At 42.0% G+C, this 70,640-nt stretch overlaps 3 protein-coding genes across 13 annotated transcripts in view; 1 reads left to right on the forward strand and 2 right to left on the reverse strand.

Annotated features, from left to right (window-relative positions):
- Positions 1-11,305: 11,305 nt before the first annotated feature.
- Positions 11,306-15,530, reverse strand: Itgb1bp2 (integrin subunit beta 1 binding protein 2). Its single transcript, XM_046467078.2, has 11 exons — positions 14,953-15,530; positions 14,665-14,714; positions 14,519-14,575; positions 14,215-14,357; positions 13,462-13,556; positions 13,300-13,358; positions 13,090-13,160; positions 12,885-12,984; positions 12,319-12,432; positions 12,029-12,091; positions 11,306-11,704 (listed from the first exon to the last, which is right to left on the reverse strand). Exons 1-11 carry the CDS (start codon positions 15,014-15,016, stop codon positions 11,480-11,482), a joined length of 1,041 nt encoding a protein of 346 aa, XP_046323034.1. The 5' UTR covers positions 15,017-15,530; the 3' UTR covers positions 11,306-11,479.
- Positions 15,531-15,647: 117 nt separating this feature from the next.
- On the reverse strand, positions 15,648-44,544 carry Nono (non-POU domain containing octamer binding). Of its 2 annotated transcripts, XM_046467077.2 has the most exons (12): positions 44,398-44,499; positions 43,690-43,740; positions 34,649-34,808; positions 33,171-33,364; positions 30,533-30,834; positions 29,421-29,516; positions 28,027-28,223; positions 19,535-19,619; positions 18,922-19,024; positions 18,240-18,279; positions 17,905-18,014; positions 15,648-16,674 (listed from the first exon to the last, which is right to left on the reverse strand). In XM_046467077.2, the coding sequence occupies exons 3-12, from the start codon at positions 34,797-34,799 to the stop codon at positions 16,540-16,542; spliced, it is 1,413 nt and encodes a 470-aa protein (XP_046323033.1). In that variant the 5' UTR covers positions 34,800-34,808; positions 43,690-43,740; positions 44,398-44,499; the 3' UTR covers positions 15,648-16,539. The 2 variants fall into 2 exon arrangements, with proteins under 2 accessions (XP_046323033.1, XP_046323032.1); XM_046467076.2 differs by lacking the exon at positions 43,690-43,740 and having other exon boundaries at positions 44,398-44,544.
- Positions 44,545-58,435: 13,891 nt separating this feature from the next.
- Zmym3 (zinc finger MYM-type containing 3) overlaps positions 58,436-70,640 on the forward strand; it is a 16,595-nt gene continuing 4,390 nt past the window's right edge. The window contains exons 1-22 of one of the 10 annotated variants that reach the window (XM_046467065.2): positions 58,436-58,487; positions 60,440-61,128; positions 62,075-62,118; positions 62,428-62,500; positions 62,961-63,255; positions 63,475-63,652; positions 63,810-63,875; positions 64,006-64,224; positions 64,513-64,663; positions 64,889-65,004; positions 65,165-65,251; positions 65,372-65,522; positions 65,763-65,935; positions 66,148-66,313; positions 67,217-67,314; positions 67,396-67,558; positions 67,831-67,946; positions 68,239-68,413; positions 68,596-68,742; positions 69,246-69,349; positions 69,665-69,833; positions 70,144-70,295. In XM_046467065.2, coding sequence (XP_046323021.1) covers positions 60,459-61,128; positions 62,075-62,118; positions 62,428-62,500; positions 62,961-63,255; positions 63,475-63,652; positions 63,810-63,875; positions 64,006-64,224; positions 64,513-64,663; positions 64,889-65,004; positions 65,165-65,251; positions 65,372-65,522; positions 65,763-65,935; positions 66,148-66,313; positions 67,217-67,314; positions 67,396-67,558; positions 67,831-67,946; positions 68,239-68,413; positions 68,596-68,742; positions 69,246-69,349; positions 69,665-69,833; positions 70,144-70,295 — 3,513 coding nt within the window. In that variant the 5' untranslated portion in view covers positions 58,436-58,487; positions 60,440-60,458. Of the gene's footprint in view, positions 58,488-58,995; positions 59,064-59,181; positions 59,249-59,546; positions 59,701-60,439; positions 61,129-62,074; positions 62,119-62,427; positions 62,501-62,960; positions 63,256-63,474; positions 63,653-63,809; positions 63,876-64,005; positions 64,225-64,512; positions 64,664-64,888; positions 65,005-65,164; positions 65,252-65,371; positions 65,523-65,762; positions 65,936-66,147; positions 66,314-67,216; positions 67,315-67,395; positions 67,559-67,830; positions 67,947-68,238; positions 68,414-68,595; positions 68,743-69,245; positions 69,350-69,664; positions 69,834-70,143; positions 70,296-70,640 lie in introns of those variants that run through there. The other 9 variants (XM_046467063.1, XM_046467064.2, XM_046467062.2 and 6 more) reach the window with 9 other exon arrangements.

The raw sequence follows: 70,640 nt of genomic DNA on the forward strand, positions 1-70,640 counted from the left end.
TATCAAGAGAGTACAAAAGCACTGAGAAAGGAGTGAGCTGCCTATGTTCAAGATACAGAAAAGCAACATGTCCACATTACTGACTCCCACTTATGGAACTCTCTTAAATTCATTACCCTCCTTTTCTTGCTTATGATCATACCCACTTAGTGTGGGGTGTCATCTTTTTTCCTTGAACCATTGCAATTACCTTCAACTGGTTTCACGGCCTCCTTTTTCTACCCTACTTAATTAATCCCTTAAGCAGGGCACATTTGTTTTGTCTGTAATTCCTGCTATTATGGAGGCTGAAGCAGGCAAATAACTTAAAGCACAGGAGTTCAATTCTGGAAAATGTAGTGAGAATATCTCCTTAAAAAAAAAAAATCAATTAACTCCAAGCTGGGCATGGTGATGCATGCCTGTAATCCCAGCAGCTAGGAGGCTGAAACAGGAGGATCATGAGTTCAAAGCTAGCCCCAGAAACTTACCAAGGCCCTAAGCGACTTAGTGAGACCCTATCTCAAAATAAAAAGTAAAATGGGCTGGGGATGTGACTTAGTAGTTAAGCGCCCCTGGGTTTAATCCCTGGTACCACACCCAAAAAAGAAATCAGTTAACCCCTTTCAACCCTACAATTTTTTTTTGAGAATGCATTGATAATTTTATGACAGATGTCACTGGAAAAATAAGATTCATTTAATGGAGGGGAGTGTTTAGTGAAAAAGTATTACTGAACACCAAGAATAGAGGATTCATAGTCAAACCTGGATTTGAGCTAGGCATAGTAGTGCATACCTGTAATCCCATTGACTCAGGAGGCTAAGGCAAGAGGATCACAAGTTTGAAGCAAGCCTCATCAACTTAGTGAGGCCTTAAACAACTTAGCAAAACCCTGCTTCAAATAAATATATAGATAAGGCTGGGGATGTAGCTCAGTAGGAAAGCACTCCAGGGTTAAAACCCCAGTACCAAAACCAAACACACAAAAAGCAATTTTAAGTTTCAACTCTTGACACGTTTCCTCAGGGAAATTATATAACCTCCCCAAACTTCAGTTTCCTCATCTTTTAAAAAATTATAGTGATAATGGTTTTGGTTTTGTCTTTTTTTCAGGGCTCAGAATCAAACTTAGAGTACTGTCCTATCACTGTGTTATACCCATCCCTCGTAATAATTCTTTTGAAATAGATTTTTGTAAAAATTAAATGAGAAATAAACATATGCACATATACATACACAGCATATACAGAATGTATTGTGCATATGTTTTTATTATAGTGCCTGGATCATAGTAAAGTCTCAATAAATAGTAGTTTCTTTAATTTTTTTAAACTACTTCCACTATGGCTCTTTAAAAAGACTCTCAGTTTCAGTACAAACTCCATCTCCCTAAAACCTCTGTCATTCCTAAGAGCTCTCCTAGAATCATTTCAGAACATCCAAAACATAAGGCTCAACAGGGATATTAGCAGAGTAGTTGACATCACACTCCTCTAGCCTAGCAGGGTTCCTCTGACAAGCTTAATTGGGGAACAGGGAAGGCCATGGCTGATCATTGATATATTAATGTAAGGCTTTTCCAAACCACATTTACATCTCTGATCACTTGATCTCTAGCCCCAGAGTGGGAACCCTAGCCACTCTATCTCATTTCTTTCAGATCAAGACATTGTTTCCCAGTTGTCCTAGATTTGTGTCCCCACCTCACACTCCTGGTAGCTACTTCAGTGATACTATCCCCGAGAGTCTTGCCCACATTCTCCTCTTTCTCTCTTTCTCCCTATCTGCTCCCAAAGGCCCAGAACACTGCTATGGGGAGAAACATACAGATAAATATAAATTCATGCTGTCCAGTTTCAACTTGGCCCTTGCAGCTACTCAGCAATCCTTTTATTTATCTCATACATTCCCTGGCACTCTCCCACAGAGGCTGTTCCAGACCTTGCTCCTTCTCCTCAAACTACAAATTCCAGTCTCCCTCCTACTTCAAAAACTTTATGTGATACTTTAATCAGATTAACTGTGCCTCCTGCAATAAATAAAAACATCTTTGTCCTTTCTAGCCTTGTATTTCAGCCATACACTTTCCTTCCTGGGAAAGCCATCAATGTTGTTTGTCCTTCCAGAGATACTTTCACTAAGCAAAATATGGAAATGAGGGAACTTGCATTAGGTATTAAAGATAAGTAGGATCTGGATAGGTAGATTGAAAGGAGATATTCCAACCAGAGAAAACATCCTAGGCAAAGGAACAGAGGAATGAAGAAGATATATTTAGAAAACAGGGTATAGTGAGTAGAGTAATCCCCTGAGAAATCATCCCAGCTGCTGCTCCCTCAACTGCTACTTCTCCCTTTCCAGTTCTGACTTCAGCCCTCATTGCTTCTGTCCTGCCTAATACCAGCTGAGTGGAAATCTGATACTACATGGCCCCTCACCCATCCTACCTTGCCTGGACCTTCGTTACTATTTATTGAGCTTTGACCCCAACCATCTGTTTCAGTCCTACTAAAGAGTCTCTGCTCCTTCCTGAGTCACTCTCCAAACTGGACATCTTCCATTTCCTTGGCCACACGAGCCATTTCTCCACATCACTTAAAACAGAATAATTAATACAAAAGATGCATTGTAAAGATGTATTTTTATCAACATAAAACATATAGAGCCCAAAGTAACATGTTAATCTATTCAACAGATGCAATTAGCAAAACCCAGACTATGAAACTACTGAAAAACAATCCAATCTCTTCAACAACAATAAAAAAGTCACAAGGGAAAACAAAGATGAACAGAATCCTTTAATTTAAAAATGCCATAACTGGGAATGGTGGCACGTTCCTATAACCCCAGCACTTGGGAGGCTGAGGTAGGAGGATTACAAGTTCAAGGGCAGCCTGAGTAATTTAACAAAACCTATCTTAAAATAAAGAAAGGACTGGGTGTATAGCTCAGTGGTATTACTGCTTGCCCAGCACATGCAAGACCCTGGGTTCAATCCTTAGTACCACAAAAAAAAAAAAAAAAAAACATATCCACCAATCACAAGGTGTGGACTTTATTTGGATACTGATACATACAAAAAAAAAGCTATTAAACTTTTTGACTACTGTCTGCTTTTGTCCATGTTATGAATTCTCTATTTAAAAGTTTTTAAAACAATGTTGCTGAATTCTCAAGCATCTGATCAAAGTGTACATATTAGTCTGAAGAAGTAAAACACCAGAAGCTGGAATTTAAGATGAGGAAGGTCTGGAACAGTCTCTGTGGGAGAGTGCCAGGGAATGTATGAGACAAATAAAAGGGTTGCTGAGCAGCTGCAAGGGCCAAGTTGAAACTGGACAGCATGAATTTATATTTATCTGTGTGATTCTCCCTATAGCAGTGTTCTGGGCCTTTGGGAGCAGATAGGGAGAAAGAGAGAAAGAGGAGAGTATGGGCAAGACTCTTAGGAACAGTATCACTGAAGTAACTGCCAGGAGTATGAGGTGGGGGCAGAAATCTAGAACAACTGGGAGACAATGTCTTAAGATGAAAGAAGTGAAATAGAGTGGCTAAGGTTTCCACTAAGGCTAGAGATCAAGTGATCAGAGATGTAAATGTGGTTTGGAAAAGACTTACATTAATATAAGATATCAATGATCAGCCATGGGCTTCCCTGTCCCCCAATTAAGCTTGTCAGAGGAACCATGCTAGGCTAGAGGAGTGTGATTTCAAGTACTCTCCTAATATCCCTGTTGAATCTGTTTTGGATGGTCTTTGGAGATCTTTGGAGATGTGTCCCCAACCTCTCAGAGGAAAAAAAAAAATTCAATTTTCTTAACAGGCTCAAATAAAAGCTTTTTTTTTTTTTTTTTTTGGGGGGGGGGATACTGGGGATTGACCACTGAGCTACATCCCTAGCCCTGTTTTGTATTTTATTTAGAGACAGGGTCTCATTGAGTTGCTTAGCAGTCTTGCTAAGTTGCTGAGGCTGGCTCTGAACTTGTGATCCTCCTGTCTCTGCCTCCCCAGCAGCTGGGATTACAGGTGTGTGCCACCTCCCCACTTCTAGTAAAAGCTTTTGATAAAAAGGAGTTAAGTATAACAGAGCAAGCCTAGGACTGTCTTAAAGAACTTCACCATTGATTGGCCAGAAAGAAAAATAGCAGCTTGCAAAGGAGACTAAAGGAAATGACCAGAGAAGTTATGACAATAAAGAGGAATGATGGAACACAGAAATCAATGTATGAAAGTATTTCAAGGAGAAAATAATCATGTGTATCAATATTTTGCTAACAGGCTACTAAAAGTAGCCATTAGTGACTTTGGTCGTAAATGGTAATCTTACCATCACAGATTGAAGTGGTTGGATATGACATAAGAGTAATTTGTAAAAGAAGTAGGAAGTGGGGAATGGAGGGCTAAAGGCATTGCTCAGTAGTGAGCAAGCTTATTGGCATGAGTGAGGAGGTCCTGGGTTCAATCCCCAACACTGGGGGAAAATGAAAATGGAAAAAAGTTATTTAAAGAAATCTGGCTATAAAGGAGAAAAAAAAGTTAAGTGGGATCTAGAAAGGGATATTAACTCTAGAGAGGATTTTTGGTAATACTGAAGAGATCATGAATGTGTAAATGTCAAAATACTCAGTGAAAGGGAAATGTTAAACAGAAGGGAAAACATGTTAGGTATGCAGAAATGCGTGAAGGGATCAGATACAAAGTACAATGAGAAGTGTAAAAGGAGGTGGGGAGAGGATTGGCATTAAGGTGAGCAAATGTGTAGATTTGCTGGGTGTATGGGCACACACCTATAATCCAAGTGATTCAGGAAGTTGAGGCATGATAATCCCGAAGTTCAAAGCCAGCCTCAGCAATTTAGCAAGGATACCTAAGCAACTTAGCAAAACACTGTCTCAAAATAAAAAACAAAAGGGCTGGGAATGTAGGTCAGGGTTTAAGTACCTCTGGGTTCAATTCCCAGCACCCCCCCCCCCCCAAAAAAAAAAAGGAAAGAAAAATGAAAAAGACGCAAATTTTATGTTCGGAAGTGGACAGACATAACACCTGCAAGGCACTTAGCATATTGCCTGGAATGTTAGTTTGTATCAGAAATGGTTACTCTAACCTGGCACAGTGGCACATGCCTATAATCCTAGTGACTCAGGAGGCTGAGGCAGGAGGATCCAAAATTCAAAGCCAGCCTCAGCAAATCAATGGAGCCTTAAGCAACTTAGCAAGTCCCTGTCTCTAAATAAAACACACAAAGAGCTGTGATGTGGCTTAGTGGTTAAGCACCCCTGGTTTTCAATCCCTGGTACCAAGAAAGAAAAGAAAAGAAGTGGTAACTGTGAGTCAAGTACAATGGCACACACTAATCCCAGCTACCTGGGAAACTGAGGCAGGAGGCTCATAAGTTAAGAGGCCAAAGTGGGCAATTTAGCAAGTTCAGTGATTAGAGTGCACCTGGGATCAATCCCCAGTATGGAAGGAAGGGTAGATAACTATAGCTATTGGTTACAATTCATGTTGTACACCTCCTTGATAATTTCTTACAATTTAGGCTTTTTAAAAATACCTTTATTTTATTTTTATGGGGAGCTGAGAATTGAACCCAGTGCCTCAAGCATGCTAGGCAAGCACTTGTGGGTGAGCCACAACCCCAGCCCCACATTTTAGGCTTTGGCTATATAAAATGAACTAGTACACTACTTATTAAAGCTGTACATTTTAAAGTTTATAAAGAGGGCTGGGGATGTGGCTCAAGCGGTAGCGCGCTCGCCTGGTATGCATGCGGCCCGGGTTCGATCCTCAGCACCACATACCAACAAAGATGTTGTGTCCGCCGAGAACTAAAAAATAAATATTAAAAAAAAATAAAGTTTATAAAGAGTTACTTGAACTTTTTGATTCTGCACCTCTGTTCACTTCAAGATTTCTGTATACTTGCTAGTCCCCTTATTTCAATAATAAGATAAAAACTATATATTATGTACAGGTACTGCACATTATGTACCTTTTTATAATCATTTGACTTCTGATTTCTAAAAATAATCCACCAAATCCAACAAAATCAGAAAAAATTTTTTGCCAATTCCAATATGTCAACTCACCCTCAGAAAAATGACACTAAGAATAAACTGGGCTGGGGGGGGGCTGGGGATGTGGCTCAAGCGGTAGCGCGCTCACCTGGCATGCGTGCGGCCCGGGTTCGATCCTCAGCACCACATACAAACAAAGATGCTGTATCTGCCAAAAACTAAAATAAATATTAAAAATTCTCTCTCTCTCTCTTAAAAAAAAAAAGAATAAACTGGGCTGGGGCTGTGGCTCAGTGGTAGTACACTTGCCTGGCATGTGAGAGGCACTGGGTTCAATTCTCAGCACCACATATAAATCAATAATAAATAAAGGTCTATCAACAAATTTAAAAAAATATTTAAAAAAAAAAAAGAAACTGCTGCTGGGGTTAGAAAGGACTTTGTAGGGTTCGGTTCAAAAGGAAAACCATATTTGTACTTCAAATGTATAGAAGAGATCCAAGAAGCCTCTTTACCTCTGATCAAAATTCTCTGTAATGTCATATCCATGCCCTTATATTCCTTAATCTTGCCTCAGCCTCCAAATTTTCATCCATGCTATGCTGTAGTTCCTCACTTTTGTTGCACATATCCATTCTCATCTGCTCCTACCCTTATCCCAATGAGACCCTTGTTCCTTGAATTTGAACAGACAGAAAAAGATGCTATGAAAAGAACTTGAGATCATCTAAGATTTGGTGAGCTTTCCTGTTCAATATTTCTTGGAGTCTGAATGTCCCAAATTCTTGACCACTCTATTAAGGAAATAAATCTGACTCAAGGGAGACTCAGAACACAGTTTGCGTCTCTAAATCTATATGTTTATATGTAAATCTCTATATGTGTTTTGTGGTATGGGGGATTGAACCCAGGGACACTCTATAACTGAGCTGTAGCCCCAGACTACCTCCTTTTTTTTAAAGATAATCTTGTTAAACTGCCAATGGCCTTGAACTTGCAAAACTCCTGCACTGGCCTCCTAGGCTCAGAGTCACATGCTATAATTCTAGTGACTCAGGAGGACAAGGCAGAAGGATTGCAAGTTTAGGAGCAACTTGAGCAACTTAACAAGATTCTCTCAATTTTTTTTTTTTTAAAAATTGTAGCTTACTGGTAAAGCATTTGTCTAGCACGCACAAGGCCCCTAGTTTCAATGTCTAGTATAGGAAAAAGAAAAGAAAGGAAGAAAAACCCTACATTTAAAAAGAAAAGGCTAGCTAGAGTTGTGGCTCAGCGGTAGAGCGCTCACCTAGTGATGTGAGGCCCTGGGTTCGATCCTCAGCACCACATAAAAATAAAAAATAAAGGTATTGTGTTCAACTACAACTAAATAAACAAAATTAAAAAAAAAAAAGAAAAAGAAAAGGCCAACTTCTGTGTGTGCTTATTTGAATTCTTCTTTGAAAAGGTTTTAACATCGTACTGGTTCCCTCCTTAACAAATGGGTTAAATAAAATAATAAAATCTTTGACATGTTAAAAAAAAAAAAAGACATACACAGTCCCCTCTCTTGATATCGGCAGGGGATTAGGGGGATCCAGTTTAGTATACCTGCCCTTGTGTCCTTACATATATTAAAATCAGTATATGCTCAAATACCTCATATAAAATATTCCTTTATCTTATATGGCATGGTATTTACATATAATAATTTTACATGGCATAGTATTTACATATAATCTATGCACGTCCTCCTATATACTTTCATTGATCAGAGGTTGGTTGACTCCATGGGTGTAGAACCTGCAGATACAGATGGTTGACCATAATGCTTTTTCTTTCCCCTTCTTGGTACTAGGGATTTGACCCAGGGGTCCTTAACCACTGAGCTACATCCCCAGCCATTTTTATTGAGACAGGGTCTCAGTAAATTGCTTATGGTCTCACTAAATTACTGAGGCTGGCCTTGAACTTGTAATCCTCCTGCCTCCAATTCCCGAGTAATGGGGTTACCGGCCATTATGCCCCCTCCTTTTATTGGTACCAGGGATTGAACCCAGGGGCACACAATCATTTGAGGTACATCCCCAGTCCTTTTTTTATTTTTAGGCAGGTTCTTACTAAGTTGCTTAGAACCTCACATTGAACTTGAGATTCTTTGGCCTCAGCCTCCAGAGTCATTGGGATTTCAGGTGTGCTCCACTATCTTAGCATCATAATGCCTTTTTTTTTTGGGGGGGGGGGTACTGGGTATTGAACTCAGGGACGCTCAACCACTGACCCACATCCCAGCCCTATTTTGTATTTTATTTAGAGACAGGGTCTCACTGAGTTGCTTAGTGCCTTGCTTTTGCTGAGGCTGGCTTTGAACTTGTGATCCTCCTGTTTCAGCCTCCCGAGCCTCTGGGATTACAGGCATGCGCCCAGCCCCTTTCTTTTAAATCATGTTAAATAAAACTTTGACCTGGGGGCTGGGGTTGTTGCTCAGTGGTAGAGTGTTTGCCTAGCATGTGTGAGGCACTGGGTTCGATTTTCAGCACTGCATATAAGTAAATTAAATAAAGGTCCATCAACAACTAAAAAACAAAACAAAACAAAAAAAGAAACTTTGACCTAGCTGCATGTGGTGGCACAAGCCTATAATTCCAGCAGCTTGGGAGGCTGAGGCAGGAGGATTGCAAGTTTAAGGCCTACCTTAACAACTAAGGAAGGCTCTATGCAATTTTTATTTTGAGACCCGTCTCAAAATAAAAATTGATGTGGCTCAGTGGTTAAGCTCTCTGGGTTCAATCCTTAGTACCAAGGGGGGTGGGGAACTTGATCTATAATTTTAGTATCTTCTCAATCTAGCCACATTGCACTTTTTCTTCCTCTCCCTCAAATATATCTTTCTAATATATATTTGTAGGGCAAAAAACAGCCAAAGAACTATATTTGGTAAAAATCTTAAGGGAAATATTTACTTTTTACCCTACACATTTCTAGATTGAGGGTTTTTTTTCTGTTTTAAGTAACAATGTATTATTTTTGGAAATTACAATAAAACACATAAACACTTGTCCCAGTCTGCCTTTCCCTACTCTCACATACCCTTACCAATTTCTCATTCTCCAAATATCCATTCAAAATATATCTCTGAAACCTCACATTTATGGTCAATGAATTCTGAAGTAGGGTGCCAAGATAATTAAATGAGGAAATAACTATAGTCTTCCTAATCGTTAACGGTGCTAGAACAACTGGACATCCAATACAAAAGGTTAATGTTGAATCCTTACCTCACACCAAATAAAATAGATCAAACAATTAAATGTGAAAATTAAAACTATAAAATTCTTAGAAGGAAATATGGGGGCAAATCTTCATGATCTTGTATTGGGTAATTGTTTCTTCGATATGACATCAAAAGCAAAAGCAATCTAAGAAAAATATGTAACTTTGGATTTCAAAAAACTGAACTTACATGTATCAATGGATAGCATAAATAAAGTAGAAAGATAACCCACAAAATGGGAGAGGATATTTATGAATCATTCCAGACAAGGGACTTGTCTCTAGAATAAAGAACACTTGCAACTCACAATAAAGACAATCCAATTAACAAATTGGTAAAGGATTTGAACAGTTATTTCTCCAAATAAGATATACAAATGGCCAATAAACACATGTAAAGCTACTCAACATCATCATTAAGGTAATGTGAACCAAAATCATAGATACCACTTCAGACCCACTAATGTTTATAGTAAAAAAGATAATAAAAAGTGTTGGTGAGCATGTGGAACCCTCTTATGCTGCTGGTAGAAATGTGAAATGGTACAACCTATTTAGAAACAGTATGGCTGTTCCTCAAAATTTTAACTCTTTTTGTGGTGCTGGGGCAGGGTCTAACACACGCTACTATCACTGAGCTACATCCATAGCACTACGGATTGAACCCAAAGTTGCTTAAGCACTTAGCCACGTCCCCAGTCCTTTTTATTTTTCAGGGTCTTGCTAAATTCCTGAGGCTGGCCTCAAAATTGCAATTCTCCTTCCTCAGCCTCCATCATCACTGGGATTAGAGGTGTGAGCCACTGAGCCTGGTTTCAATTTTATTTTTGAGACTGAAAAGTTGCCTGGGCTGGCCTCAAATTTGTGGTCCTCTAAGCCTCCCAGTAACTGGGAATGCAGGCATGCACTGAGATGCCTGGCTCTCGTGTTAAAGTTTGGCTCAGATATACTCCAAGAGAAATGAAAACATGTTTACAGAATAACTTGTACACCAACGTTTACAGTAGCATTACTTATAATATTCTAAAAGTGGGAACTACCTAAACATCCTTCAGCTGATGAACAGATAAATAAAATGTGATAAATCCACACAATGGAATACTTTTTGGACATAAAAAGGAATGAAATGCTGATATATGCCAATACATGGACAAACTTCAAAAGCATCTTGCTAAGTTAAAGAACCAGCCACAAAAGACCAAATACTGTATGATTACATTTATGTGACATGTCCAGAATAAGTAAATCACACTAGAAAGTAAATTATTTGTTGCCTACTATTCTGCATTTGGGGAGAAACTGAGAATTACTATTTCTTTGAGGAGTAATACTAATGTCCTAAAATTGTGGTTGTACATCTCTGTGAGTATACTAAAACTAACACTAAAATTTAGATTTTATACACATTTATTGTGTCGTCTATGAACTGTATCTCAATAAAACTGTAAGGATGGGGATGTAGCTCAGTGGTAGTACCTTTGCCTAGCATGTCTTGATCCCCAGCACTACAAAACTGTACAAAATGTACTTCTGCCATGCAACCTACCCATTTTATTACAATCCACATTAACAACTCCATTCTTTCAATTCCTGTAAGCTCTTGAAAACAACTACAAAAAAATTGGAAAAAAAAGAAAAATGCAAACTACATTACACAATTTAGCACTGTTACACTATCTGATAATGTTTATTATTATTTCCTATAGATCAGCCTTAATTTGTCAGCCAGATTGTAAATTTTCTTTGCTTATTTTGATGAGTACTAGCAACTGAAACCAGGGCCTTGCACATGCTAGGCAAGCACTTTTAACCCTGAGCTATAGTTCCAGCACCAAACTATAATTTTCTGAATGTGTAAGTCTTCTGTTTCTCAGATATCTCTGAACTACCCAATACATAACTGAGCATACAGGAAGTACTGAGTAAATATCTGATGGTTGTGAAAAATAGAATGAATGTGCACGTGCTTGTTTTTACACACATGTATCGAACGCACAGAGAAGCTGTGGGAATGAATACGATCTTACATAGTGAGGTGAGAGAATGACACTATGTGAAACTGCAGAATACAAGATTTATTTAAGGGAAAAACAGCATGTTTTGGACAGTTTTGTTCTCCCCATCTTCAGCCTCCTGCTGCTCAATGACACCAAATGTCAACCATATTCTGGTCTCAGATTCTAAGGGAGTCACTGAGGTCCTAACTAGATACTCAACTTCTTGTGTCACTATTCCCCCATCGCTTCCTCTTCCTCCTCCTCTGTCCAGCTCAGATCATCATCTGAATCCTCAGATTCTTCCTCATCCATCTCTAATACAACCCCTGCCCTAGCCTTCTCAGCTAGTGCATCAGGGTGCTCCAGCTGGGCCCAGGATCCTGGGTCAGCCTTGACCAGGGAGATTTCAACCCGAGATGGCATCAAGGAGACAGAGCTCTGCTCCACGTTTATGACCTAAGAAGGAGGGAAAGATACAGAGGAACATAGAAAAAAGAGAGAATGAAGAAACCAAAAGGATTGGGGTAGAGTGGTGATTAATGAAGAAAGAAAAATGAAAAAGGGTGAGAGAGAGGAGAGAAACAGAAGAAGGGAAAAGGAAGGAGGGGGCAAGGGAAAAGGAAATGGAGGGAAAAGAAAAGGAATGTGAAAGCAAATGAAGAGAAAAATCTCCACTTTCCCACTACAACTCCTTCCCTCAGGATACCCTTTTTTCATTCCATCTGGTCCTTCTTTTACCCCATCTGTTTCCCCAACCTTTGTCCCCTTCTCTTCACTTACCCCCCAGAGCTTCATCTGTGCTTGGAACACGCGGTTACCGTCAAAGACAATGTGGATATGAAGCTGAGAAAAAAGAATTACAAGGGTAGTAACAATCAAAGAAGGGCAGAATAAGTCATTATCACAGAGAATCAGGCCAGAGGTATGTATGATATGACTCTGACCTAAAAGTTCTCTCTTCCTCTCAGGGAACTATGGAGCCTGTAAGTTAACTGCATACAGAATCTCTGCCTATAATAGTATATCACCCAATTCACCATCCTCCCATCCTCCACCAGACCATTCCTCACCTCAGTTTGGCTGGCCTTCACCCAGTTGAATGCAGGAAGTGGAATCTGGCCATACACAGTCACCACTACTAAAGAATCTGTCTGGTGCCAATCATGACGGCAAGATGCTGGCAGCTAAAGAGAAGATGTGAATAGTAGATGGTAAAAATAAACTCTTAACCCAAAGGCCCAAGTGACGTTCTCATGGGGTATGTGCAGCAGAGTCTCAGAAAGACTAACAACAATGCTTAATGAAGCAATGCATCTGAGTTATAGAGGGATAAGGATGTTTTTTCAATACTGGGGATCGAACCCAGGGCCTCTTACATTCTAGACAAGCACTCTACCATGGAGTCACATCCTCAGCCCAGGAGCAGCATCTTATTTGGTCTGAATTAAAGGAAGAGAGTTTGGCCCTGAGGTACAAAAAGAGAGCTTATCTCTGGTATTGGGTTTTATCTTTTTTAGTGTGTATGTGGTGCTGGGGGTTGAACCCAGGGCCTTATGCATGCAAGACAAGCACTCTACCAACTGCACTATATCCCCAGCCCTGGCATTGGGCTTTAAGAAATCTGGGACTTGCTTACCTGCTTCCCCCAGTCATGTCTACCAACTCTGCATCCTGGCTGTGCCAAGAATGCCCCAAAATCCAGAGTCTGGATGCCACAACAGCTCCAAGACTTCATCCTGAGATAGAAAGATAATTCAACCAAATTTCCACACCAAGCTCCCAAAGTTACCATCAATATTGGGAGAAACCTGTCTTAAAGACCACCCAGGACCCTCCCTCACCCCTCATGGAATCGAGGTGCTCCTGGGTGGTAGGTACATGGAGTAGCATCACTCTCAGGGCCTTGGTAAACCTAACAAAGATAAAGGAGTCAGGAACAGAATCAGGTCATTTTAAGGTTTACCCCACTCTGTCTCATGTTTATTCCCATCTATGCCTCTGGTATAGCATCTCTCATCCACATGCTTGAGCCCCCCAAAACTCTCACTCACAGCATCACATCCTGGGTTCTGGCAGCTGGAACCAGTCCGGATCAGACTACTATCAAGTCCTGGGCAAGAGAAACAGTCAGGAACCCATTAATTTCCCCAACCTTTGTGCTATTTCTGATAAATTCTACTTGGTGAAGTTTGACCTACTAAGATTCTACCTACCTGCCCCAGGTTCTTGGTCTAGTTCCTTTTGTTCCAATGCCATTTCCAAGGCTTGAGATACATTTAGTGGCAGTAACTTTGGAGGCAACTCTGACCTAGTGGTTATAGGCAGGTTATTTAGTTCTGAGCCATGAATCATGACTGCCAGCTCCAATACTCCCACACATGGAAATAGTCAAATACTACTGAAAAGCAGGCTTGGAGAAGTTGGGTAGCACCTCATTTCCAATGTGCACCTCTGTGTGGACACCCAAATCCCCAAACCCAGAGAAATCCTTAGGGCTGCTCTCATCCATCTACTTAGTTGCTCTAATTACATTTCTCTACAGAACTACACCAGTTCATCTTCCTCTTTATCTAATTCAGAACCTGATGACTTTCTTCTGTTGCTCATATTAGTCTTACAAATTATTCTCTGCAGCCTCCTGGCTACCAATACTACTTCATTTTCTTGATGGTTTATCTTATAGCTATTTTCTAAAAAGAAAAAAGAAATCAAGCCATTCTTAACAGTCTTCCTTGTGTTAAACTAAGTATATATTTGTGTGTAAGAGGAAGATATCTATCCCTCATCCTTAGAGCAAAAGGACAACACAACAGAAATTTCCTCCAAGGCACAGAATATATACCATCCAACCCCGACACCTGACCCTTCTTATCTCTTTGATCCTTAGTTACCAAACCCAAATGACCCAGTAATTACTCCTAGAAAGCTACATGAATATAGGAAAAACCCAGGAGCCTTCTCTTTACTTGGGCCTCTCTCTGAGCAAGGTCTCTTCTGACTTTGGAATTGTATTCAGAGGTCTTTGTTCCTGAAGTGAACTTGTAGCAGGGCCCTCAGGCTGAGGGGCCTCAGGAAGCTTCTCAGCACAATGCGGTCCCATAGTACAGCCCTAGTATAGATAAAGAGATAAAGATTAGAAATAGAGGGCTGGGGTTTTAGCTTAGTGGTACAGTGCTTGACTTGCACACATGAGGCACTGGGTTCAATCCTTAGCACCACATAAAAATAAATAAAGATATTGTGTCTGTCTATAGGAAATAAAGGATTTACCTTGATGTTTAAAAACTCTGAGAAATCTACAGTTCGCTTTCGGCAACAGGACCATCCCTGGTAACGAGAGACCCAGATCAGCTTTGATTCCTGGGTATACTTCCTTTGGGAAATGTTCTTGTTATCCCACCTCACCTACTGCTCACCTTTAGTGCATCATGGAAGATTGGGACCCCAGGGTGATAGCGACAGGAATCTATGGATACCAGTAGAAAGATCAAGATAGGAAAGATAACTATACCAAATATCACTTCTCCCTTTCCTCTGGGTTTTCTTTTCTTGTAAAAGAATAAATCAGCAAAGGTTTAAGATCACTCAGCCCAATTAAATAGCCAGAAGTACATGAAGTTTATCCCACCGTGCTCCCAACAGTCTTACAGTAAACCATTCCCCTAATACCCAGAGAGCCCACAGCCAGGTCAGGATTTACTCACCAGAGAGATTGGTACTGGGGTCAAACTGTTGCCCACAGCCTTTGTTATGGCAGAGCAGAGACATGGAGGCGTTGGCAGAATAACTGAAAGGGTATTTCAAGGAGTCTGGCTGTCGTGTGGGGAACACCTCTTAGTCCGGAGGCTTTTAGCTGCCTGAAAGGGCCAGCTGTTTCTATCTTTAGTTCAGGAGGCGGACACCTCCTAACATGGGCAAGGGAACTTCAATTGGTCTCCCTAGCCAATAGGAAAGAGCACAGGAGCATTTTAACTCTGAGGCTCAGGAAAAAAGGATCAGGCAAAGTAGTACTTGGAACTTGGGTGAGGTCAGCTAAGCACTGCTAAGACAGTTTTAGATGTTGCCAATTCCAAGCCTCTTACATACTACCAGCTGCTCAGAAATATATACCAACTGAGACCCCACCCCAACTCAATGAAGGTTTCTTCCAGCCCATTTTCTTCCTCTTTTAAAGCAGCTACCCTGGCAACCACATTACTTATGTGTAGTGTTAATAGCACTGATCATTTCTAACCACAATAGTATGCTTCTCACCCCATCTCCTCCCCATGTTTGTCTAGAATGATGATTATTAGTTCAATCAAAAGGGCCATAAAGGATTATCCTTACAGTCTACTGCTGAACTCCTGAGGGGAAATTCCCACCCCCCATCCCTCCCCTTCAAAAATAGCACAGAAAATTAAAAGGCTTAAAATGTATTTTAATAAGTTGATGCTGCATTACTGCTCCATTTCTCAGAAAACTCCAAATTTAAGGTATCAGGAACAAATCAAACATGGTACACCAATAAAAAATGCACAGCATAACTACCTAAGATAGGCAAGGCTAAGAGCTACTGTCAGACCATCAGCATACAGCAACCCTGTTCCCAAGACTGTACTAGGCCTATCAAGAAAACCTGTGAATAGCAACATCATAGACACAGAAGGGTCAATTCTTGGGTTGTCTTTACCCATGAAAAAGATGGAGGCAAGTTAACACAAGAATTTTTTTTAAAGATATACTAAAATGAAAAGTTCTAAGAGAAAATGTCTTCCTTAGGACATGAAAGGGTAATATATGGGATATAACAGAACTGTTATGTATGTTGTCTGTGACCTCTGTGGACATTTGCCTGAATTCTCACCTGGGAGTGAATGGAGCAATGGGGCTAAGGTCATTGGGGGATGTTTTGTTTTTGTGGTATATGTGGCAGTGTCTCTGGGATTGAGGGGTATAAGGACAAGTAAGCAAATAAAACATGATGAAAAAAAAATAGAACGGAATGATCAAGATTAATAGGGCTCTAACTGGATCCATTTTGCTATGGTTCACCAGCCCTCAACAATCACATTTGAGATTTCAGGAATGCACCACACAGAATCAATTAAACAATATTCCACACAGAACTGATTTGTTAAATACCACCCCTCCCTTGCCCTCTGCCTCCAGCATACTCCCTAGAGTAGTACAGGCAGGGAAGACCTAACTATTGGGAAGAATCCCTAACACTTTTCCAGGGTAGAATTCTGGCTAGTCCAAAAAGGGTCCCTTCTTTTAAGGGTTTTGGGAAACTAGACAATGCAACTTTATTAGTATCGGCGACGTTTGTTTGGAGCAAATTCAGCTCCAGGAGCGGCACGGTTGAATGCAGGAGGGGTTCCACCAATTGCCCCAATTCCTTCCATTGTGGCAGCTTGGCCAAAGCGTTCAGTTGTTGGTGGGGTCTTCAAAGAGAAAAAGAAAGCACATTACAATATAACCATTGTCCTGGGGTTCCCACCCATCTATAACCTTTGTACTGTAGGCCATTTCCGCTCAATTATTCAAGGCTCCTAATGCTGGTTATGGGTGACCAAGGATATCTAGAACTACAGTGGACAACCCTGAGAAGATGTCTGAATTAGAGATCCACCCTAAAATGATACCTTTATAATTTATCCATATTCCTCATTACTGAACAAGCAATAGCACATACTAACTTCCTAAGCTAGGTAAGTTCTAGCCAAGTCCTTTTTCCTGAGGTAGGTATGTAGATAAGGGCCATCTCCAGCAACCTTGAGGCTATCCAGTTTTGGCACTATTATGGCAACAGAACCAAAACAAGCTCTGAACTCTATAAGCCATGAAACCTTTAGATTCATTTTTTAAATTTTTGTGGTACAGGGGATTAAACCCAGGATTTACCACTGATCTACATCCCCAGCCCTTTTCATTTTTTGAGATAGGTTCCTGTCACTAAGTTGCCCAGATTGGTCTGGAACTTCCAATCCTCTTGTCTCAGTATGAGTAGCTGGGAAGATTCACATCTATTTCATATTATAATGTATACCCTTTATTTGACTTGCTCCCAAAATCTACCTGTTCACCCAAGACAGCAACTAAACATCCTGACCAATCAGACAGAGGTCAGCTGTCTTAACTCTGACATAAAAATAAAGTTTGATAACTGAGTTTTTTCAAGATTAAAAAATAAAGACATTAGGGCTGGCAATGTAGCTCAGTGATAGAGTGCTTGCCTAGCATGCAAGACACTGGGTTCCACCCCCAGCATCACAAAAAAGAAAAAGAAAACCTTTAAAATGGGGGCTGGGGTTGTAGCTCAGTGGTAGAGCATTTGCCTACCACATGTGAGGCACTGGGTTTGATCCTCAGCACCACATATAAATGAATGAATGAATGAATAAATAAATAAATAAATAGTATTGTGTCCATCTATAACTAAAAAAATATTCTCATTTGACAGAGTGTCTGCCTTGCATGCACAAGGACCTGGGTTCAATCCCCAGCACTACAAAAAAAAATTTAAAGTTACATTTCAAGTTTATCAGTAGTCTTAAACACTGATGGATACCTATAACAAAACTGAGATAGGTCCCGAGGCAATGAAGGTAAAGCCCTTTTTCCTCTTCCTCCTACCATTTGGAAATTACTACTAAAACCCTATAGTTTATTACCAGGCCCAAAGTTCCATCCGGCATCATAGTGGCAGGTCCTGGAGGAGCTGGGGTACCAGCTGGCACAGGAGCAGGGGGCATGGCGCCTCTGTTATTTATGCCCATAGCACCTAAAGCAGAGTTGTGTGATCAGTACAGGGAATAGAGATTGACAGTTTCTTTCTATACCAAAGGAAATAATTTAACAAGACCTCTCAACCCCCAAGAACATGTTGTTCCTATAAATGTCAGACTTTTAAATCTGCAGTAGGTAGTAAAAGCTACATACTTCATCAGATACCAAACAAAAATGGAAAAGGAAATCAGATCCATTGATTAACCCCTTAATTCCTTACCTCCCATAGCCATCTGGCCCATCCTTATCTCTTGCTCTCTCTGAAAAAAAAAAAAAAATTCTTAAGAGTTCAAGACAGCAGTGCATTTTACCACCATCCACTGATGATCACTCACTAAGGGATGTGATAACACATCCCTAGAACAATGAGACCAAGACGAGGAACAGAAAGAGGGGTGAAAAGAAGGGGGAGGGTGCTGGGGATATAGCTCAGTTGGTTGAGTGCTTGCCTTGCATGCACAAGGCCCTGGGTTCAATCTCAGCACCACAAAAAAAGGGGGGGGAAGGGTTAGGGTTGAGGCTCAGCAGTAGAGCACTCGCCTAGCACTTACGAGGCCCTGGATTCGATCCTCAGCACCACATAAAAAATAAACAAAGATATTTAAAAAAATTTAAAAAGGGGGGATATTTAATTTCTTCTGGGACACCAACTTGTACAACTATAAGGATAGCAATGTCTCATCTTACAGTCACTAAGCCTAAACAGCTTTCCATCCCAAATTGCCCATGAGAAAAAGATAAGCTCCACTTCAAACCTTACCTCTTTCCTATAAATTCTTTTTCTAGAATAAGTTTCATAGCATAGAAAAACTGGTCATAACTTGGAGTCATAATGAACAGTTCATGGTGGATTTATGATATCACAACTGGCCTGGTGTATCAAGGGTACATGGGACATATACCGCATCAGGGAAGGTCCCCTTGAATCCTTCCTGCTGTCGCCGCATCATCTCTTCTTGTTGCCGCCGCATTTCTTCCTCACGGCGCCTACGCTCCTCCTCCTGCCTATAGAGTCACCAAAGTTTTTAAGATACAAGCATTCCAGGACTTGAGCAAATTATTTTAATAGGAGACTGAGCCAAGCAGATCAGTCTGCTGAAACTATCATAGCCCATCAGGAACTAAGGCAACATCCACAGAATTATCTAGAGAACAGCACTTAGCTGCTCTCTCTTTATCACGGCCCCAGGAAATTCCTAGAACCACAGACAGCTAAACATCTCCCATTTCTGGAGAACCAGAGAAGCACCCAGGAGATATTTGCTAATACATTTACAAAGGTATGATATAGCACACTGGTAAGGAAGTAATGAGTTAACTCATTTTAAAAAAGGAGGTCTGGGGTTTTGGCTAAGTGGTAGAGCATTTGCCTAGCTTGTGTGAGGCACTGCATTAGATTCTCAGCATCACATATAAATAAATAAAATAAAGTCCATTGACAACTAAGAAACTATTTACCAAAAAAAAGTGTGTGGGGGTGGTAGGGTGGTAGGGATGTTTGAGAAAAGCAGTTACCTGAGCTCCAGTTGCTTTCTTTTTTGCACCTCTTGGTTGTGCAGCTCTTCCATTCTTCGAAGTTCTTCTTGGCGCCTCATCAAATCTAGAAACAAATTGATAGTATTGGTCATTCTCTTCATATATGCCCAATAATTTTCCATAAATAATGATCCAGAAAGCACAGGGCATGTGTACACTGGTAATCCCAGCTATATAAAAGGTTGAGGCAAGAGGATCAAAAATTTTGAAGCTGGCTTGGGAAACTCGGCAAGACCCCATCTCAAAATAAAACAAAAAGGGCTGGAGATGCAGCTTAGTAGTATGTTGAGAGCCACAGCCAAAGGGGCCCCAGCAAACTTCCAGCTGCCAGCTCATGATTGGCTCACAACGGCCCCAGCAACATCTAGCTGATTGGCTCCTCGGCCCCAGCAACATCTAGCTGATTGGCTCCTCTGCGGTGATGCTCATTGGGCTGTTTCCCTGCCCTTTCAGACCACGGAGCTGCTCATTGGGGGACTTTTTTGGCTCCGCCCACGTGACCCAGCCAATTGGCCTCAAGAGCAGGAGGATTGTGGGAGAGGGAGAGAAGCTTGTGGGGGAGAGAGAGGCTTGGGGAAAGCCGGTGGTGGCAGTTGAGGCTCTGAGGGTTTTTCCTGAGAGACTATTTTGTTTGTCGTGTGTGGTTCTAAAAATAAAGTTAGTTTCTTTTGACAAGTGGCTCCTGATTGTGCCCAGCCAGACTGCGGCATTTGGTGGCTCGCACGGGGAGCGACTGAGGGTAAGTGAAACTGCTCGCCCCTGAGGGCAGGGCGAGAGGATGGGTAGCCATTTTAAGATTCCTCTTTTATTTTGCTTCACTTTTGTTTTAAGTTGCCTGTCCCTGGAGATGAGTGAGACGGAAGAAAAACCGCTCACATCTGAGGAAAAACTATTTACGTCTGAGGAACAGATAGGGAGAAAGGACGGATGCCCATGTCAGGAGGATAGAAAGGCTATAATGACTTTTTGTTGTTCCCTTTTTATTTCATTCTGTCTCGGTTTTGTTTGGCGTCATCTTGTTGGGTTGTATTATAGTAGAAATATGGGATCAGAAATTAGTAAAAAACAAACTGAAAGAGTGTTAAGTAAATTGTTAGAGGAAGGAGGCATCCCAGTAAAATCAAGAGCAGTCAGGGCATACGTTGATACAATACAAAAATGTAGCCCATGGCTTTTTAAGGAGGAGTTGTTAAATATATCACAATGGAACCATCATGGTGAAGATTTAAAAAGAATAGAAAAGAAAAGCCCAGGGACTCTGCCAGTTGGCACATTGCCATTGTGGACGTTCATATCTTGTTTGCTTAGTCCAAAGCCTTCAGTTCAGACAATGGTAGAGGAAGGAGAAGACATAATGATTCAAGTAAAAGAGAAGGCCTCTCAAGTTAGTCAGACAGAGGAAAAGATTCAAGTAAAAGAGAAGGCCTCTCAAGCTAGTCAGACAGAGAAAGAAAGTGTAAAACAGAAAAAGCCATCAGGGGGAAAGTTACAACAGGAGACTGCTACTAACACCTTTCTATCACCAGAGGGTGTAAGTGTCCAACCAACAGCACCACCTCTACAGGAGACTGCTACTAACACCTTTCTATCACCAGAGGGCGTAAGTGTCCAACCAACAGCGCCACCTCCATATGCTGGGAGGCCCCCAACCCCCGCAGTTGATAGTTGGGATCCTGAGACAAGGTCTCAAATATTAACATGCCCTGTATTTGAGGCAGGAGGGCAGCGATTTTACCAAGTTTTAAATTTCAAAACAGTGAAGCAGCTAAAAGAGGCTGTAACAACCTATGGTCCTCAAGCACCCTTCACTGTAAGCATGGTCGAATCCATTAACAACTTGAACATGACGCCAGCAGATTGGGCTAATATGTGTAAAGCTGTGCTAAATGGAGGACAATACCTGTTATGGAAGGTTGCCAATGAGGAATTTTGCAAGGAGACGGCTAGGCGAAATGCAGCAGCTGGTTATCCTCAGAGAAATCTAGATATGTTGTTAGGAAAGGGACCTTATGAGGATCAGCAGCAACAAATTGCATATGATCCTGGCGTATACGCACAAATTGCTGCAGATGCAATTAAGGCATGGAAGACTTTACAAGGACATGGAGGTTTACAAGGTCAATTATCTAAGGTAATACAAGGAGCTAATGAACCTTATGCTGAATTTGTAGATAGGCTTATTCAAACAGCTACCAGAGTTTTTGGGAATACAGAACAAGCAATGCCATTACTAAAACACCTGGCTTATGAGCAAGCGAATCGTTGGTGCAGAGATATCATTAGACCATGGAAACATGAAGATTTAAACACATATATTAAATTATGTAGAGACATTAATGAACAAGAGCAAGTCGTGGCAGCTGCAGTAAAACAGGCTTTAGATGCCAGAGACATTAATGAACAAGGGCAAATTGTGGCAGCTGCAGTAAAACAGGCTTTAGATGCCAGGCCAAGAACATGCTACAATTGTGAACAAACAGGACATTTTAAAAGGAATTGCCCCATTGGAGGAGGGTTTAACAAAACTAGGTATCAAAGGAGTAGAATACCAGGTATTTGCCCACGATGCCGTAGAGGGAGACATTGGGCTAATGAATGCCGTTCTCAAACCACCATAGAGGGTACTCCATTATCAAAAAACGAACAAGGACCAGGTGTTTATCCACGATATCGTGGAGAAAGGCATCGGGCTCCATTGCCAAAAAATGGACAGGGGGGCCCAATGCTCCGGGGCCCAAAACCACAAATATACGGAGCACTGGAGGAACCCAGCAACCCCATCAGGGTAGTGCCCAGGACACATTGTCCATCAGATCCCTCATCAGACAAACCAGAGGGAGCGCAGGGTTGGACATCTGCGCCTCCGCCAGAGCAGTACTAACTCCAGAGATGGGAGTTCAAATCATTCCCACAGGGGTGAAAGGACCTCTTCCCAAAGGAACAGTAGGCTTATTATTGGGACGCAGCTCTTCTACTCTAAAAGGACTTATGATAAGTCCTGGGGTAATTGATCCCGATTATGAAGGTGAAAAAAAAATTATAGCCAGTTCTCCAAAGGGTATATCAGTAATTTCACCAGGAGATAGAATAGCACAGTTACTAATAATACCCAGCCTACATGATAAATTTTCCAGTCGTACAGTAGAAAGAGGTTCCAAGGGATTAGGCTCCACAGGTGTAGATTGGGCTATGCTTTCTTTAAATTTAGATTCTCGCCCCATGCTAAAACTAAATATTCAAGGACATGAATTTAATGGGATACTGGATACAGGTGCAGACCTTAGCATCATCTCTCGTCAAGAATGGCCAAAACATTGGCCATTACAACAAGCCACTCAAACGCTTCGAGGCCTAGGAGTGGCGACTAATCCCCATAGAAGTGCAATGGTATTAGATTGGAAGGATCCTGAAGGATGTGAAGGAACTATACAGCCATATGTATTGGATCATCTTCCCGTAAATTTATGGGGACGAGATGTCCTAGATCAATTAGGTTTGACATTAACAAATAACATCAACCAAAATGCACCCACTATTATGACTAGACAAGGTTTTAGGAAAGGAAAAAGATTAGAAAAACAAGAACAAGGTATAGCAGCACCAATACAAATAGATCAAGGAACAGACAGACATGGGTTGGATTTTCAGAAAGGGCCACTGAGACAATAAAAATTACTTGGAAATCAGAAAGACCAGTATGGGTTCCTCAGTGGCCCCTGACTAAAGAAAAGATACAAGCAGCCCATGACCTGGTCAAACAACAATTAGCGGAAGGACATATACAACCTTCTGTATCTCCCCATAATACTCCCATTTTTGTCATCAAAAAGAAATCTGGTAAATGGAGATTATTGCAAGATTTAAGAGCCATTAATAATGAGATGGTTATTATGGGACCTGCTCAATCAGGGATTCCTCAGTTGTCTGCTTTGCCAAAAACCTGGTATGTTTTAGTTATAGATATTAAAGATTGTTTTTTTTCAATTCCAATTCATCCTGAGGATAGTCCACGTTTTGCATTTACTATCCCTGCACTGAATCATGAAGGTCCTGATCAGAGATATGAATGGAAAGTACTCCCTCAAGGGATGGCTAACAGCCCAACTATGTGTCAAATTTATGTTAACAAAGTAATCCAGCCACTTAGAAATCAAAATCCTGAACTACAAATATTTCACTATATGGATGATGTATTATTAGCACACAAAGATAAAAACACATTGCTAGAATGTTATGCCACACTTACAAACTTATTAAAAAATTATAATCTAGAGATAGCAATAGATAAAGTACAATTAAATTTTCCAATTAATTATTTAGGAGTTCTATTATCCTCAACCATGGTCCGTCCACCAAATATTCAAATACGAGTAGATCAACTCAAATCACTTAATGACTTTCAAAAGTTATTAGGAGACATAAATTGGATAAGGCCTTATTTAGGTATACCAACAGGAGAGTTGGGACCTTTATTTGATATCCTAAAAGGTCCATCAGATCCAAATTCACCCCGAATGTTAACGCCTGAAGCAAGAAAGGCATTAAAAATCATTGAAACATATATGGAAAATATGCATTTGGATAGAATTGATATAAGTTTGCCTTTATTATTTATTGTACTACCAACAAAAAATATTCCTACAGGAGTATTTTGGCAAGAAGGTCCATTATTATGGATACATTTATCTTATTCTCCTAACACTATTCTTACTAGGTATCCTGAGGCTGTAGGACAATTAATACTCAAAGGAATAAAAGCAGCAAAGGGAGTGTTTGGAATTTCTCCCAATAAAATTATTACTCCATATACTATGAATCAAATTGATGAGTTAGCTAATGAGTTAAATACTTGGGCAATAATCATGTGTAAATCTAATGTTTCATTTGATAACCACTTACCATCTAATCCTTTATTGTCTTTTTGGTCATTGCATCCTGTAATTTTTCCAAAAATGACAAGAAAAACACCTATCATGAATGCTCCAAATATATTCACTGATGGGTCAAATAATGGTACAGCAGCAGTAGTTACCCCTGATCAAACTTTTACATTTTTAGTACCCAAACAATCAGCTCAAAAGGTAGAGCTTAATGCAGTTTTACAAGCTTTTGTGATGTTTAAAGATTCTGTATTTAATTGATTTTCTGATAGTCAGTATGTAGTTAATGCTATAGTATCTCTTGAAGATGCTGGTAGGATTTCCCCTTCTTCTACTGTTTTCTCTTTGCTTTCCACTATACAAAGTCTAATCTGGGACAGAAAAGATCCATTCTTTATAGGACATATCAGGGCACATACAGGATTGCCTGGAGCCCTTAGTTTGGGCAATCATTTAGCAGATAAAACTACACATGACATACATATTTTCTCTACACTAGAAGAAGCTATAAATTTTCATAAAAAGTTCCATGTCAATGCTAATACTTTACAAAAGCGTTTTAAAATAACTAAGGAACAAGCTAGACAAATAATAAAACAATGTCAAAATTGTGTGACCTTTTTACCACAAGTTAATCTTGGAGTCAATCCTAGAGGATTGATACCTAACCATATTTGGCAGATGGACGTCACACACTTGCCAGAATTTGGAAAATTAAAATATTTGCATGTTACAGTTGATACTTCTTCTGGATTTTTGATGGGCTCCCTTCATGCCGGAGAAAAAACTAAAGATGTTATAGCTCATTGCTTACAAAATTTTGCCACTGTGGGTGTTCCAAAACAGTTAAAAACAGATAATGCCCCTGGTTATACTTCTACCTCTTTTAAACAATTTTGCTCAACATTTGGCATTACTCATATAACAGGAATCCCATACAATCCACAGGGACAAGGCATAGTTGAAAGAGCTCATCAAACTATTAAAATGTACTTATTAAAGCAAAAAGAAGGAATTGGGAAGGGGTATATATTCCCCAAAGATAAACTTAAAATAACCCTTTTTACTCTAAACTTTTTAAATTTGGATTCATCAGGACTTAGTGCTGCGGAAAGGCATATGTGTCCAAAAAATGTACATAAGCCCAAGGTACTTTGGAAGGATATTCTAACAGGACAATGGAAAGGTCCTGACCCAGTAATTGTCTGGAGTCGAGGGTCTGTTTGTGTGTTTCCACAGGGAGAACAGCAGCCGATTTGGATTCCAGAGAGATTAACCAAGGTCCTGACCCAGTGATTGTCTGGAGTCGGGGGTCTGTTTATGTGTTTCCACAGGGAGAACAGCAGCCGATTTGGATTCCAGAAAGATTAACTAAAGCGATTTCTACAGACCAAAAAGAAGATGATTTGGCTCAAATCCATAACAACTGATATCCAAAACTCCAGTTTGGCTATTCTTACATCTGCAACAGAACCAGGATGCTTTTTTCAATATCTATTTTATTATTGCCCTTTGCCATATCATGAAGTTCTATTTTGTTTTTTGAGCTCATACAGACCTAGGTTAATGTTTTGCTGATCAGTTCTATTTTTTGACTATAGAGTTTTTAAACATTGCAATGGAGATTTCACCTGTAAAAAGTTATAAGGCCTTTACTATAATGTTATGTGTTGTATGTATTATATTATGTGTGCACACTTGTGTTTTGTGTTATATGTTTGAATGTACGTATGTCCATATATCATATATGATGAGCGCTCATGATAAAATGGATCCAAATATTTTTTTTCACGTGATTTATATGGTTTAATTTAAATTGGGTAAACAACTGTTGAGGATTGTTTTAATATGTAAACAAAAAAGAAGGTTAACAGATCTGTTTGTTTACTTTTACCTTTCCTTTTCATTATATTTAATAATTCTCTTAAAGATAATGTAAATTGTTAAGAAAATTGTTTTCTTTTAGTGCCTTCTGTAGTGTTACATAATTTTTTCTTTAGCCATTATTGCCAGAATTCCTATCTTCATCCCAGTGCTGGTGAAGTGAAAGATAAAACCAATCTACAGCTTCTACAATAGCCATCACTGAACTGCTTGCAGAACTTGCCTGGACACATTGTGAGCTCACCTGTATGCATTGTGAACTATCTGTTGGTACAGCGAATTGTGGTAGTGCTGGAGTATTTTTGCTGATGATGTCACCGGTGGTACAATTTTTCAAAGGAGCCCTCAATTGGCTTAATGTCATGGCATTTTGCATCCTCCTCTACTAGTGATGGTCTAAAATTTGGGGGCCAACAGAGGTGAGGTAAAGAACCTCACCCCCCCACAGGTGCAAAGGCCTATCCACAAGTATGGCTGTATGCTGGACCGGTAGTCAGTGACGGGTATGATCCAATTGCAGTGGTACCAACCTAAGACAGGAGGCTGACGCCTAGAGGTCAGTTCATCCAATGACGGGTAAGGACCATATGTTGAATTGGACTGCCTAACAGGCACGGTCCCTAAGCCACATGCTTGTTGTTTAAACAGAGAGGGGGAGATGTTGAGAGCCACAGCCAAAGGGGCCCCAGCAAACTTCCAGCTGCCAGCAAACTTCCAGCTGCTGGCTGATGATTGGCTCACAGCGGCCCCAGCAACATCTAGCTGATTGGCTCCTCTGCGGTGATGCTCATTGGGCTGTTTCCCTGCCCTTTCAGACCACGGAGCTGCTCATTGGGGGACTTTTTTGGCTCCGCCCACGTGACCCAGCCAATCGGCCTCAAGAGCAGGAGGATTGTGGGAGAGGGAGAGAAGCTTGTGGGGGAGAGAGAGGCTTGGGGAAAGCCGGTGGTGGCAGTTGAGGCTCTGAGGGTTTTTCCTGAGAGACTATTTTGTTTGTCGTGTGTGGTTCTAAAAATAAAGTTAGTTTCTTTTGACAAGTGGCTCCTGATTGTGCCCAGCCAGACTGCGGCAGTAGTAGAGAACTTTCTTGACCCATGAAAAGCCCTAAGTTCAATCTCCAGTACTAGAAAAAAAAAGATGTAGAAATTAAAGAGGAACTTAATCTGAGCTGTCACTTGACGTATCCAGATTCCAAAATGAAGTCAAACCTAGCATTTCCTTGCCCACAGAATCTATAATCCTGTCACATCTCCAAGAGCATTTGCCTACCAAGATCAACATGTTTCAGGGAATAAAAGTGAAGATTTAGCATACTGGTGGCACATGTCTATAATCCCAGCTACTGAGGAGGCCAAGGCAGGAATACAAGTTTGAGGCCAGCCTGGGAAACATAGATCTATCTCAAAAAATAAACAGGGATGGAGATGTAGCTCAGTGGTAGAGTGACCCTAAGTTCAACACCCCCCCCAAACACAAAAAGTCAGACATTTTGGTCTTTCTCAACTGAATGACACAAAGAAACTCCTGGAAAAAAAGCATTTTGTTGTTTTTAAGTTTTAAGAATTACAGACTTCGGCTGGGATTGTGGCTCAGTGATAGAGCACTTGCTTGCCTAGCATGTGAGGCACTGGGTTTAATCCTCAGCACCACATAAAAATAAATAAGTAAAAAGAAAGAAAGAAAGAAAAAAGAAAGACTTATACTCACCCTGCCTCATTAGCATGACCTGGTGCTCATGACGAGCAGCCTCCATCTCCATTTCCAGCTTCTCACGAGCCTCCTTGATGTTGCGATCCACCTGGTCCTGCTGCTGTTTCTCCATCTCAATGAGTGCCTTCCAACGCATGGCATACTCATACTCAAAGGAACCGGGCTGTGCAAATCTGGGTGGCTGCTCTCGCTCCCTGAAGACAAGCTTCCAAGATTACTAACTTTGTTCAAGATTCCACCATCTAAAGCATCACATTCCTATTGAGTGCCAGTGAAACCATAGAACAAAGACCTGACTCTTTTAAGCATCCTTTTAAAAGCTTCCTCAAGGGGCCTGGGGTTGTGGCTCAGCGGTAAAATGCTTGCCTAGCATGTACAAGGCCCTGGGTTCGATCCTCAGCACCACATAAAAATAAATAAATAGAATAAAGGTATTTGTGTCCAACTACAACTAAAAAATAAATATTAAAAAAAAAAGCTTCCTCAAGAGTCAGGAGTGGGCTGGGGTTGTGGCTCATTGGTAGAGCGCTTACCTAGCATGTGTGAGGCACTGGGTTCGATTTTCAGCACCACATGGAAATAAATATTTATAAAGGTCCACTAACAACTAATAAAAAAATTTTTTTTAAAAAGTGAGGAGTGGCGGCAAAAACCTATCATCCCAGTGAATTAGTAGGCTGAGGCAAGAGGATAACAAGACCAGCATAAGCAACTTACTGAGGCCTGTCTCAAAATTAAAAAAAAAAAAAAAAAAAAAAAAAAGGAAAGGGTGTGGGGGCTGGGGATGTGGCTCAGTGGTTATGTGCTACTTGGTTCAATCCCCAGTACAAATAAATAAATAAAAATAAAAGCTTCCTTAAGAATTGGCAAATACCAGGCTGGTGTTATAGCTCAGTAGCAGAGCACTTGTCTAGCACTTGTGAGGGATTGGGTTCACACTTCAGCACCACATAAATAAATAAAATAAAGGTATTGTGTCCATCTACAAGTAAAAATATTTTTAAAAAAAGTCAGGGCTAGGATTATGGCTCAATGATAGAGAACTTGCCTAGCACGTGTGAGGGTTTGATTCTCAGCTCAGCATATAAATAAAATAAAGTACCACTGATAACTAAAAAAACAAAGAGTAGTCAAATATAGCTGAGCACAGTGGCACACACCTGTAAGTAATCCCAGTGACTTCAGAGACTGAGTCAGGAGGGTGGCACATTTAAAGACAGCCTCAGCAACTTAGCGAGACCCTGTCTCTAAATAAAAAAGGGCTGGGGATGTAGCCCAGTGGTTATGCAGTCCTGGGTTCAATCCCTAATATCAAAATGAAAAACAAACAAACAAACAAGCAAAAACAGCATGGACAAATACCTAATAGGTAATCTATTAGGGTCACGTACTTGTGAAATTGCTGGTTCTTTATAACCAGCTTCTCTGGAAGCCCTTCTTCATCATCTAACTGGTCCATTGGCTCCACAGTCACAGGGCGAGGAAATCTGGGTAAAAGGAAGGTCAGTGTTAATAAAACTATAATACACAAGGCATCTGCCCAGCCTCTCCACTGGCACAATGAATTAGGAGTTCTGAAGGAGTTTTTACATATAATCCAGGTAATTAAGTTCTTTTATTGGCATTATGGAAAACTTGGGACTAATAGGATGGAGTTTGGTGTCAGACTTATGAACATACCCACAAAATATATTGCAAGTACATCAAGATGCAGGACTTACCTACAACCTGAATACCCAATATCTACAAAACCCAAGAAAGTTAACTGGGGTAAATTCTAAGAAATACTGCATGTACAAAACAACTTTTCAGAGTTCTAAAACTTCGCAGTAGAAGACAACTTAATAAGGATTAAATGGCAACCTAACTAAAAGACTAGAAACTCTACTAGAAAGCTGAAATAATTAGTCTTTAAATGGGGCCTGGAATTTTAGCTCGGTGGCAGAGCGCTTGCCTCACACATGCTAGGCAAGTGCTCTGAGGCGTTGGGTTCAATCCTCAGCACCACATAAACACAAATAAAAGCATTCTGTCCATCTACAACTACCAAAAAAAAAAAAAGTTTTAAACATGCCTATAATCCCAACTAATCAGGAGGCTGAGGAAGGAGGATCAAAACTTTCAGGACTGTCTGGGCAACTTAGCCAAAACCTGTCTCAAAATAAATTTTCTTAAAAAAATGGGGGGGGATGGGGTTATGGCTCAGTGGTAGAAGCAGCACTGGGTTTGATCCTCAGCATCACATAAACACAAACAAAATAAAGGTACTCTGTCCATCCACAACTAAACCAAATTTTAAAAAGTGGGGAATGGGGACTGGGGCACTTAGTTCAGCACTGAAGCACCTGTCTATTACATGCAGGGCCCTGGGTTTGATTCCCCAGTGTTACCAAAAAAAAAAAAAGTCTTTAAATGAACATAGGGACATGGTTACTAGAGGTTAATTCCGTAGTCCAGAAACAATTAGGAACCCAAGGTCTAGTTCTGAAAACCCTATACTTACGTGGTTAGCAGGAAAGACCCTTCACTGCATCTGTCCAGAGCTTTCCGAGCAGCTGGCTTCCCTGAGAACTCAACAATGCCTTTTCCTGAGGGTCTTCCTCGATCATCCACAATGACTACAGCCCTCTCCACCTGGCCAAACACAGAAAAAGCTTCTTCCAGCAGTTCGTTAGACACGTACTGAGGAAGGTTTCGAACAGTAAGGGATGCACTATGGCAAGCAAAGCGCACACGCAGCTGTTTTCCACGGAGTGGCATATTGTCCAGCTCTACTTTGGCAATTTCCGCCAGAGTTCGTGTTTCCTAAAAAGAAAAGAATTAGAGTAACTCAGTTTAACAAAGACTGAGCAGCTACTGATAAGCTAATGAAAATCTCAGTAACAAAATTATTAGCCCAAAACCTTGGCAGTAAGCACATAAATAAACATAGGTATACTGGATGTTATGGCACACACCAGTAATCCCAGTGACACAGGAACCTGAGGCAGGAGAACCTCAAGTTTGAGGCCAACCTCAGCAACTTTGTGAGACCCTATCTCAGAACAAAGGGCTAGTGATGAAGTTCAGTGCTAGAGCTTGTCTGTGGATTCAATCCCTACTACTTGGGGAAAAAAAAAAAAAAACATGGAGAGGACTAGAATTATACTGTCTTTCAGGTTAACTCCTTAGTTACCCTAATTGATTGGAATTGGAAATTCTACAAGTTCATACAAGTAGAAACAGGTCCGATCATTGATAACCAAAGACCATCCTAAAATCTAAGCTATTTATAAATATTTTAATTTTCTGTAGCAACATAAATAATTATGTCCTCCAACAGGCATCTTTTAGAACCACAGACGTTGAATGAGACACCCACATCTCCTTGCATCACTAAAGAGTGATTTTGATACTCAGAGAAAATGACTTGCCTGTACAGTCTTTAGTGGCAGATAGGAATGAAAACTAGTTCTGACCACCCTATCTGGTGATCTTGATGTTATATTATTTTCCTAACTTATAAAGGTGGATATCTTGAAATATTTTTTCCTGCATACAATTTTCTCAAATCAAAAAGAATTTTAAAAATAGGTATACATCTAAAAATGGGTGGCATTAGCCAGACATGGTGCTGCATGCCTGTAATCCCAGCAACTTGGGAGGCTGAGGCAGGAGGATCCCAAGTTCAAAACCAGCCTTAGCCATTTAGTGAGGTTCTAAACTCAGCGAGACCCAATCTCAAAATTAAAAATAAAAGGGTAGAGTACCCCTGGATTCAATTCCCACTATCAACAACAAAAATGTAGAATTGGCCAGGCATGATGACAAACAAGAGTAATCCCAGCTATTCGGGATGGCTGATGCAGAAGGAATTGAAGTTTGAAGCCAGCTATGCAATTTAGGGAGAAGTTGCCTCAAAATAAAAAAATAAAAAGTACTGAATATGAAGCTCAGTGTAGAGCACCCCAGGTTCAATCCCCAGGACCAAGGGGAGAAAAAACACCCCACAGAATGTCTAGTTGAACACAAATCTTTTTTTTTTTTAATATTTATTTATTTATTTTTCGGTGGACACAACATCTTTGTTTGTATGTGGTGCTGAGGATCGAACCCGGGCCGCACGCATGCCAGGCGAGCGCGCTACCACTTGAGCCACATCCCCAGCCCCGAACACAAATCTTATATTAAAAAATATAGCTCGGTGGTAGAGCACTTGCCTAGCATGTGTGAGGCACTGGGTTTGGTTCTCAGCACCACATATATATAAATAAAGGTGCATTAACAAGTAAAAAATATTTTTTAAAAAATCAACATACTAAACTATACTCACTGGACAGCAAATGGGGGAAGGCATAGATAAAAATAAAATTAACATGAGGTGATAATTACTGAAGTTCAGCAGTGCATGTTCATTATACTATTCTGTTTACTAGGTTTTTTTTTTTGGGAGGGGGGAGGGATGAGGTACCAGGGCTTGAATTTAGGGACACCAAGTCACATCCCCAGCCCTTTTTTGTATTTTATTTAGAGAAAGGGTCTCACTGAGTTGTTTAGGGCCTTCTTAAGTTGCCGAGTCTGACTTTGAACTCACCACCCTCCTGCCTCAGCCTCCTGAGGCACTGGGTGTGTACCACTGAGCCTAGCTATTCTGTTTATTTATTTATTTTTTTTTATTTTTTTTTTTAAAAGGCTTCTAAAGCTTAGCAGGTAGAAAGGAAAGTTCATGGTCAGAAATCAGACTTTTTTTTTTTAATTTTTTTAGAGAGAGAGAGAGAGAGAGAGAGAGAGATATTTTAATATTTCTTTCTTTTTTAGTTCTCGGCAGACACAACATCTTTTGTTTGTATGTGGTGCTGAGGATCGAACCCGGGCCGCACGCATGCCAGGCGAGCGCGCTACCGCTTGAGCCAAATCTCCAGCCCATATTCTGTTTATTTTAATGTTTGAAATTTCCCAATTAAATTGTAAAAAGTTCTAAAGGACATAAATTAGTCTGTTTCCTAGGAAAGTGAGCCGATATCGTCCTTACAATCTACATAAAAAAATTTATAAGCATCTAACAGTCTGAAAATCATTTCCACTACATACTTATGGTTCCATATCCATCATTCCCAAACATCCCTACCTCTTTAAAGCACATAAAACCCACAGTTGCTCACCAAGCGGATAAAGCCAAAGCCTTTATCCTTATGAATGAAAACTTCGCCTGCCTTCCCGTATTTCTCAAATAGTTTCCTCATTTCCTCCTCAGTGATGTCAGGAGGGAGATTACCCACAAAGAGACGGCTACGTTGGGTGAACGTCTTCTCTCCTGGTTTCCTAAAATTCTTCAGGTCAATAGTCAAACCTTCATCTGTAAGAAGACACACAGTGACTCAAAAGATCGGGGAGAAAGATTTACAGTCACATTATCAAAGAGCTGTCTGTAACTTCTGCTAGATTAGGAAAACAATTGCTGTAGAGAAAGCAAATATCATTTCCCAAAGCAACCTATCCACTCTCTAGTTAACAGTAAATTGTACCTTAGAATGTGAAAACGGAATGCAGAGATCTGAGAGGGAATTCTCAATAGTTCTACTGTAGGCCAGAAATGAAGCTTCACTGATACATACACACACACACACACACACACATAAGAGGTACGGGCCCAAGAAAAAATTAAGCAGTTTAAGGAGTCCTATGTCACAACTAGATTGTTTTTTTGTACTAGGGATTTAACCCAGGGGCACTCAAGCACCAAGCCACTTCCCCAACCCTATTTTGTATTTTATTTAGAGACAGGCTCACTGAGTTGCTCAGCACCTTGCCGTTGCTGAGGCTGGCTTTGAACTCATGATCCTCCTGAGCAGCTGGGATTACAGGCGTGCACCACCACTGCATATAGCTAAATTTTTAAATTTATAAAATTGCTCAGGGCTGGGACTGTAGCTTGGAGATAGGATTATATCTTGTGCCCCAGTGTTAAATTGCAATAACAATTATAAAAAATAATTGCTCTATTTTCCTAAATTCTTAAAAAATTTAAACTATAATTGTCATTTTCCTAACCTCTTTCTAATCTTCATTACCTTAATAGTTCCTATTCTTTTTTTTTTTTTTTTTTTTTTTTTTTTTTTAATAGTTCCTATTCTTTTAGGTTAGGGCAATGGAAAAAAAAAGAAATTGGTTGTGTTTGCCTCACATGCACAAAGCCCTGGGTTCAAACCCAGAACTACCAAAAAAAAAAAAAAAAGTATATTCTTTGTAGGAATTTTTGGAAATAAAAGAGTTAAGACTGGTTATAATCTTAATCAGAGGGATATAATAGGTACTCACATGTTTACTGAGTGAATGGAAACATACAAAGAGTTGTCCACGTTTAAAATGGCCTGGAGTAGGCTCCGGGCAAAAAGTATTATACTCAGTACCAGATTTCTCCAATAAGCTTTAAAGACTTGCCCTATATTCTCTTGAACTATCAGTCATCTGATGACCATCCCTAAGAACCACGCTGAGGTACAATATACAAACATCTATTGGAAAAAAGTAGGACACAAATCCTTATTCCCTTATAATAATCCCTGGAGACTAATCTAAAACCAAGAACCCACTCCTAAGAGGAAATATATTTCTACAACATCACCTAGCATTTACTCACTTTGGCTGCTGGCCTGTTGCCCATTTGCAGGTATTGGTGGTGGTGGTGGCTGCTGCTGTTGTTGCTGGTGGTGCTGCTGGTGGTGATGCTGATGATGTTTCCTTGGAGTATGGTTCTGTTTCTCCAAATTAAAGGTTTTATTGCTCTGCATTTTTGCACCCTAAAAAGAAAAAAAGTAGACTTATCAAATACATTCAGTGATGAAAATGCAGCCCATCCCATCCTGATGACCTTCATGTCTTAATTACCTTTGATATTTTAGCTTTTACTGAACAATTAGTTATGTGGAACACTATGGCAAAAAAGTACAATTTGAAAATCTAAAAACACACTGTGAGGCCCTAAATTAAATCTAATCCCCAGCACTTAGAGAGATATGAAAAGCAGCCAAACAGAACTCAATGAAAATAATTGGCACTAAAATAACTTAAGGGACCTCCCAATTTTATTCTATACATTAATAGGAAACCAACCACCTCCCCCAAATAATCTCCTTAAAACTTGGCCCCATCACATGCATGTATAATTTTGGGTTTTTTGGGGGGGCAGTACTGGGTATTGACCACCGGGTCTCATATATACTAGACAAGTACTCTACTACTGAGGCTACATCCCTGCCATTCTTCATTTTTATTTTGAGACAGAGTCTTGCTAAATTGCCCAGACTGGTCTTGAACTTGCCATCCTCCTGCCTCAGACTCCCAAGCAGTTGGAATTACAGGAGTGTGCCACCATGTCTGGTTCCTTATCATGTATTAAAGCACATTTAAAAACAATGATTGGGGTTGGGGTTGTGGCTCAGTGTAGAGCATTTGCCTGGCATGTGTGAGGCACAGGGTTAGCACCACATACAAATAAATAAGTTAAATAAAGGTTAATTGACAACTAAATATTTTTTTTAAAAAAAACAACAACACAGGCTGGGATTGTGGCTCAGCGGTATAGCGCTCGCCTAGCACGGGCAGGACCCGGGTTTCATCTTCAGCACCACATAAAAATAAAGGCATTGTGTTGTGTCCATTTATACCAAAAAAATTTAAAAAAAATCACAATGATTATGACTAGGGATGTAACTCCGTGGTAGAGTGCTTGCCCAGCAACAAACACAAACACACACACACACAGACAATTACAATGACTGAAACAGATTCTAGTTACCACAAAAGACAAAGTCTAGTTCTTCCCTGGCACCTAGCATGGTCCTAAACCCATAGGACACTGCAGAATCAGTAGTGGGTAAGTATGGGTTGTCGGGTTAAACATACTTAGGTTTGGATCATGGTCCTAATGTGTACCACCTATGTATTAGTAAATTACTTCTCATCTGTTTCTTCTGATATTATAAGGCCACCTCAAGGTGGCTAACAAATATTTGAAACACTCATCTGGCATACAGTAAGCATTCAAGGAAAGCTATTCATCATAATGGAAAGATAAGTAACTACCAAAGCAATAAAAGCAAATATAAAAAGATGACTACTATTATCTTGCCATTTAAAAATCACAGGTTAAAAATAAAACAAAATACAAATTCTTGGTATAACCCAGACTGAACCCACTTGGTACTCTTTAAAAATTTTCTAATTGACCAGGTCAAAAAACTGAGGATCACCCTCCTCATCCAAGGACACTTCTCCAGAATATGAATTAAGACAAGTTCTCCCAATCAGAATTTAGCTGAAGATGCAGGAAAGGACCTTTTCATGAATATTATACTGTTAACGTTTTATCTATCTATAAAATTATTATTATTATTCAGATAAAGGAAATGTGACAAAAGTCTCGATAACTGTTGGTTTTAAATGATAGCTATATACAAAAATTTTCCTAAACCGGGTGAGGTGGTGCATGCCTGTAATCCAAGTGACTCAGGGGGCTGAAGCAGGAGGATCATGAGTACAAAGTCAGCCTCAGCAATTTATCAAGGTCTTAAGCAATTTGGCGAGACTCTGTCTCTAAAAAATATAAAAAGGGCTTGGGGTGTGGCTCAGTGATCAACTGCCCCTGGATTCAATCCCTGGTACCAGAAAGAATTTTTTCCTTATATCACATCCAAAAGTAAGAACATGGCAGGCATGCAAAAACATAAATAAACTAATTAATTTTTAAAAGCTGGACCAAGTCCTGTAATCCCAGCACCTTGGGAGGCTGAGATGGCAGGATCCCAAATTCAAAGTCAGCCTCAGCAACATAGCAAGGCCCTAAGAAACTTTCAAGACCCCATCACAAAATAAAAAAATGAAAAAATCTGGGGATGTGGCTCAGTGGTTAAACACTCCTAGGTTTAATCCCTAGTATAAAAATAAAACAAAAAAACCCATGAGAACCTCAAACCAAATTATCATATTGTATCCAAAAATTATTTCATAAGACAATAGATGAAACAAAAGCTATCAAGATGTCCAATACTCATTTTGATACTGGGGATTAAACCCTGGGTTGCTTTACCACTTAGCCACACCCCAGCCCTTTTTAGTTTGTTTTAATTGGTAACTGGGGAATGAGCCCAGGGTCATTTTACCACTGAGCTACTGACCTACATCCCCAGAACTTTTTTATTTTGAGACAGGGTCTTGCTAACTTATTTACTGCCTTGCTAAGTTGCTGAGGCTTACAGGCATGTGCCACCAAGACTGGCCCTTGAGTAACTGAGGCTGACCTTGAAGCCCGCCATCCTTTTGCCTCAGCCTCCAGAGTTGCAAGGATTATAGGCCATGCCACCATGGCCAGACGACACTTTTGTATTTTGATATAGCATACACAGATGGAGTATAACTTTCCACTTTTGTGATTATACACGCTGTGGAGTTACACTGGTCATGTATTCAGATATGAACATAGGAAAATTATGTCCAATTCATTCTACTGTCTTTCCCATTTCCATGTCCCCTCCCTTCCTCCCATTCCCCCTATCCAATTCAGTGAACCTCCTCCACTCCTCCCTCCCCACCTGCCTATTTTGACTCAGCATCCGCATATCAGGGAGAACATTTGGCCTTTGGTTTTGGGGGATTGGCTTGTTTCACTTAGCATGATAGTCTCCAGTTCCATCCATTTACCTGCAAATGTCATAATTTCATTCTTCTTTATGGCTGAGTAATATTCCAGTGCCACTGGGGTTGTGGCTCAGTGTAGAGCATTTGCCTGGCATGTGTGAGGCACAGGAATACTACTACAGGAATACTACTCTTAGAAATTCAGCCTAAGAAGATTTTAATGATCTTCATGGTAACAAAATAAAAATAATTTAAATACCAAAATTAGAGGAATGGGCTGGGGTTTTGGTGCAGTGATAGAGCACTTGCCTGGCATGGGTGAGGCACTGGGTTCAATTCTCAGCACCACGGATGAATAAAACAAAGGTTCATCAACAACTAAATAAAAAATTTTAAAAAAGGTTTTTTATATTGTTATGGTATATCTACACAATGGATATTTCAAAACAGTAAAAAAAAATTATGAAGGTCAGAGCTGGGCATGGAGCTCAATGGTACAATGCTTGATTGGAGGGCACAAAACCCCAGGTTCAATCCCCAGCATGGAAAAAAATAAATCACAAAAACATCATAAACATGAAAAATGTTTGCTCTTAAGGGCGAATTTTTTTCTTAATTTAATGTATGAATGCAGGAAAGGAACAGAAGGTAAACAAAAATAAAAACCAGTGCCTTACTTTCAGGTACTTGAAAATTTTTCATTTTACTAATTCACTTAATAAATGTTCACTGAATGCTTACTATTTGGTAGGTGCTAATCTAGATGCTTGGGATGGATCAGTTAACAACACATTTGTGTCTTCCAAGCTTACTTTCAAGGGAGAAATAAAATGGTATAAATAAGGAAATCACACAGTATTTAACAGGTAGGTACTATGGGAAAAAAAAAAATAGGGAGCCAGTAAAGCAGGCAGTGAAAAGAGGCAGACTTCAATTTTAAATAGAGCAGTTCACACTTAAAGACAGACTTGAATTTTCTCATCATTGATTAATATTGTGATTCTCAATCCTACAAAGCATAAGAAATTACAATAAGGTACTTATTACAAAATATATCGTGAATATAGAAAACTAGCAGGAAGCAGTGGTGCATGTGTAAAATCATGGCGACTAGAGATACTGGCACAAGGAGATCTCAAGTTTGAGATCAACCTGTCTCAAAACATAATAGAAGAAGGCAGGCACAGTGGTGCACACCTGTAATCCCAGCAGCTCAGAAGACAAAGGCAGAAGGATCATGAGTTCAAAACCAGCCTCGGGGAAAAAAAAAAAGCAAGGCACTAGCAACTCAGTGAGACTCTGACTCTAAATAAAATTCAAAATAGGGCTGGAGGTGTGGCTCAGTGGTTCAATCCCTGGTACCCGAAAGGGCTGGGGTCATGGCTCAACAGTAGAGCAATCGCCTTGCACGTGTGAGACCTGGGTTCGATCCTCAGCACCACATAAAAATAAATAAGTGAAATAAAGGTATTGTGTCCAACTATAACTAAAAAAATAAATATTTTTTAAAAAAATAAAAAATAATAAAAAGAAGAAGGGCTGGGGGTATGGCTCAGTGTTAGAATACTTGCCTAGCATGCTTAAAGCCCTTGGTTCAATCCCAAGTACTAAATAATAAATATTTTTCATGGTACTATAACAATCAAAATAACTTAAATATCCAAAATTAGAAGAATGGTTTATGTTAAATTATGATACATCAAGTGTGGTGGCACATGCCTGTAATTCCACAACTCAGGATGTTGAAGCAGGAGGATCTAGTCCAAGGCCAGCCTCAGCAGGTTAGTAAGATCCTATGTCAAAATAAAATAAAAAGGGCTATTGGGTGGCTCAGTGGTAGAGTCCCTCTGGGTTCAATTTCTAGGACTCCTCACCCCCACACAAAATTACATCTATACAATAAAATGTTTCACAGCATTAAAAAGTTTGAAGACAAGGACTGGAGTGCAATGGTTTTATGAAGAAATAGAACTTACAAATAAACATAAAACTAAAATCCACAGACCTACCACCATAGTCATTGTTAACAGTTTAGAATACTCTTCTAATATTTTAAACTGCGTAATATAAAAAAAAAAACTATAATTAATTTTTCTTCATGATGCATCATGAACAGATTTTCTGTCATAAATCTTTTTTCCCTCAGTACTAGAGACTGAATTCAGGGGCGCTTTACCACTAAACTACACAAATTCTTTTGAGACAGGTGAGACATGTCTAAGTTGCCCAGGCTGGCTTTTTTGCAATCCTCCTGCCTCAGTCTCCCAATCACTGAGATTACAGATGTGTCTCAACCCAAGTCATTAAGTCTTTTACATTGTTAATGGACACAGTATTCAGCTATCAACCAAACCCCCACTACACTCAACACTTAGGTTGTTCATTATTTACATCATTGTAATCAATATTCATAGATCTATTTTGAGGCACATCCAGAACTAAATATTCCTCCTGCAAGTTCCATTTTTTTAAATTCACCTTCCAAGTCATACATCATTATTTCAATAACTGAAATCATAATGCAACATTATATGTTCAGCTTTTCCTTATTTCTGAAGTGTCAACATAATTTCAAACAGCTAAAAAGTCAATCTGAACAGATGCTAATTTACTAAACTATTCCCTACTACTACCCCAGCCCGGGCTTTGCCTTGTAGCACTTTGGATTAAACCAAGGGGCCCTTTACCACTGAGCACATCCTCATTTTTTTTTATTTGAGGCAGTGTCTAAGTCACCCAGACTGCCTCAAACTTTTTTTAAAATATTTATTTTTTAGTTATAGGTGGACACAATATCTGTATTTTATGTGGTGCTGAGGATGGAACCCAGTGCCTCATGCATGCTAGGTGAACGCTCTACCTCTGAGCCACAACCCCAGCCCCTCAAACTTTTGATCCTCATGTCTCAACCTCCCAAGAAGCTTATTACAGGTGTGTGCCACCAGACCTGGCAGCTTTTTCTTATTACAACGCTGCAGCAAATGTTATTGTTTCTAGCTTTCTGTTTAATTATTTTCTTAGGATAACTTTACTTATTTATTTATTTATTTTTTGATACTGGGAAGTAAACCCAGAGGCACTCTACTACTAACCTACATCTCCAGTCTTTTTAATTTTTTGAGAAAGGTTCTCACTAAATTTCACAGGTAAATTCAAACTTGTGATCTTCCTGTCTCAGCCTCCCAAGCAGATGGGGAATAGTTAGGTTCGCAGGCAAGTGCCACCATGCTTGGCTTTTTAGGTTAAATTCTTAAAAATAAATATTTGTGACTCTTGTCAGTAGTACAGCATAGTGCAGCCCTATTTTTCAAAAAGGTTAATTTTAAACACCATGAACAAGTGTAGTAGCTTCACAGTAAATGGGGCACCTTTTTTAATGTAAGGAAAGCAAAACTTGAAATGTAGCTTAGTGGTGGAACACTTGCCTAGTATATGAAAGGCTCTGGGAAATTCAAAATTCAATTCCTAGCTTCACAAAGGGGGAAAAAAGAGGAAATCTTGTTTTTAAAAATAAGATGGGCTGAGTGCTGCGGTGCACATCTGAGACTTGGGAGGCTGAGGCAGGAGGATGGCAAGTTCAAAGCCAGCCGTAGCAAAAACCCTGTCTCTAAATAAAATACAAAATAGGGCTGGAGATGTGGCTCAGTGGTTGAGTGCCCCTGAGTTCAATCCCTGGTAATCCCCCCACAAAAAGACAGAAACTGGGAGTGGTGGCGCATGCCTGTAATCCCAGCAGCTGGGCAGGCTGTGGCAGGAAGATTTCAAGTTTGAGGCCAGCCTCAACAACTTTGTGAGGCCCTAAGCAACTTAGTGAGATGTTGTCTCAAATTTTTAAAAAGGGCTGGGGATGTAAGTCAGTGGTAAAGCACCCCTAGATGCAATTCCTAGAACAACAAAAAAGATCATCCATCTGTATCTGAAGGGGGATCCCAAGTTCAAAGCCAGCCTCAGCAATTTAGCAAGGCCCTGAGCAACTTAGCAAGATGCTGTCTTAAGGGCTGGGGATGTGGCTCAAGCGGTAGCGCGCTCGCCTGGCATGCGTGCGGCCCGGGTTCGATCCTCAGCACCACATACAAACAAAGATGTTGTGTCCGCCGAGAACTAAAAAATAAATATTAAAAATTCTCTCTCTCTCCCTCCCTCTCTCACTCTATCTTTAAAAAAAAAAAAGATGCTGTCTTAAAAAGTAAAAATGGCTGGGGATGTGGCTTAGTGGTTAAGTGTTCCTGGGTTCAATCCCCAATACCCCACCCCCACAAAAAAAAAGGTAGGAAATTAAAACTTAGAAAATCTAAAGTTCATACCAGAAACATTTGGGAATGTGTTAAAGTGGCATTAGAATCAAATCTTTTCCTATTTGAGCCCCAGATATTAAATACCCCCCCTTCCCCTAGCCCCAAAGTGACCAAGGGCAGAAACTTGGGTTAATTTTACAGTCATTTCTCCCACTAGTTCTTCTTACCTTAGGTTAGAATCCAAGGAACCTTTTTTTCCCCCCTCCAGCCTTTAATTTAGGAGTCAATGGCCCATGTCTCAGTAGCTTATATCATATTCAGGAATCCACAATACATATTTACATGTTAACAGAAATCTTTATGTAGAGATCCCTGCAAATTTTAAACATTCATAACCCTATATGTACAACATTTTATCACAACCTAATAGAAATTACCTATCTCCCAGAGGATAAATCACTAGGTGCCAAATGTCAAGATGTTCTAAATTATTTAAGATTAATCCAAGTAAGGTTGTTATTATTATTTGTGGTGGTGGTTGTTATTTTGGTTTTAGAAAGTATAACCTGGAAGTTAAGAGAATAACCCCAGATATTTGATCATTAAAAGTCAGGTACTGTGCTAAGACTACATTATCTCATTTAATGCTTACAGCTATTATTCCTCTGATAAGGAAATCCATCCAATTTCACAAGAATGTGATGGAGCAAAATCTTGAACTGTTGAACTTTAAAACTCTTATTCATCACTATGCTACACATATAACTTGATTTCAGTTTACACTCCAAAGTCACTGGCTCTGCCAAAAACTCTTATTCATCACTATGCTACACATATAACTTGATTTCAGTTTACACTCCAAAGTCACTGGCTCTGCCACCTTTACTTTCAGCCTGTTTCCCCACCTGGCATGATGGGAAAGTTATCTACCTCACAGGCCCAAATGAGATAGGTACACAGATAACCACCTCTCGTACAAGGAACAAAGCTAGCAATAGTTCCTGAAAACAGCAACCATCCTATTTTTGTGTTTCTGAATAAATGTTCCCACAACTCTAGTCTTTATAAACTTTCCCTTCATGTGTTCTTCCCCAAAGCAGTCATTCACTCCCTAAGATTAATACTGTGTGAAACATCTTAAATACTATATTGTGCAGTACCCACAAAGTACCAAGTAATAAACTCACTACCCTCTAACTACTGGGATTCCGAAAAAAGAACAAAGTATAAAGATCAGCAGCAAGGGTTTCTGTCTCTTATCCATCTCTAAGTCTAAGCCTGATGAAGAACTTTTAAGAGAAAATTTGTACTGATGGTTTAGAAAAACTTTAGCTACTGAGCATGACAGAAATACACAAGAATTTAGGTACAAGACCAAACATTAATCACACATCTGAAATCCAAATAAATGTTCCCTCAATTTTTAGGAACAGGGCCAAATAATTAAGAGGAAAATGCTGGTAATATATCTGGTGCAAATCTACCAGAATGAGATGGCAGGCACCCCGGATGGTCAGCCTGAAAGGTATAAAATGCATGCAGGGTAAGGTCCTTTTATCCTAAGAGTGTCTTAGGACCTTTCATTTAATAACAATGAAGTTGGACATGCATACAATATTAACTTATTTACTGTCCCCCTACTAGAGTTGCCAGATTTACCAAATAAAATACACAACTCGAGTTAAATTTTACTTCCAGGTTAAAAAGGATTAGTGTAAATACCATGCAACATGTATAGAAAAATAATTGGTTGTCTATGGTAAATTCTTAGTTGAGATCTCCACACTGTATCTAATAACCCTACACCTACCTCAACTTCGATTGAAGACAGCAAAGTGCCTCCCAGTCCTAACCTCGACTTCTGTTAAAAACAAAGCAAGGTGTCAGCTTACGATTAGACTTTCTCAAAGTAGAAAATAATCGACAGGAAAGCTATAAATTAAAGTTTCACTTAGAAAAACGATGCTATAAATGGCATGACGAACTAAGCAGCAAGACCGAAAAATAGGCACACAAAAACCTAAGTACGAAAGCCATGAAGTCTCCATTAGGAAAGGAACTTCCCAGGTAAGAGTTTTCACAAAGAAACATGGCTCGAGGGGCCCCACTTGCCCTTTCCGATTTAATGGCCTCGCGGGGAGGAGGAGCGTCCGACAAAGCGCCTCCTCCTCCAACCGCGACTTCAGGGCTCTCGCATAATAGACCCCACACCCTCGGGCCCAGGGCGGCTCAGAGGCCGAGAACTTACTAACACGACTAAGATTGGGCAATGAGTCGCACAAAGAAACGGGGCGGGAAAGAAAGGGCTACAGTTAAAGCCTTGAGCGAGCAGAGCTGAGAGAGCGCTGGGCCCCGCGGGTGGTCTGAAACCGTGTGGCAGCGGAGACAAGGCCTCAAGGGGCCTTTGAACCTCCACCCTCTCTCTAAACCTAACATCGCCCTCACCTCTTCCTTCACGGATTGTTGCAAGAAACCTCACTTCCCTCCCGGACAACAACCAAGCCGTCCCAAAACTCACCCTCTACACACAGTCCTCTCCTCAGAGTAACGGCGACGCTACACGGCCTCTACCGTCCCGAGAAAAGAGCGCGCGACCGCCGGAAACGAGACGACGGAGCTCGGTGCCTCCCAAGGGGTACGAAGTGGCTTTCCTGATTGGTTATCTGACCTGCCAATCAAGGTTTATCTCCAGAGGCGGAATCGTTTTTCCGCCATTTCTTAGATTCTATTGGCTACCGAATGCCAAAGACTTGAGTTCGTGCGAACGACAGATGGGGACAAAGAGCGAGGCTTTGTACCTAATGCGCATGCACAAGCGATGGTGCGCGTGAGACGGAAAAGGAAGGGGGGAGGGGGAAAAAGGGGTGGGGGGTCGGAAGGAGAGACCTAAACGGACTAACCGAAAGACTGAAAGACCAAGTGGTGGGAGGGGGGAAGGAGAGGAGAAAAAGGGAGAGCGAGGAAAGTGGAAAGAGAGAGAAACAGAGGAGAAAATGCGCGCGTAGGCGTGCTCTGAGAATTCTTGCACTGCGCCTGTGCAAGAAGCAAGAGTAACAATGTCATTGTATTCAATGTAATAGATCTAGCTTTTTCCTACAGAAAAGATGCCCCGCCATGTTTCTTTCCTCATACTTCCTCATTAGGGCTTGCACCCTGACACCCCGTACTTATTCAGATTCCTAGTTGCTGCTTCTGCTGCCAGGTTTATTCGGGAATCATAACTGAACTGGTTATGGCTATAGAAAGGGGCGTTAAGGGGAGGGAGCTTGACACCTTAATCTGTGATTACACAGAATTGTAACTAGCACCCTGATTTCCATGGTAACCGGGGAACCTAGCAGTTCACACATCGCTATTGATCCCATGACTTACAGAGATATTCAACAGGTGTCATCATTGCATGGATATGGTGGAGGCCTTCAGATCAAACTGATTTTATATCCTATACAAGGCCTCTCAGGTTTCATTGTTTCAGTAACGCCTAACTCACCTATGGTTAGCCAAGTGTTTAAAGACTTAACTATTGGTAGGTAATTCCCACTAATCAACTAAATCACACTCAGGGTTGCAGAGTATCACAACTGATACTACTTTATATGGGAACACTGATCTAGATTTGTGCTGTCCAGTAATGTTCCATGTAATGGTGGAAAGGTTCTGTAACTGTTCAATATAGTGACTACCAGGCACATGTGGCCATCCAGAACTTGAAATGCGACTAATGAAACTGAGGAACTGAATGTTTAATTTAATTTTATTTTAATTAGCTTAATTTTATTTATTTATTTATTTATTGGTGCCTCACGCAGGCTAGGCAAGCACTCTACCATTGAGCCACATCCCTACCCCTAATTATCTTAAATTTAAATAGCCACATATTAGCTACCACATTGGACACCCACGATATTGGACATATCAAGACCAATGGTTCCCAAACTCTTTGAGAAAAATAAAGCTGGGTGCGGTGGCACATGCCTGTAATCCCAGTGACTGGAGAGACTGAGGCAGGAAGATTGAGAGTTTGAGACAAGCCTCAGCAAATGAGCAAAGTCCTAAGCAACTTAGTGAGACCCTGTCTCAAAATTAAAAAAAAAAAAAAATTAAAGTACTTAGGATGTGGCTTAGTGGTTGAGCGCCCCTGGGTTCAATTCCCAGTACCAAAAAATTTTTTAATTTTAAATTAAAAGAAGGGCTGGGATTGTGGCTCAGTAGTAGAGCTCTCACTTAGCATGGGCGGGACCCCGGTTCGATCCTCAGCACCACATAAAAATAAAGGCATTGTTTTGTGTCCATCTACACCTAAAAAATAAATATTTAAAAAAAATAAAAGAAAAACCTAATTCCTGCTCATGAAAAAAAAAAAGTTACCTAATCATATAAAGAGAAAAGTCTCCCCCTCTATTCATTCCCTATACTCACTATACCCACTACACAAAGGTAGCAATTATGACAGATTTCTTGCATTTTTTTCTATGTATATATTGTCTCAAACAAACATTTATACTTTCTTTACTATATATAGGATTAAAACACACATACTTTTCTTTCTTTCTTTCTTTTTTTTTTTTTTGTACCAAGGATTGAACTCAGGGACACTGGACCATATCCCCAGCCCTATTTTGTATTTTATTTAGAGACAGGGTCTCACTGAGTTGCTCAATGCCTCACTTTTGCTAAGGCTGGCTTTGAACTCAAAATCCTCCTGCTTCAGCCTCCAGAGCTGCTGGGATTACAGGTGTGTGTCACCATGCCTGGCTAAAATGCACATACTTTTCTAAGCTACGACTTTTTCATTTAAAAAAAAATACCTTAGCTTTATTTTATTTTATTTTATTTTGAGAAAGGGTCACTTTGTGTTCCCTAGGCTGGACCCAAATTCTTGGGTTCAAGTGATCCTCTTTCCTCACCTTCTGAGTAGCTGGGACTTCAGGCCTTAGCTGAAGACGCCAGATATGGTGAAACATGCCTATAAGCCCAACTATGCAGAAGACTAAAGCAGGAGGATCACAATTTCAAGGTCAGTCTGGTCAACTTAGTGAGAACTTATCCCAAGATAAGGGCTCAATGATAAGACACTTGCCTGGTATACACTAAGGCCCTGGGTTCAATCCCTGATACTACAAGAAAAAATGCATAAAGTTCCATGAGAACCCCCTTTTTATTTTTATTTTTTAGTTGTAGATGGACATAATACCTTTATTTTATTTATCTATTTTTATGTGATGCTGAGGATTGAACCCAATGCCTCACACATGCTAGGCAAATGCTCTACCACTTAACTACAACCCTAGCATAAGAACCATCTTTTTAATTATTTATCTTTTATAGTACTGTGGGGATTGAACCCAGGAGTGCTGTACATCCCCAGCCCTTTTCTTATTCATTTTGAGACACTGCCTTTCATAAAAGTACTAGCATTTCTTGCTTTGTGGACACATGACTCCAATCTCTGCCTCCATGGCTTTCTTTTTGATGTGTGTTACATCTCCCTCTCTTATAAGGACACTTGTCATTGCATTTAGGACTCATCTGAACAATCTCCCATCTCAGAATCCTTAAGTTACTGAATCTATGAAGTTCTTTTCTGCCATAGAAGGTAACATTTACAAGATCCAAGGATTAGGACATGGGTATCTTTGGGGGGCTATTATTAAGCTTAACATAAGCTAAGAGATGGGCATACCAGTTAAGATACAATAATAATAATTCAGATAAGAGATGAGGAAGCCTGAACTTAGGTAGTGATTATAGGGAATAAAAAAAGGTAAAATGAGCTCAGATATTTAGAAGGTAGGATCCAGGGTACTTAATAAGCAATTAAATATAGAGAGTAAGGAATTTGAAGAATACTAGAATGATTCCCAGGTTTATTTTATTTTATTGTGGTACTAGGAATTGAACCTGGAGCATTCTACCACTGAGCTACATCCCCAGTCCTCTTATTTTTTTTTTTTAGAGAGAGAATTTTTTCAATATTTATTTTTTAGTTTTCGGCGGACACAACATCTTTGTTTGTATGTGGTGCTGAGGATCGAACCCGGCCGCACGCATGCCAGGCGAGCACGCTACCACTTGAGCCACATCCCCAGCCCCCCAGTCCTCTTTTTTAAAAAATTTATTTTGAGACAGCTTCTCACTAAACTGCCAAGGCTGGCCTCAAAATTGTGATCCTCCAGCCTCAGCCTCCTGAGTAGCTGGGATTACTGGTGTGTACCACAGTGCCTTACTGATTCCCAGGTTTCTGATTTGAGAGCTTGAGGTTTAGTTGTGCCATTGATGAGCATAGAAGTACAGGAGGAAAAGAAAGATTTGGCGCAAAGTCAATCAGTACAGTTTTGATCATGTTGAGTTTAGATGTATGCAGAATGACCATATGGAGAGAACATGTAATTTGTTCATTAACCAACTGGACATGCCCATCTAAAGCTTAAAAGAGAGGTCTGGATTGAAGATATAAATAATGTGTGAGTTGTCAACCTAAAGTTGGTAGTGGAAGGTGAAGGCAGAGGGGAATGAGAAAATCAAAGGGAAAAGATGACCTAGTACAGAAGTCTGCAAAACATCTATACTTAAGAGGGAGGTGAAGGAGAGAAACCAACCAAAGCAACAAAGAAAGAGGGTCCAAGGCAGGCTCTGAGAGCCCATTTATTCAAATTATTATTATTAATCACATAATACTTGAAAACTTTCTTTTTTTTTTTTTTTTTTTTTTTTTTTAAATTTATTTATTTTTAGTTCTCGGCGGACACAACATCTTTGTTGGTATGTGGTGCTGAGTATCGAACCCGGGCCGCACGCATGCCAGGCGAGCGCGCTACCGCTTGAGCCACATCCCCAGCCCTTGAAAACTTTCTTTTAAAAATATTTTTCTTAGTTGTTGATGGACCTTTACTTTATTTATTTATTTATATGCAGTGCTGAGAATCAAACCCAGTGCCTCACATATGCCAGGCAAGTGCTCTACCACTGAGGCACAACCCCAGCCAAATATTTGAATGCTTTCAAAGTACTGAACAAATTGTGTGGTTTGCCAGTATTCAGCATTCCCATCCTTAAGAAATTAATGAGTCAGATATGGTGGTGCATACTTGTACTCCCAGCAATTTGGGAGATGAGGCAGGAAGATCACAAGTTCCAGTTTATCTTCAGCAACTTAATGAGACCATGTCTCAATTTAAAAAGGGCTGGGAATGTAGATCAGTGGATCAGTGGTAGAGCTCCATGCAATATGTTCAATCCCAAAAGAAAGAAAGGAAGGAAGGAAGGAAGGAAGGAAGGAAGGAAAGAAGGAAGGAAGGAAGGAAAGAAGGAAGGAAGGAAGGAAGGGAAAGAAAGAGAAATTATTGAGTAACTTGATACACAGGAAACATTAATCAAGAAAAAATGGATTTGGGGACAGTGGTACATACCTACAATCCCAGCTACTCAGGAGACTGAAGCAAGAGGATCACAAGTTTGAGGCCCACCTGGACAGCTTAAACCCTGTCTCAAAATAACAATAAAAAGGTCTGGGAATATGGCTTAGCAGTGAAGTGCCCCTGGGTTCAATTCCAAGACAACAACAACCAAAAAAAAAAAAAAAAAGAAGAAGAAGAAGAAGAAGAAGAAAAAGAAAGAAAGAAAAGAAAAACAGGAAGCAAAGGAAGATGACATTTGTATTCAACATTGTACTAGGGGTTCTAATCAGGGCAGTTGGCTGGCTGTTGGCAAGAAAAAGAAACTTAAAAAAGATCCAGAATGTAATGTAAAGGAAAAATTCAAACTGTATTTGCTGAAGACATGATCTTTTGTGTGGGTGTAGGGTACTAGAGATGAAACCCAGGACCATGTGCATACTAGGCAAGTACACTACCATTCAGCTATATCCCCAGACCTAGACAACATAATATTGAGTATAGAAAATGCTGAGGAATAATATGACTAGTAAATCAGTTCAATAGGTTGCAGATTACAAAAGTCAATTATATTTCTATACATTTGAAATGAACTATTTGAAAATGAAATTAAGGAAACAATTCCATTTGTAATAGTGTCACAAAGAAAAAAAAATGCTTGGGAATAAATTTAACAACAGAAGTGGAAAACTTATACTCTGAAAACAATAAACCATTGTTTAAAGAAACTACAGATTTAAATAAATGGAGAAATATCCTATGCTCATGGATCAGAAGACAACATTAAAATGGCATTACTCAGCTGGGTGTAGTGGCACACTCCTGTAGCCCTAGGTACTAGAGTAGGAGAGCGAAGCAGGAGGATCACTTGATTTCAGTGGTTTGAGGCCAGCCTGGGTGACATGGAGAGACCCTGTCTCAAAAGTAGAGGAGGCAGGATACTCCCTGAATTAATCTACAGATTTAATATAATCTCTATCCAACTCTTTTTTGTGGCACTAGAGGTCATACCCAAGGCCTCTTTCTTGCATGCTAGGTAAGGACTCTAGCACTGAGCTATATCCCCAGATTTTTTTTTAAGTTAGGAGAGAGGAAAATCTTTTTGATTAATATTTTTTAAAATTTTTTTAGTTGTTAATGGACCTTTAATTAATTAATTAATATGCGGTACTGAGAATTTAATCCAGTGCCTCATACATTTGAGACAAGTACTCTACCACTGAGCTACAACCCCAGCCCTGATTATTATTATTTTGAGACAGGATCAGCTTACATTGCCCAAGCTGACCTCAAAGTCAGGATCCTTCTGCCTCAGCCTCCCTGGTCACTGGGATTACAAGCATATACCACACCTGGCTCCCAGCCCTTTAAAAGCATATACCACACCTGGCTCCCAGCCCTTTAAAAACATTTTTTCCTGGTGCTGGGAGATAAATCCAGGGGCACTCTATCACTGAGCTACATCCCCAGTCCCTGTTTTGTTTTATTTATTTATTTATTTATTTATTTATTTATTTATTTATTTGCCTACTTGCACTATTGGGAATGGAATCTCAGTGGCACTCTACCACAGAGCTTCAACCCCAGCCCTTTTTTGATTTTTAAAAATTTATGTATATATTTATTTTGCAGTGCTGTGGGTTGAGGCCAGGGGTGCTCTACCTCTGAGATACATCTGCAACCTTATTTTATTTATTTTTACCTGGGATTGATCCAGGGGCACTTTATCACTGAGCCACATCCCCATCCTGTGTTATTTTTGTTTTGAGACAGGGTCTTGCTAAGTTGATTAGGGCCTCACTTAGTTGCTGAGGCTGGCCTCAACCTTGTGATCCTCTTGCCTCAGCCTCCCCAGCCACTGGGATTGCAGACATCCACCAACACACTCTACCCTCTATTTTTTTTTTTTTTTGGTGTGTGTGTATGGTGCTGGGGAATAAACCTAGGGCCTTGTGAACATGAGGCAAACACTCTACCAACTGAGCTATATCCCCAGCCCCTCTTTTTTACTTATTTATTTTTTTAAATCTTTGAGATAGTGTCTCACTTAGTTGTCCATACTGGTCTTGAATTTGAGATCCTTCTGCCTCAGCCTCCTGAGTATCTGGGATTATAAGTGTGCATCAGTTTGTCCCACTATATAGAATCTTAACTGAATTTTTTGTAGAAATTGACAAGCTGGGAGCTGGAGTTGTGGCTCAGTGCTAGAGTGCTTGCCTAGCATGTGTGAGGCACTGGGTTTGATTCTCAGCACTGCATATAAATAAATGAATAAAATAAAAGTCCATCAACATCTAAAAAAAAAAAGAGGGCTGGGATATGGCTCAAGTGGTAGCACGCTCACCTAGCATGCTTGAGGCACTGGGTTCAATTCTCAGCACCACATAAAAATAAAATAAAGATATTGTGTACACTTAAAACTAAAAAATAAATATTTTAAAAAGAAAGAAAGAAAAGAAATTGACAAGGATTCTAAAATTCATATGGAGTTCCGAGGGACACCAAAACAATCTTGAGCAAACAAGAAGAAAGTTGGAGGACTCACAGTTTCTAACTTCAAAACTTACTACAATGCAATAATAATTAAGACAGTGTGATACTGACATAGATATAGGCATATAGATCAACATAATATAATTTAGAGTCCAGAAATAACATGTATGTCAAGAATTATTTATTGAGGGCTGGGGATGTGGCTCAAGCGGTAGCACGCTGGGTTCAATCCTCAACACCACATAAAAATAAAATAAAGATATTGTGTCAAAGAAAACAGATCCCAAAATTTAAAAAAAAAGAATTATTTATTGAAAACCAAATTGTGCTGATAGTCATATGCCAACAAAGGGAGCTGGACCCCTACCTATTGCCATATATGAAAATTAACTCAAAATTAATCAAAGATCTCAGTGTAAGAGCTAAAACTCTATACAACTCTTAGAGGAAAATATAGGAATAAATCTTCAAGACCTTATATTTGGCAGTGGATTCTTAGATATTACACCAAAAACAGAGGCAAAAAAAGATAAAATAGATAAGTTGAACTCCATCAAAATTAAAACTTTTGTGCTTCACAGAATATTGCTAGGAAAATAAAAGAAAAAATACCACACTGAATGGGAAAAATTATCTGCAAATTGTGTATCTGATAAGGGGCTCATATCCAGAATACACAAAGAACTCTTACAGCTCAATAATAAAAAGACAAATAATTTAAAAATGGACAAAGGAGGCCTGAGGATGGAGCTTAGCAGTAGAGCACTTGCCTACCATATGATGGGTTCTGAGTTCAAATCCCAGCATGGCGGGCTGGGGATATGGCTCAAGGGCTGGGGATATGGCTCAAGAGGTAGCGCGCTCGCCTGGCATGCGTGCGGCCCGGGTTCGATCCTCAGCACCACATACAAAGATGTTGTGTCTGCCGAGAACTAAAAAATAAATATTGAAAATAAATTCTCTCTCTCTCTCTCTCTCTCTCTCTCTCTCCCTCCCTCCTTAAAAAAAACTTAAAAAAAAAATCCCAGCATGGCAAAAAAAAAAAAAAAAAGGAGCTGGGAGGGTGGTGCATGCATGTAATTCCAGTTGCTAGGAAGGCTGAGGCAGGAGGATCACAAGTTCAAACCAAAACTTGGCAATTTAGTAAGGCCCTACGCAACTTAGCTAGACCCTGTCTCAAAATAAAAAATAATAAGGGTTGGTGATATGGCTCACTGCTTTAGTGCCCCTAGATTCAATCCCAGTTACAAAAAAAAAAAAAAAAAAAGACAAAGGACTTAAGTACATATTTCTCTGAAGAAGATATCCAAGAGGCTCAAAGCACATGAAGAGATGCTTGATATCTTTATCAGGGAAATGCAAATTAATCCTACACTTCACATCCACTAGGATGGCTAAAATCAAAGTCAGATAATAACAAGTGTTGATGAGGGTGTGAAGAAATTGTAACCTTGCTGGTAGAAATGTAAAATGGTGCAGCTACTTTGGAAGACACTCTGACAGTTAATCAAATCATTAAGCAGAATTACCAGGGCTGGGAGTGTAGCTCAGTAGTAGATCTTGCACCTACCATACACAGGAACCTCAGTTCAATCGCCAGCACTAGACAGACTCTAGAACAGGAGCCCCCGTGTTTCTCCTTTGGGATTGCAGGCATAGCCCACATCTGGCTCCCAGCCCTTTAGAAACATTTATTTCTTTTCAAAAAAACAAAGCAATAAAACTTCTTTTTCCTTTTTCTCAAAAAAAAAAAAAAAAAAACAAAAATTCCCAGCACCAAAATAAAGATGAATAAACAGTTACCATGTGACCCAGAATTTCTTTTTTTTCCTTCTTCTTAGTGTGTATGTGTGTGTGTGTGTGTGTGTAGAGGTGTTGGAGATTGAACCCAGAGCCATATGTATGCTAGGCAAGCATTCTACTACTGAGCAAAATTCTCAGCCCTGATTCAGCATTCATACTTCTAGTTATCTGCCCAAGGTGATTGAAAATGTATGTTCACACAAAAACTTGTACATGAATGTTTACAGCAACATTATTCATAATACCCCAAAGGTGGAAACAACTCAAAATGCACAACTGATGAATGGGTAAAGAAAATAAGTAGTTAACTTCAATGTTTATAGCAGCACAATTCACAATAGCTAAACTGCGGAACCAATCTAGATGCCCTGCAGTAGATGAATGGATAAAGAAAATGTGGTATATATACACAATGGAATATTATTCAGCATTAAAAGAGAATAAAATCGTGGCATTTGCAGGTAAATGGATGGAATTAGAGAACATAATGTTAAGTGAAGTTAGCCTATCCAAAAAACCAAATGCTGAACGATGTCTCCAATTTAAGGATGCTGATTCATAATATGCTGAGGGGGGTGGAGGATAGGAGGATTAAATGAACTCTAGATAGGGCAAAGGGGAAGAGAAGAAGGGAGGGGGCATAGAGGTAGGAAAGATAGTGGAATGTGATGGTCATCATTACCCTAAGTACATGTATGAAGACACAAAGGATGTGACTCTACTTTGTGTACAACCAGAGATATGAAAAATTGTGCTCTATATGTGTAATATGAATTGTAATGCATTCTGTTGTCGTATATAACAAATTAAAATTTAAAAAGAAAATAAGGTATATCTATACAATAAAATATTACACAGCCATAAAAGTGAATGAAGTACTGATACATTCTATAATCAGTAGACCCCTGAAAACATTATGCTAAATGAAAGAAACTGATTATATATTATATAATTCCATTTATAGGAAATATCCCCCCCAAAAAATATCCCCCCCCAAAAAAAATTCTATGGGGACAGAAAGTAGAATGATGATTGCTTAAGACTAGGGGAAAAGAAAGGTGTGTGTGTGTGTGTGTGTGTGTGTGTGTGAGAGAGAGAGAGAGAGAGAGAGAGAGAGAGAGAGAGAGAGAGAAACTAAATGGTTTAATGGTTTCTTTTTTCTTTATCTTGGTACTGGGGATTGAACCCAGGGGTGCTCTTCCACTGAGCTATATCCACAGGGTATTTTTTAGTTTTTTATTTAGAGACAAAGTCTCAATTATTTGCCCAGACAGCTATATATAATGCTCTCAGTGCTCTCCCCCTGAGCTATATCTCCAGTTTAAGAAACAATATTAACCTAAGTTTTCCCAAAGGATAGTGCCAAAGCAGAAAACCCTATATAGACCTTGGGACCCATATAGTCTCTAGGGTGTGTGAAGCCATCTAGGACATATTGCCTCCAAAGTTGTAAGAGATGTTTAAACAGGACAGAGTAAATGTTAGATTGGAGTGTAGTCATAATCACATTATTATGTCTGACCCCTACCATTGGACTAACTGATGACATGGAGGAACTTGTTTCTTTTAAAAAGAAGATGCAGATTCCTTATCTTTGCCTGCCTTTGTTCCCTTCTTTTTTGGGGGGGTGGGTGGGAGGGTACTGAGTATTGAATTGGACTTTTTACCACTGGGCTATATCCCCAATCCTTTTTATTTTCTATTTTGAGACAGAGTCTTTCTTGTTAAGTTGATGAAGGTCTCTCTGAGTTGCCAAGACTGGTGTACCACCAGGCCCAGTGACTTGTTCCATTCCTATCTCTTTCCTTATTAAGCCTCATATTATAGAAATATTCCTACAATTTGCTGGCCATAGTGGTGCATGCCTGTAATCCCAGTGACTTGGGAGGCTGAGGCAGAAGGATCACAAGTTCAAGGCCAGCTTCAGCAACTTAGCAAGGCCATAAACAACTTAGGGAGATCCTGTCCCCCAAAATAAAAAGTGCTGGGCATAATATAGCTCAGTAGTACAGCACCTCTGGGTTCAATACCCAGTACCAAATTAAAAAAAAAAAAAGAATGAAAGAAATAGTCCTACAATTTGAGCTCATCTGGGCTTTTCTCTCCCTCCCTTATTCACTCATTCATCAGTTCACCCACTAAATGTTTATTATCTACCAAGGATATTACTAGATGCCAGAGATAGAGATAAATATGATTGGGTCTCTGTTATTGAGAAGCTCACAATCTAGAATTTTCCCAATTTCTTCCTAAACACATTTTTTTCTTTTCTTCATTCTAGGATACAATAGAACACTACAAAATTTTTATTTTTATTTTTATTTTACTTTATTTACTAAATAAAAATCCATGTAGTTGGGTTGGGGTTGTAGCTCAGTGGTTGAGCACTTGCCTTGCATGTGTAAGGCATTGGGTTCAATCCTCAGCACCACATAAAAATAAATAAATAAATAAAACTTATATTTGACATCCAGTAATAATTCTCTAAATAAAGTGTGGTACATACAGCTAATAAGATAATACACACACATTACAATTATGTTGTAGAACATATTGTACAAGATAATTCCAATTTTGTAAAAAAATATGCAAGCATTGAAAAAAAAAAGGACTGGCATAATATACATCAAAAAGAACAGTAGAGGGGCAGGGGTTGTGGCTCAGTGGTAGAGCGCTCACCTAGCACATGTGAGGCCCTGGGTTCAATCCTCAGCACCACATAAAAATGAATACATAAAATAAAGGTATTGTGTCAAACTGCAACTAAAAACATAAATAAAATAAATAAATAAATAAATAAATGGCAGAAGAACCAGATGCAGTGGCACATGCCTGTAATCCCAGTGGCTCAGGAGGTTGATGCAGGAGGATCACAAGTTCAAAGCCAGCCTCAGCAATGGTGAGGTACTAAGCATCTCAGTGAGACCCTCTCTCTAAATAAAATACAAAATAGGGCTGGGGATGTGGCTCAGTGGTTGAGTAGCCCTGAGTTCAATCCCCAGTACCCTCCCCCACAAAAAAAATCTATTATTTTGGAGCATTTGTATTATTATTATTATTATTATTATTATTATTATTATTATTACTGGCACCTAGGATTGAACCCAAAGTCATTTTACCACTGAGCTACATTCCCAGCCCAAAATGACAGGGTTTTGCTGCATCGCTAGGGCTAATTTTGAACTTGAAATCCTTCTGCCTCAGCCTCCTGAGTAGCTAGGATTACAGGCGTTCACCATCACTCCCAATTCTTAATTTTTATTTTAATAGACATTTATTTATTTACTTATTTGGTGCTCTGGATCAAATCCGGGCCTTATACGTGCTAAGCAGGTGCTCTACCACTGAGCTAGGCCCCTAGCATAATAGACTTTATTTTTATTTATTTTAGAGTACTTTTAGATTCATTGCTAAATTGGGTAGAAAGTTCACAAAGTTGCCATATATGCCCTTATACTCAGGCACCTCCCTCCCTGCACAAGAGTGGAACATTTATTACAATCTGTGAATTATTATTGATACATCACTGCTAACATCCATGATTAACCTTAGGGTTTGCTCCTGGTATTGTATATTACATGTGTTTGATAATGTGTACAAATATGTATCCACTATTCTAGTATCCTGGGAAGTAGTTTCACTACTCTAAACCCCTGCATTCCTTGTTATTCATTTTTTTAATGTGATTGTTGGTGACTACATTCATTGTATGGACATAACCAAAATTGATTTAACCAATCCCCTATTATTAGATATTTAGATTATTTCCTTATCTGTTTTATTTTTATTTTGGGGGTGCTACTATTGAACTCAGGGCATTAAGCATACTAGGCAAGCACTCTACCACTGAGCTATTCCTCAGTCCTTATTTATTTCATATTTCGAGACAGGGACTCCCTAAATTGTTCAGGCTAGCCTCTCAATGCTCCCACCTTGGCCTCTGGAATAGCTGAGATTGCAGGCATGCATTATGCTCCCCCCCCTTTTCTCTTTTAAAGATGTGAAAACTAAGACCATGTAACTAGAAAAGTGACTTGTCCAAAGTCACCTGGCTGAAAAGTAGGCAGTGTTGAGATTAGAAATCTGGTCTTAAGCTACCATACTGCCTCTAGCATTAACAATATACCATTCCCCACCTTCACTTAGGTTGTCTCCCAACTTGAAAGCTAATGACCAGGCATTCAACAACCAGAGTGACCAATTGTCCAAGCATGTGTTGAGGAGGGCAGGCAATACAGTAGAACTCCGTGGCCCAACTGAGATGTAACAAGCAGAAAATGCAAAGGGGCAGTACAAGGATAGAAATAAGCAGAAGGTGGGAGGTGGGTACACAGGATACCAGTTAAGATACAGAGAAAGCTGAATTTAGGAAACCTAAACCCAGGGTGAGAGAAGAACTCTTGCATTTATCTCTACATAGGAGAAAGCAAGATAACCTCAAGGCCATGGGGGAGGTAGGGAAGGATAAGGCTACTGGGAAAGCGACTGAGAAAGGGAGGGTAAACTCCCAAGGATTACAAGGCCAGAAAAGGCTTAGCCTGAAAAGGAAGAAAGGCTAAAGGCACAGAAGCCTAGAATGGACACTGTATTCCAAAGGAACTCCTTTCCCACCTGAGCCTCTAGTATCTCAGCTACTAAATGCTGGGCAGCCCATAGGGCAGGCGTGATAACGTGAGGAGGTGGGTTGTAAAGTATTCTAACTAAATAAAGACTGGGAAAGGATTCCCGCACATATTTTTTTTTAAGCCAGTAGGCCTAATGCTAGTGGTCCCTACCCTTTCCCCGCTTCTCTAGCCTTCACCTCAGCCACACCCACATGCTAAGGACTATCCGGGCGGGGGAGCTTGAGTGTGTTTGCGCGCGTGCGTGCTCGTGCGTCTGAGAGGCAGAGACAGAGACCGAGACAAAAAGAGACAGGGTGAGAGAGAGGGAAAGAGGGAAAGCAAGAGAGAGCGAGTGAGAGAGCGAGAAGAGAGACAGGACGGGAGAGAGGGAGGGAGAGAGAGAGAGAGAGAGAGAGAGAGGAAAGAAGGAAGGAAGGGAGAGAGCGAGAGCGAGAGCGAGCAGAGCTATCTGCCCTGGTGAGGAAAACTCTAGAGATAATGCAGGGAGCTCCTGCAGGAAGACTCAGGGAGGAGATCCCAGAACTTACCCCAAGACCGTTGAGGGAGTGGGGGATGGCTTTACACGACCTGGTTTGGGGGTCGTCAGACAGTAACGGTTACTGCATAGGCGTTGTCACAGAGCCAGACCCATTAACCAGCCCTGGGTGGCTGGAGAGCAAGCTTAAGACACCCCATAACTATGACTCTCAGACTGGTTAGGGGGGCCCTAGGCTGCAGACAAGGGGAGGAGGGGCACGTGAGGGCTGGGTCCCTGCCCCCCCCCATCCTCTGCTGTCACTCATTACCCCAACAGTCGCCCAGGGGGCGGGCCCCGGAGAGGTGGAGATGGGGGGAGGGTAATCTTGGCAGGCGCCTGCTGCATGGCGTAGGTAGGGACTGCTGAGGGGGGCGGACGCCGGGGGGGGGGGGTTGAACACGAGTGGGAAGCGAAGAGAGACACGGGGAGGGGGAGGGGACCGGGAACCATTTGAATGAGAGGAGGGGATCACGGGTAGAGTGGGCTCCAGGAGGTAGGGCGGGCACGGGTGTGACGGGGGCCAGACTCTTGAGCCAGGTAAGGGAAGCAGGTGCGTAGATCGGTGTTTTTTGTGGTTTTAGTGTACTAGGCCCCATGGTGGAAAGGGGGCACCGCCTTCCCCGGGGGCGGGCTTCAGAGCTCCAGAGGCTATCTTTTCCTCCTCAACTAACGGGGCCCCGGGCGGGGGCTCAAGCTCCATCTCCGGTGACTATGCTCCACTCCGTAATTTCCAGGCGGCCACTGGGCTGGGAGTCTCGCGCCGGGGGCCGGCGCTGTCTCGCGAGCCCCCTCCTCGAGCCAGCCAATGGGGTTGGCTGTTGGCGCCGCCCGCCCGCCTGGTGCAGAGCGCTGGGCGCTGCGAGCGGCGCTGCCATTTAAAGGGGCCGCGACCCCTGTCCCGGCTGCTAGGGAGGGAGGTGGAGAAGGAGCGCGGGGCCGTCGCTGTCTACAGTTCTAGGCTTGTAGCCGTTACACTAACCCTGCCGCAGGTAGGGGTCGGGCCTGATCAAGCCGAACCGAATCTGCAGGCGGGATCTCGCAATAGCCGGGAAGGGGGTCTGAGGAGAGATCGTAGCTCCAAAATGTCTTCCTGTAAATGCCTGAGGTGGGGGGGTGGGCAACAGGAGAAGGGAGAACTGGGGGAGCTGTGGGAAAGGGGGACGGGGCTGAAGAAGTGGGCTACCCTGAAAGGTAACTAAGGGGGAAATGATTAGGAAGGGCAGTTTGTGGGGGCGGGGGAAGGGCTGAGGGAGGACTGGGCTACACGGGGAGGGGGGGTGGGGCCAGACAGGATGGGTAACGACTGAACTGGGGGGCACTGAGAGAGTGAGGAGGGAATAGAAACTGAGGCCGTGGGGGCGGGAAAGGCTTCTTGGTGGTGGGGCTATGGGAGACTCTGAGGGGGCGTTCAGCCCGACTTGGGGGGGGTGAAAGGTAAGGGGGGAGGGGAACTGGGAGTTGCGGGGTGGGGGGTCGGGCGGGTAACGACCAACTGCCTGGCGAGTGTGGGCTCAGGGCCAGGGCGGGGAGCGCCACTCCCCACAGAGGGCGCTGTATGTGGTAGGGGGGGAGTGGTCATTAGGACTAAAGCCTGTAGAAATGCTAGTTGGTTGGGGGGGGCTGTTCGTGAGAAATCCAAGTGGATGATGGGGTGTGTCCCAGAGCCTATAGGAGAAGGAATTCTGGCTAAGACCATCTCTACTGCCCTCTTCTACTCCTAATCTGCAGCCCATATCCAGCCATCCTCATGGACCCCAGTGATTTCCCCAGTCCATTTGACCCATTGACCCTGCCAGAGAAGCCCCTGGCTGGAGACCTTCCAGTAGACATGGAATTTGGAGAGGATCTGCTGGAATCCCAGACTGCCCCAACTCGAGGATGGGCACCCCCTGGCCCTTCTCCATCCTCGGGAGCCCTGGACCTGCTTGATACCCCTGCTGGCCTGGAAAAAGACCCTGGAGTAGTCTTGGATGGAGCCACTGAGCTGCTGGGGCTTGGAGGGCTGCTCTATAAAACTCCCTCCCCCCCAGAGGTGGACCATGGTCCTGAGGGGACCCTTGCTTGGGATTCAGGGGATCAGACCCTAGAGCCTGGACCAGGGGGCCAAACCCCTGAGGTGGTGCCACCTGATCCAGGGGCTGGGGCAAATCCCTCTTCACCAGAGGGGCTGCTAGAGCCTTTGGCTCCAGATTCTCCAATAACCCTGCAACCCCCCCATATTGAAGAGGAAGAGACAACCTCCGTAGCTACCAGGAGAAGGGGCTCCCCTGGGCAAGAGGAGGAGCTTCCCCAAGGGCAACCACAGAGCCCAAATGCCCCCCCTAGCCCTTCAGTGGGAGAGACTCTGGGGGATGGAATCAACAGTTCTCAGACCAAACCTGGGGGCTCTAGCCCCCCTGCACATCCTTCCTTGCCAGGTAGGTTGCCTAATCATCTGGAGAATCAGGGCTGGGAGCGGCAAGGAGGGTGGCTATGTACTTTGGGAAGTAGGGGGGAGGAGGAGGAGGAGGAGAGTGAAGAGATAAGTCTAGGGATATGTGTGGGTAAGGAGTTGGGATTTGGGAGGGAGGGGGTTTCTGGTGAAGAAGATTATAGAAAATAGGGGCTGTGTCAGAGAAATGGGATGGTTTCATAGAGTGGGATGCAAGGAATGGGTTTTGTAGGAGAGATTCCCTTTTTCTTATCCCAGTAGGCTTTTGGTGCCTGGTTCTTCCTTCAGGATTTGGGGGAGGACAACTGCTTCTTGGTTTGAAGATCATTGCAGCAGTTTGGTTCTAGATGAGAGGGAGTGGGGTTTCTGGGATTGATGATTGATAACTAGGTTCTGGAGCCCCCAACAGCATAGGATTTGAGGGGAATGGTAGAAATATAAGGTCTAGGATCACATCTCTAATAGGGGAGGGATAGCCTAGACCTGAAAGGCTCTAGTTTCTCCTTTGCTTTGCCTAATGGTGTCCTCTCTCCAAGCTGTGACCAGGGTCTTAGGACTTATATAACTACCCAAGTATAGGGGAACCTGCCCATACGTTTATGTTTTATTTTCCTCTTGTTCCCTTTGGGTAGTTTTGGGTTTGGTTTTGTTGGTAAAATATATGTTACCTATATTGCCTCCCCATGATTGAGACAGAGAGCTGATGGGAAGGGGTAGGTTATATTTTTTAATGGAGAATAGCTGCACCCCCCCCCCCTTAGTACAGAGCCTGAGGTAACCCTGAGAGGGGCCCCAAGAAGCCACAGGCACTCTTGAGTTTTCCCTTTCAGTTTTGAATAAGTTCTTCCCCAGGAATGGCGGTGGGGGTTGGGCCAGGGAGGGGGTGGTGAGGGCAGGCTCAAGATTTAGGCTGCTTTCTGCTTCCTTTGCAGGAGATGGCCTGACTGGGAAGGCGAGTGAGAAGCCGCCTGAGAGGGTGAGGGGGGAGGGGATTGGAAGGAGTCTGGTTCCCCCTATAGCTCTGGGAAGGACTGACCCTTCATTTTCCCTCCCAGATGTTGTTCAGTGGAGAGTGTGTATAAGGAGAGTTAGGAGGAGGGAGGGAGCTCTTGTGTCTACTGCTTCTTAAGAAGAAAGTCCTGCCTCCTTTTCTCCTCTCCTCTTAAGGGATGGGCCAAGGGTCCCTACTCTCCCTTCCCCCTCCCTTCTATTGCCCCCCCACTAAACCCTGTACTCCTATTAGCCTGGCTCTGGTGTCAGTTTTCCTCCCTCCCATGTTTCCAAGGTACAGAAGAGAAGCGAGCGCGTTAGGAGAGCAGAGCCTCCAAAACCTGAGGTTGTGGATTCCACTGAGAGCAGTGAGTAGGATTTGAGGAAGCGTGACCTGGGGATTCTGGGTGTGGAGAAGAGTGGAAGGTGGGATATGGCAGGGCATCGATCTTCTAGCTCCTGTAGTCCCTCACCATGCAGAGTGTGAAGTGCCTGTCTCCGCTATGGGTTGGCATGGGAACCAGGGGCAGTGGGGGAGATTGAAAACAAGAGCAGTGAGAATGGAGAGTTTCTTGTTTCAGCTATGCCATCCCTGTCCCCAATCTTCTCTCCTGGAGCCCCTCCCTTCCCCTCTCTGGAAGATTACCAAATAACCAAGAATGACAGACACCAGGAGCTTAAGCTACCAAAGGAATGGGAAGTAGGGTATAATGGCCAAAACCGCTGGGGTCCTGGGATCAGGATTGAACTAACTTGGTCTCGTCAGATGGCTAAAGACCTGGTCTGGTAGCCTTTTCTCACTGCTCCCTTCCCTTCCCACTTCCTCAGTTCCAGTGTCAGATGAGGATTCTGATGCCATGGTTGATGACCCCAATGATGAGGACTTTGTGCCATTCCGGCCCCGGCGCTCTCCTCGCATGTCCCTACGCTCAAGTGTGTCACAGAGGGCTGGGCGCTCTTCTGTGGGCACCAAGATGACTTGTGCACATTGCCGGACACCACTGCAGAAGGGGCAGACAGCCTATCAGCGCAAAGGGCTGCCTCAGCTCTTCTGCTCTTCATCTTGTCTCACCACTTTCTCTAAGAAACCCTCGGGCAAAAAAACCTGTACCTTCTGCAAGAAGTGCGTGAGGGTCCTAAGGTGTGGTGGGGGGAGGGTCGAGGCAGAAGTAGTGGGATCAGACAGAGATTGGCAAGAACCAAGCAGGATGGCCCTGGAAGAGAGCAATTTTAGGGAGAGGGTCAGACAACATTTTGCTATGGTCATCAATCCCAGATGAGTAGAAAGCTGGTAAAATGAGGGTGGTCCTGAGTGAATTTTCAAACCTGTTCCCACCTCTAGGGAGATCTGGAACACCAGGGATTCGGTCGTGGCGCAGACTGGTTCAGGAGGTTCTTTCCATGAGTTCTGCACATCTGTCTGTCTCTCCCTGTATGAGGCCCAGCAGCAGCGCCCAATTCCCCAATCTGGGGATCCTGCAGATGCCACTCGCTGTAGCATATGCCAGAAGACTGGAGAGGTGAGGATACTCAGTGGGGGCTGATTTGCAGAGTCTGGCCATCCCTGACCTGCCCCTTCAATTCTGGGGCTTTGGGGGCCAGACCCTGTGGAAAAGGGGAGTGGGGAGGAAAGGCAGCCATCATGAGGGAGCATATTCAAGGATAGAGCTATTCCAGGATGTATGCAGCTGGCCGGCCTTGCTTCCCAGGACCTCACCATCAAGTCGGCAGCCTGATGCACAGGTTGGGGGGTCCCTGGGCCCACTGTCTGCTGTGAAGGTCTAGGGTGAGGTGGGAGGCTATCCTTGTATTGGGGTGGGCGGTAGTAGCCAGAACTCTGCTCAGGGTGTGTGTGTGTGTGTGTATGTGGCAGGTCCTGCATGAGGTCAGCAATGGCAGCGTGGTGCATCGGCTCTGCAGCGATTCTTGCTTCTCCAAATTCCGAGCCAACAAGGGACTGAAAACCAACTGTTGTGACCAGTGTGGGGCTTATATCTACACCAAGACCGGGAGCCCTGGCCCCGAGCTCCTCTTCCACGAGGGCCAGCAAAAGCGGTTCTGCAACACAACGTGCTTGGGGGCATACAAGAAGGTGGGGCCGAGGGAGTAGTGCATTAGAGGGCTGTGGAAGGGGGTGTGGTCCTTGGGTGATAAATAAAGGTGCCTGATGGGTCGAGGGCTGGGACAAATAAAACAAATAAAGGGGGTTTCAATTGTATCTGTTATGTTTTATTTTTGAAGCTGGCTGGTGGACACACAGGTCTTTGTTATATCATCATCTATACTTTTTTGTATGCCTGAAATATCCATGTTTAAAAATTTAAAAAATAAAAGCGAAGGGACAAATCCAGCCTCAGCCTCTCCTTCCCCATCCTCACAGAAAAACACACGTGTGTACCCATGTGTCTGGTGCAAGACCCTGTGTAAGAACTTTGAGATGCTATCACATGTGGATCGTAATGGCAAGACCAGCTTGTTCTGTTCCCTGTGCTGTACCACTTCTTACAAAGTGAAGCAGGCAGGGCTCACTGGTAGGTGCAAAGCCCTCTTCTCTGAGACCCCTGCTGGCCTTCCTTCTACCTCCCATACTCCCCTCTTCTAAAGTAATCCCTGCTGCCCAACCTCAGCCCCAACCACATCTTCCCATGGATTTTCTGTTCCGTCTTTGCACTGCCTTACACCTCCTGTGTGCTCTTTCTATCTCTCACACACTCTCTCTGTCTCTTTCTTTTTCTCTCTTTCTCTCTATGCCCCAGGCCCTCCCCGACCCTGCAGCTTCTGCCGCCGCAGCCTCTCTGACCCCTGTTACTACAACAAGGTTGACCGCACAGTCTACCAGTTCTGCAGCCCCAGCTGCTGGACCAAGTTCCAGGTACTCCAGACCCTAGACCAGGGATAAAGGGTGTGGCAACAGAGAGAGGGTAGGAGAATTGGGGTACATAGGCCTGGGCAGAGAAGAACAAGCCTGACTCCTCTCCCGACCAGCACCACACACATCTTGCCCCTCCCTTACTTGTCTTCCTTCCCTCCAGCGCACAAGCCCTGAGGGGGGCATTCACCTGAGCTGTCACTACTGCCACAGCCTCTTCAGTGGCAAGCCTGAGGTCTTGGACTGGCAGGTAAGACCCCCCCTACCCCCACCCACATCTTGCCACACATCTGAAGGGGTATTTCTGCTGGGCTCCTGCCAAGTTCAGTTGTCACAGTTGTGCCCTCCCTGCCTTGTGCCCCCACATCAGGAGCAGGTGTTCCAGTTCTGCTGCCGTGATTGCTGTGAGGACTTCAAGCGGCTTCGGGGTGTGGTGTCCCAGTGCGAGCACTGCCGGCAGGAGAAACTCCTGCATGAGAAACTCCGATTCAGTGGAGTAGAAAAGAGCTTCTGCAGTGAAGGTAAGGAAGTGAAGAATGGACAGAGCCACGGCCACGGAAAATGACAGAAAAAGGAGCAAAGCTTACAAAGTAGTCAGGCAGAGCCTTCTGCTCAGGTTGCTCTACCCTATCTATTTTAAGGCTTTGGGCACAAGAGGTTGTTTAGAAGAGGTTTGGGGTGTAGCACCTTGAAAAGGTTGGTTCTCATGCCTGTGCCTTATCTCTGTATCTCTGAACTCTTTGTTCTTCCCCTCTTCCCAGGTTGTGTGCTGCTGTACAAACAGGACTTCACTAAGAAGCTGGGCTTGTGCTGCATCACTTGTACTTACTGCTCCCAGACCTGCCAGCGTGGAGTCACTGAGCAACTGGATGGCAGCACCTGGGACTTCTGCAGTGAGGACTGTAAAAGCAAGTACCTGCTATGGTACTGCAAGGTAAGGAGGATCAGCATGTCAGAAAGGAGGGGGAGAAGAGAGCAGGGGTCATGGATTGTGGTACTAACATCAGAGCGAGGCTAGATCTCCAGGGAAGGGAGCCAGTCTCCAAGGTGGTCCAGTCTCCAAGGGGAGGAGCAGGGCTTATCCCAGGGGAGAGGGCCCAGCACATTTTAGAGAAGCAGGTCTGACCATCCTGTCAACGCCCTCAGGCTGCCCGATGCCATGCCTGTAAGCGCCAGGGGAAGCTGCTGGAGACCATCCACTGGCGTGGGCAGATCCGTCATTTCTGCAACCAACAGTGTCTGCTGCGCTTCTACAGCCAGCAGAACCAACCCAACTTGGATACCCAAAGTGGGCCTGAGAGCCTCCTGAACAGTGAGTCCCGGGCAGGGGGCACACTGTTAGAACTGGCCTGGGCTCTTCTAATCTTAGGCCCAGCCCTTTCTTCTTCCTATGTTGTATTCACCTCATCCGTGGCCAGAGCTACAATTACTATGCTTTTTAGCCTCCAGACCCTCCAGGTACCAGGGGGAGTCTTGTTTAAATCTTCTTGGAGTGACAATCTACTCATTTTTTTAATAAGGGTTATATATTTTAAAGAGTGGGTACCTACCTAGGTAGGATGGGGCATGTGGAGGTTGTGGTTAATTTTCAGAGAAAAGGAAGTATCAGCATAAGCTCTGCATTTATTTCTTTGTTTGTTTGTTTTGGTACTGATGATTAAACCCAGGGGCGCTTTACCATTGATCTACATCCCCAACCCTTTTTATTTATTTATTTTTTTTTTATTTTGAGACAAGGTGTTGCTAAAGTGCTTACAGCCTCACTAAATTGCTGAGGCTGGCCTTGAACTTGCGATCATCCTGTCTCTGCCTCCTGAGCTACTGGGATTACAGGCATGCACCACCATGCCCAGCAAGCTCTGCATTTAATGATACCCAAAACTGTTACTATTTCTAGAATATTACCTTGTTCCTTCTGCCACTCCATGGATACCAAACTCCTGAGGGCCGTATAAATGGAAGATCTCAAACTGTGGAGTTTTGGGGAAAATACAGTGTCTTCTTCTTAGTAGCTAGGAGCAATGGATCTTGTTGGCTGCCATTGCCAGGGCCCAGAGAAGACTAGACCTGGGTTGGCAAGCAGGGGAAATCCTAGACTTCCCATTTCTATTTGATATGCCTCTTAATGAAACTCTCCTGGAGCAGGGGTAAGGAAAACGAGAGCTAGTTCCTCCAATGAGAGCATTCTTTTTTTTTTTTTTTTTCTGATCTACAGGTCAGTCTTCTGAGTCAAAGCCCCAGACACCCTCTCAAACCAAAGTGGAGAACAGCAACACAGTGAGGACCCCAGAGGAAAATGGGAATTTGGGCAAGGTCAGGGCAAAAGCCAAGGGGGAGGATAATCTCTAAAGGAGGGTACCGTAGTTGGTGGCACTAATGTTCTTGTCTCCACAGATCCCTGAAAAGACCCGATCAGCTCCAACTGCTCCCACCCCTCCTCCCCCCCCACCCCCCCCAGCAACACCCCGCAAAAACAAAGCTGCCATGTGTAAACCGCTAATGCAGAACCGTGGAGTTTCCTGCAAGGTGGAGATGAAGTCCAAAGGGAGTCAAACAGGTGAGCCAGGGTACCTAGATGCCACAGGCTATATTTCAGAGTCCTAGGCCACCAGACCTATGCCCACAAGCTGATTTAGGGCATTTCTTGGGTAGCCAAAAGATCATACATATGGTTGTCCTAGAATCAGAGTTGTCTCAGCCTTTGGTTCAAGAGCAGTTTTGTGACATTGAATACATGTTAGAGCTTTTGGGGGTGATGGGCTAATATAAGGTCTTTGGTCCATTGTGACCCATTTAGCCAGGACTCTGAGAAGATCCCTTTTTTGTCAGCAGAAGAGTGGAAGCCGCAGGTGATTGTGCTGCCCATTCCAGTGCCCATCTTTGTGCCAGTGCCTATGCATCTGTACTGCCAGAAAGTCCCAGTGCCTTTCTCGATGCCTATCCCAGTAAGTTTTCCTGCCCTTTCTAGCTAGGTCCTCCTTTACCCTTCCAGGATTGAGACCATCCCTTTCCCTTACTCTTTTTTTTTAATTTATTTTTTAGTTGTAGTTGGACACAATACCTTTACTTTGTTTATTTGTTTTTATGTGGTGCTGAGGATCGAACCCAGGGCCTCTCACGTTCTAGGCGAGCACTCTACTGCTGAGCCACAACCCCAGCCCTCCCTTACTCTTTATCAATTTTCCTGCTTATCTGCTGATATGGTTCTTGGCATTTAGTTGGGATTTGTGCCCCCAGGTGCCTGTGCCCATGTTCTTGCCCACTACCTTGGAGAGCACAGACAAGATTGTGGAGACCATTGAGGAGCTGAAGGTGAAGATCCCTTCCAACCCCTTGGAGGCTGACATTCTGGCTATGGCAGAAATGATTGCAGAGGCTGAGGAGTTAGACAAGGCCTCATCTGACCTTTGTGGTATGCTATGGATGGCGGCTATGCCAGAGACAGGGTGCTACCAATCTGTCTGTTTAAGGGGGTGGAGGGTGATGATCTTGGTGCCAAATCGAATGGGGAGTGCATTTGGGAGCAGCCCCTGAAAGCCTGTGAAGGTGCTGGGCAGGAGATGCAGTGGCTGAGCCAACTTCTTTGTCTCCCAGATCTTGTGAGCAACCAGAGCGCAGAGGGACTTCTGGAAGACTGTGACCTGTTTGGACCAGCCCGTGATGATGTCCTGGCCATGGCTGTCAAGATGGCCAATGTCTTAGATGAGCCTGGGCAAGACTTGGAGGCAGACTTCCCCAAGAGTGAGTAGGATTTAAGGTTGTGCCCACTGAGTATTAGAACATCCATGCCATCAGGAAAGGACCCTAAATAGTGATCATTGTGACCCTAAGGCAGAAGGTTCTTCCAGGGAGTAGTATCCAAAATAGAAGGGTAAAACAGGTATACTGTTTGTAGACTTCCAGTCTTATTTTTTAAACATTTATGTTTTTTCTTTAGTTAAAAATAATTGTGATTTTACCATTTTATCATCTTCATTTCAAGGCTCTACAGTTCAGTATTGTTAAGTATATTCACACTGCTGTGAATGTTTGTGTTTGGCACTTTTGTATCTTAATCATATTTTTGCTGGTTCCTGTCTAGTCCAATAAAGCTGTATAAGAGGCTCATCTTTCGTGTATGACTAAAAAAAATAAAAATAAAAAAGAAGCTCATCTTGAGTCAAATGGGCAAGTAGCAGAGGTGATGTGGGAGGACTATAGGGTTGAGTTCTTAAGAAATTGATTTTTTCTTTCCCTTCTAATAGATCCTTTGGACATTAACCCCAGTGTAGACTTCCTCTTTGATTGTGGCCTAGTGGGGCCTGAGGATGTTTCTACTGAACAAGACCTTCCCCGAACCATGAGGAAGGTAAGACTGGGGCTACTGTATCTACAAAGGGAGAATGGAGGCCCAAAGGGAAGGGCTGCTCTCATAGCCAAGACAGCAACCTTACTTTGACCTTCCTAACCTCCTTTTTCCAATACTAGACATATTAAGGTAAAACAAACTTTGTTCTTCCAAGTTCACAAGATTATTAAATCTGTTTTGGAGCTCTGTGCCATGGAAGCTTTCTGTATTCTTACATCAGCCCCGCCATCCCCAGTGGTAAACACTGTCCTGATTAGCTTCCGTGGTGCTCCTAGCCTTAACTCTGTTACCATGCTTCTTTCTCTTCCCCTCCAGGGTCAAAAGCGACTGGTGCTTTCTGAAAGCTGTTCCCGGGACTCCATGAGTAGCCAACCTAGTTGTACTGGTCTCAATTATTCATATGGTGTCAATGCTTGGAAATTCTGGGTACAGTCAAAATATGCCAATGGAGAAACCAGCAAGGGTGATGAGTTACGCTTTGGCCGTAAGTACCCAGGAGAGGAAGGGAGAATGGAGAATAGGAGAAGGGAATAGGGAAAGAGGCTATACCTGTGATTCAGCTCAAGATGTCTATGAGTGATAAGGGTGTGATCGCTTAAGGTTGCCTTGTGAAGATGGGGAAGAGTTGTTGATTAAAGGGAGATGCTATCTAGGTTCAAGGCTAAGGGCTCTTTGTAATTGGTGGGTTTGTTCAGAAGCTCATATGACTAAAGGGTTAATGGTGGTGGACCTAAGTGAAATACTCAATGTGGCATTTTCTTAATTCCATCCACCTCCACCTTGTATCACTGCAGCCAAACCTATGCGTATCAAAGAGGATATTCTTGCCTGCTCAGCTGCTGAGCTCAACTATGGACTAGCCCAATTTGTGAGAGAAATCACTCGACCCAACGGTGAACGATATGAACCTGACAGTATCTACTATCTATGTCTTGGAATCCAGCAGGTACCCCTCACATGCTGCCTCATTTCCCATCACTCAATACAGCAGGCAGGGTCTTACTAGAACTGTTTCTAGCCCCATCCTTGACATTTTTCTCCTATCCGAAACAGGCAGCTTGCCTTTAACCTTCTATGACAAATAAGACACAAGATGTCAGTATTGTTGTAAAATCAGAGCTCGATTCCAGGACCATTGGTCAAGAAACAGTTTTCATTGCTCTCTGGGTCCCCTTTGCAATCCTTGAACCCATTCTCAGACGAGAGGAATGGATAGGACAGGGTTCCTACCTAAGTGGGGGGTAATGTTTAACTCCCACTGGGAGAGATCAGCCATGTATTAGCTGAAAAG

The sequence above is a fragment of the Marmota monax genome, unplaced genomic scaffold (genome assembly GCF_021218885.2).
Source record: "Marmota monax isolate L192 unplaced genomic scaffold, Marmota_monax_Labrador192_F-V1.1 WCK01_AAM20220418_F8-fsc00284, whole genome shotgun sequence".
Classification (NCBI taxonomy): domain Eukaryota; kingdom Metazoa; phylum Chordata; class Mammalia; order Rodentia; family Sciuridae; genus Marmota; species Marmota monax.

Excerpts from the sequence above, each read along its gene's own strand:
- Itgb1bp2 (XM_046467078.2), bottom strand. The coding sequence starts at position 15,016 with ATGTCTCTGCTCTGCCATAACAAAGGCTGTGGGCAACAGTTTGACCCC. Across the intron at positions 14,358-14,518 it reads CAGAGTTTTTAAACATCAAG|GGCTGTACTATGGGACCGCA; the intron begins GTAAATCCTTTA and ends TATCTATACTAG. Across the intron at positions 12,985-13,089 it reads GCACCTCGATTCCATGAGGG|GATGAAGTCTTGGAGCTGTT; the intron begins GTGAGGGAGGGT and ends TTTCTATCTCAG.
- Nono (XM_046467076.2), bottom strand. The coding sequence starts at position 34,799 with ATGCAGAGCAATAAAACCTTTAATTTGGAGAAACAGAACCATACTCCA. Across the intron at positions 33,365-34,648 it reads GCAACAGGCCAGCAGCCAAA|ATGAAGGTTTGACTATTGAC; the intron begins GTGAGTAAATGC and ends GTCTTCTTACAG. Across the intron at positions 18,015-18,239 it reads GGGCCAGATGGCTATGGGAG|GTGCTATGGGCATAAATAAC; the intron begins GTAAGGAATTAA and ends ACTCTGCTTTAG.